At 42.5% G+C, this 72,089-nt stretch overlaps 1 protein-coding gene and 1 non-coding gene across 3 annotated transcripts in view; both read right to left on the reverse strand.

Annotated features, from left to right (window-relative positions):
• The window catches only part of LOC101651740 (protoheme IX farnesyltransferase, mitochondrial), a 153,393-nt gene extending 136,835 nt beyond the window's left edge, over nucleotides 1–16,558 (reverse strand). Inside the window, exons 1-3 of one of the 2 annotated variants that reach the window (XM_004716307.2) lie at nucleotides 16,446–16,558; nucleotides 8,276–8,409; nucleotides 6,113–6,434 (exon numbers count right to left, since the gene is read on the reverse strand). In XM_004716307.2, the coding sequence (XP_004716364.1) occupies nucleotides 6,113–6,434; nucleotides 8,276–8,409; nucleotides 16,446–16,488 (499 nt within the window). In that variant the 5' untranslated portion in view covers nucleotides 16,489–16,558. Of the gene's footprint in view, nucleotides 1–6,112; nucleotides 6,435–8,275; nucleotides 8,410–9,093; nucleotides 9,295–16,445 lie in introns of those variants that run through there. The other variant, XM_045293401.1, reaches the window with a different exon arrangement.
• Nucleotides 16,559–53,568: 37,010 nt separating this feature from the next.
• On the reverse strand, nucleotides 53,569–53,730 carry LOC115870627. Its single transcript, XR_004046814.1, has one exon. It is a non-coding gene; the product is annotated as a U1 spliceosomal RNA (small nuclear RNA).
• Nucleotides 53,731–72,089: the final 18,359 nt, after the last annotated feature.

Here is a 72,089-nt window from a genome sequence, read left to right on the forward strand (position 1 = left end):
TGATCTGCGTTGCCGGCCCTTCATAGCAAACTACCCCCAGGGCCTCTCCACGTAGATAGGCCGGTGACAACAAAAATTCTTGGTGTCCCATATGATATTCATTATCTCTTAGCACTACTTACAGTCTAAGCTTTCTACAGCACCATTCATCCAGTCTACATTACTGGGTGCCTGGGAATTTTTCTAGAACACCGGGGTCAAAAACTTGAACTCCCTGCCATCAGGTTGATTCTGATTCACAGAAAACCTACAGCACAGAGTTGGGTGGCCCCGGTGGGTTTCTCAGATTGTAACCCTCAAAAGGAGTAGAATGTCTCATATTTCTCCCATGGAGCAGCTGGTGGTTTCGACAGGCTGACCTTGTGGTCAGCAGCCTGGTGCATAATCACGACACTGTCAGAGATCCTCAGAGCACAGGAGTAACAAACTGGTGTGTTCAGAAAACCCGGTAAATTTATTTTTTGTTTAAGATACACCTGTGTAATTTTTAACTCTATACTAGGCACTTCTATGCGGCTTGCAAACGTAAACTCAGTTAATATTCATAACCATCCCAAGAAGTAGGTATTATCATTAGGGGTATTTTTGTCAGATAAGTGTTGGACTGCTAACTACAGGGTTGGTGGTTCAAATCCACCAGCAGCTGTACAGAAGAAAGTTGAGGCTCTTTGATCTTGTAAAACTTCACAGCCTTAGAAACCCTTGTGAGTTGGAACCAACTAGTTATGAGTTGGGACCAACTAGATGGCAGTGGGTTGCTGATTTACAGTTGGCTACACGGAGGCATAGAGAAACTACGAAACATATCCAGATCATTCATGGAGCAAGAGCCAGGATTTTATCTTAGGCAGTTTAGCACCAGAAGCCACAATACTATGTATGCCAAAACTGGGCCAAGGATCAGATAATAAAAAGAAGTGGATAGTACCTGTTCCACTGAAAATTACTCAGATGTTTTTTACAACTACATGTCCTAAAACCTATTGTTTTATAGTTTCCTAGCACTCCCCATAGCTACCTAAGGTTCTATTAACTATATTAATAGTTCATTCTCTCTTCCCTTTTCTCCTTCCCTCCACAGACTTGGTTCAGTCCAAGTTATTCCTCAATTAATGACCATCAATGCTTGGCAATTGGAATGCAGAAGTTAGAAACAGAGGAAGGCACAGTAGTAGAAAAACACGGTCTTGGTGACAGAAAGGAAGCTGGAGACCGCATGATAGAATTTTATAACACCAACAGCTTGTTCCTAGAAATTCCTTTTTCCAACTACACAAATGGTGGCTATACACATGGGCTTCTCCAGATGGAATACACAGAACACTGAGAACTAGTCTGCCTGCTTTCAGTAGTTTCTGGGTGTATGAGAATGAAGAACTAACATTTTTACAATCAGCCTATATTAATGGTAAATGGAATATATTAACAGCTAACAAGATAAAACATCAAATGATCATATTGCTCCAAAGAACCTCCTAGGATGATTATGATTTAACAGAGCAACTCTTTAGGAAGAAATACGTGCGATATGACAAGATAGTGCCTACTTAAATCTTCACTTCAGCAAGTACCTCCCTGACGTCCCCTTTGGGAACTGAAGTTTCCTGAACACACCAGGATGTATCAATTTCTCTCCTTGCCTTTTCTGTGCAAATACCTGTTCATCTAACTCCTCATAAGCAGAAGCAAACCCCCCTTCTCTGAGTACTCATTCCACCTTTTATATCAACATCTATTATAGACAGCACCTATAGTATTAATTTCCCTAATGGTGGATATGGTAATAATATTAATAACAAAATATATGAAGTATCTATTACATGTCTGGCACTGTGAAGGAGTGAAACTTCTAAAGATGGCTCCTCTATCCACATCCCTTCAACTCAAGCCAAGTAATTGGATGGGACTTCGCAACTAGGGCATGTGCAACACTAATACAGGGGCTGGTAGGTTTTAGTTGCCCCTCCCTTGGCTATAAGGATAAGCTGTCTCAGGCAAGCGGGAAAGGCCCAGACCGTTATAGGAGGAGTCCTGAGAAGAGCCCTCTCAAGTTGTCTGAAGTGAGCTGAGGCCAGAGGCACCCGAGGCGGCAGCATGGAGATGACAGGAGCAAAGGAGCCAGGTTGAGACCAGAGGCCAAGGCATGGACATCACAAGACAGGACAGAGGGCAACACCTAGACAATGGGACTATGAGGCAGAACAGGCAGGCTTCCTGGCCCACAGAGGGAGACACCAAGGGACCACCTGGGTGAGAGGCTGAGACCAAAAGCAGCCTTGACTGTTGACTGAGAAGATGCAATGCAGTAAACCAATGGCTGAATCCTGACTGTCTATTGACCCTGATTTGTGGTAACTATTAACTTCCCGAATCCCCCACCCGCCAGTAATTGTGAGTTTTGTTGCAACAAATTATTGAACCCAGCAAAGAAGTAGAGGGCCATGAGCAAAACGGTTGGTGTCAGCTAAGAAAGATGGAGGGTAGAGGCATGTCTGACCTCTGCCTCATGGCAGTAGGGATGCCAAAGGTCAGATAACAGCTTCTGTGCCACTTTTAAAGGCACATAAATATTTCACATGCATTATATTTCATTTAATTCTCACAATGAAGCTATAAAGTTATTATTATTATCTCTATAGGCAGTCTACATATTATAAACAAATCTCATCCCTAAATCTGGCTTTAAATTGAATTTGTACAGAACAATTCTGTAGGGTTTTTATCTAATGTCAGTTAGTTAAATGTTTGTCGTAGTTCATAGTACCTTTCTATGCCTTGCCAAGTAGGACCTGCTTGTTATTACAGACCATTTTATGTATTCAGAATTTTTAATACAATAGACTTTATGAAGCTGGTTTATAACAGCAGATTGTATGTAAGTCTGATATTTGTAACTTGAGGACCACCGGATTTTTACAGGTTAGGAAGCTAAGGCTAAGCAAAGTGCTCATGATCAGATATATATTAAGAAAGAATTCTGGGTTTGAAACATAGATGTATCTAACCACAAGGAGGCCTGGTGATGTATGAGTTACAACTAATATGGCCCTTCTCGATGTAATTCCTGGTGGGACAGAATTCTAGACTTTAAACGTCTGTGCTGTAGTCTCATTTTGGAGGGTATGCGCTATGAATGGACAGGAATTGGGTGGGATTGAGCCCTGACCTTAGTAAAGGTGTGAACCAAGCCACATCCTTTGTTTCCATGATAGCATCTTTTCTTTAAGGTCTTGCCATAGAACCAGCTGAACCCAGCCAGACCTTTTGTTTTCCTTGGACATACAGATGCTACCATACAGTTTCACCCACATCACCTCACCTGGGAAGCCAGACCTCAACTTTCTGACTGAGACTTGATAGAAGCAAGAAGTCCTGCTGTACTTATGAACATTTTTGGCTTCTGGCCAACCAACAGGAAGGGATCCATGTTTGTGCCCATTCCAAAGAAAGGTGACGCAAGAGAATGTGGCAGCTATCAAATAATATCATTAAGATCACATGCAAGTGAAATTTTGCTGGAGATCATTTAATAATGATTGCAGCAGAACATTGACAGACCACTGCCAGAAACATCATTGCTGATGTCAGAGGGATCCGGGCTGAAAGCAGAGATTCATTTGCATTACTGAGTAGGCAAAGGAATTAGACTGTATGGAGCATAACAAACTAGGGAAAGCATTGCAAAGAATGGGAATTCTAGAACACCTAATGTGGTCTTGTGGAACCTATACACAAACTAAGAGGAAGTTGTTAGAACAAAAGAAGGGGATATTGGGTGGCTTAAAAATCAGAAAAGATGTGCCAGGGTAGTATACTTTCAGCACACTCAGTCAATCTGTACACTGAGAAACTAACCAGGACACAGAACTACATGAAGAAAAAGGTGGCGTTAAGATTGGAGAAAGGCTTACTAACAACCTGTGTGACATGCAGACACCACCACCTTGCTTGGTGAAATCAGGAGGGCTTAGGCTTTATTTTTAGTATAGATTACAACTCAATGTGTTAAAAAAGAAATCCTCACTACTAGAGCAACATACAGCATCATGAAAGAGAAAAGATTTAAATTGTCAAGGATTTCATTTGACTTAGATCCACAATCGACATTCAAGAAAGCAGGAGTCAAGAAATCAAGGATATACTGCAAGGGGCAAATCTGCTGCAAAGGACCTCTTTCAAGTGTTAAAGAGTAAAGATGGCGCTTCAAGGACCAAGGTGAGCCTGACCCACGGCATGGCATTATCAATCACCTCAAGTGCACGTGAAAGCTGGACAATGAGTATTAATGACAGAGGAAGAACGGATGGATTTGAATTAAGGTGTTGATGGAAACCACTGAAAGTACTATGAACTGCCAGAAGAAGCAACAAATGTGTTTTGGAGGAAGTAAAGTCAGATTACTCCCGAGAAGCAAGGACGGTGAGACTTCATCTCGGTACTTTAGACGTGTGATCATGAAGGACTAGGGGCCCTTGTGGCACTGTTGGGTAACCATAACGTCAGCGATTCAAACTCACCAGCACCCTCATCACAAGAGAAAGATGAGGCTGTCTGCCCTCCTGAAGACCTACAGCTGTAGAAACTCTACAGAGGGTCGCGGAGTCACAACCAAAGACCTCTAACCTTTCACTTAATAGCTAGTGCATCAACAATTTGCATATCCAAGGATTTCATGTTCTCTATATCAAACCAAACCAAATTTATTGCTGAAAGGAGATTTTGACTTCTGGCAACTCTGCAGGATAGAGTAAAACTGTCCCATAGGTTTCTAAGGCTGTAAATCTTTACAGAAGCAGACTGCTGCATCTTTCACCTCAGGAGCAGCTAGGGCTTTCTATACTGTTGGGCTGCTAATCACAAAGTCAGCAGTTCAAACCCACCAGCTGCTCCATCAGGAGGAAACTGAGGCTTTCTACTTCTGTAAAATGTAGTCTTGGAAACACACAGGGACAATTCTACTCCATCTTGTCAAGTCACTTTGAGTTGGAGTTGATCCAATGGCACTAAGTTTGCTTTTGGTTGGCCACCAGGGCTCCTTATCTATCGTCGTTTCTGTAAATGGCCACTATTAATACGTCAACAGCATGCCACTCAGACCACTGTGTGTATGGGAAAAGATAACACAAATGTGATGCGTCCTTGTTCAGCTACAGTAAGATTTATGTTCACATATTCTATCTGGAATTAGTCTCAGTTTGAGAATTACACTATGTAGGTCTTACTAAGATTTGTCAGCTGTTTTTTCAAATTCCCTACGTCTAGGCCTCACTCTAAGGGGTAACGATGCAGCTGTGTGCTACTGTAAAGATTTAGTCTTGGGGCCTGAGGAGATGGAATGATAACAATACCTTCTCTGACTCTGTAGGGTGGTTGTTACTACAAAATGACATCGTTATGGGTTAATACTCAAGTAGAAAGGACCCCTGAGGGCCCTGGAGGTTCAGTGTTGTGTTGCGAGCTGCAGTTCAAATCCACTCTCTGCTTCTTGGGAGAAAGAGGAGACTGTCAGATCCCCTAAGGATTTAATCTCCCAAACCATAAAGGGTCCCAAACATGGTAGTCATTTTTTTTTTACCCTAAGTAGAATGTGTTATAATTTAGTATAGTTTCCTTCAATTAGGCAGGAAAAACTGGATCAAAGCTTCCTTTCAGAAAAAAACTCTCTATAATCCTGAATACTGGGACCACCCAATAAGCAGCAAAGCAGGCTGAGCTGGGAGTCGCCAGGTCACTACTGGCTCACTGGCACAATAACCAGACAGTTCTGCCTGTCTATTTTCAGAAACTCCAACACACCGAGCTCAGAATTCTAGTGCATGCTTAAGCCACAGTAAGTGTGAAACAGCAAAGATGGTGAAATAAGCAGGATTCACTTTATACTTTAATTACAAATAAACAAGAGACTTGTTTTAGTGACAGTGTAATAGCATTTACATTCTGTAGGAATGGAAGGAGAAAAAATATTTCAAATCCAAATTAAATTAATGAGAGGACAAATATTGAGAGGACCTGCCGCTTCAAAATATCCCTTTTGGATCAGAAAAGTAAAACTGGGTTTTTATTTAAAAAATGAAGTTTCAAGATTCTCCCTATACTCTCAGACAGAAATTACCTGTGAGTTTGATTTTGGAGAGGCGAGCCAAAATGCCTGGCAAATTCTCCAGCTGCAGCTTCATCTCTTTCCATTGTTTTTCATCTCTCGTCTCGTTTCCCACTTCTATTGAACTTTTGATGATTGAGGCAGAGCCAAGTTCTGTCAATCCCTTCTCATTTGACTTTCTGGACAATGGCAGGCTGGGCGGCGACAGAGATCTCATCTGGTAGATTTCTGCTTTGGTTTGACTCGAAGATGTCTTTTCAAGGAAAGAAGATGCGAGGGGCTCTGGCTTAGGCTTCACTTGCTGGTGGAGGCTTCTGTTCAGTTGGGTGACATACTAAATAAGAAAGTACATGTCAATCTAAAACCAGAGCTCCCAGTGCTCCAAAAGGGCTATTTAGTTACATCTCGCATCACGTCATCAACTTTTATGAGACTTTCCTGTAACTTTGACATTAAAGTAGCATATATGTATAGAGTACTTATTTTATAAAAAATCGGTATACTAAGAGATAGAAGGATGACAGTATTGCATGCCTCAGCAATGAATAGCTTTTAAAGTGTATGTTTCATCAGTCATATAAATTTAAGTTCCTTGAGAGAGAAATTTGTTTTTTTATTCATTTTCTCCAGAATACATCATAAAATAGCCTCATAAATTGGAAGTTCAATATGCCAAACACAATGAAAAAGTCTTCTATAATAAAGAGCCCGCTGACTTTGCACTGTGGGTATGTGGAAGAACAGAGTTTTAAAAAATCATACAGTATGATCTACTAGCAAAAGTTAGTCACTACTATTAACCTTTGTTAACGTTTTAACACTTTATAGTTTTAGAAGCACTTTATAATTTGGATAGGATAGATCACACATAAACTTCTCAACCATGTTAAAGAAGATGGATTATCATCTCTTTAACTTACAGGAAAGAAAACCAGGGCCCAGAAACCAGCTACATAGTCAATAGTCTATAATCAATTATGAGGGGCCTGGACTAGGGCCATCCTGTTCTGATAACTAGGTAAGTGACGTTTTCAGATATCAAAAAGGCTTGAGATAATATATACTAGTTTTAGATAATAACTACACCAGAAACCACCTGCTATCTAGTCGATTCTACCTCAGAGCAATTCTCCAGGGCAGAATAAACTGCCCCCTGGGGCTGTCACGATGGCAGACCTTTATGGAAGCCCACTACCATGTTTCTTCTTAGGAGCAGCAGCTAGTGAGTTTGAACCACTGGCCTTTTTGGGTTAGCAGCCAAATACTTTAACCAGGGTGGCACCAGGGTGCCTTTTTACATAATAGCTACAAAGAGCTAAAATATGAAATACATTCAGTCACACTCACATGAAAAAAGTAATATATTTGAAAAAAAAGTAATGTATTTGAGTTTGACTGCTAACTTAAAGTGTGAATGTATCTGGAGATGTAAAACTCTTCGAAATGCTACATATTATATAGGGTATTTTAGGTTAAGAGATGTTAAAAATGGGGCGGCGGGGGGGGGGTGCTTTAGATGATAAATTTGCTGTTTTCCCATGTTTGCACTAAGAATTTTCAACTATTATTTCTACTCAATGATTTTTCTGCTTTCACTAATGGCATCCACCATGTTAATTGGTATCCACAATGTTCTGGAGCCTACCAAGAAGAGCTTGTACAGGATGCATTACCAATGACCTCTAAAACGCCTACCAAATGACCAAAAAACCTGAATTTGTGGTTACTCAGAACTACAGGTGTTAAGGTTTTTAAAATATAGTGTTGCTTAAAACACACACACACGGACACATGGTTACGGTAACGAGTTCTCTATTACTGGCATATTCAGAGAACTTTACATTACTTACAAAGTTGTCTCCTGTGACAGTTCACCTTTCTCTCAACTTTAGCCTACTTGAAATAGGCCAGAAGTTTTCAGTCTTTCCCCAAACCTAATACATCCAGGACCACATATTGGATCTCAAATACCAAAATTATTGTGGTTTCAGTTAAGAACACTCAGAAGAAAAGTTTAAAGTTGTGGTTAAACTTAAAAAGACATTGAAGAAAAGTCTTTTTCAAATAACCTTTCTTAAAACATTTCTTATAATAGGGACTTCTGAAATTTGCTCACGAGAGAGAAAGTAAAGTCCGACAGAGACAGGCAAAATAAAGATGGTCTTCTAAATATACCATGCGCTTGAGGAAGTTAAAGTGCTGAAACGTAATCCACTGCTTATTGACGCTCCTGAACAGGCGCATGAACTTGTGAGGGGATTCCTGCCCCGCTCTTCGTTCAAGATACCAGACACAGCCTCCGACCCAACCTACGGAACAGAGAGGAGAAATACAAAGGGTAAGACGATGCCCGCTTCCCAGCACACAGTGACTGCACCTACCAAGGAATACAGCTGGCACCACATTAAGCACAGCCCTGGATGCCTGGTCAGAATTCTGAAATGATCTAGTTCAGATTGGAGAGTAAAGACAAGTCTTCCACCCTATACACTGTGTAGGTCATGCTTCAGTGGGGAACAGGAACATTTTTCATTGATGGATCATCATGCTTTTGTGATATCAAATGTGAAAATGATCACACTGTAATAAAGATCTTTTTAACAAAGAGGAAAACCAGTCTAGCCACTTAAAAATTAAAAAAGAAAAACCACAACTTTTTTCTCCATAAAAACAAATCAGTATGCTGAAAGATATATTTTAATTTTATATTTGGGCTGTCCAGCAAGAGACAAAAGGGAGAGGCAAGACTTTTCAATAAAGTGACTCTACTGCTCTAGTTAAGAGTAACGTGGTTCTACTATATACAAATTTGGGTTTTATTCATTCTACTACTAATCATTTTATCAATATCAACAATTCTAGTCCTTATATCTCTCCTTGTTCCAATTCAACCCTTTACCAGTATGACTCCCCATCCCCGACTTTCTACTCAACCCTCATAGTTTAAATGAAAGTTTACAGAGCAAATTAGTTTTCCATTCAATCGTACATACATTTTTTGTTGCGCGACATTGGTAGAAGTCTCCAGGGTAACAAAGAACTCTTCCATTTCCTCCCGGTTCCCCTTTTCATTGTGCTCATTTTCCCTGCCCCTTTCTGCCTTCTGAGTTTGGGGGCACATCCTGCCCCTGTGGTGGTGGGTGGTCGGTCGTCCTGAGAAGCACATTCCTTCCTCGTGCCAGGGTTCACTTTATTGGCCTATCCAAAGATGATCCCTTGAGGTGAGTTCAGTTCTAGGCTTGAAGGGTATCTATAAGCCAGTCTTTTGTTTTTTTAAAAGGAATTAATTAATTATTTTTCAAATCATTTTACTGGGGGCTCTTACAGCTCTAATAATAACCCATACATCAATTGTAGCAAGCACATGAGTACATATGTTGCCATCATCATTTTTCAAAACATTTTCTTTCTGCTTGAGCCCTTGGTTTAAGCTCCTCTTTTTTCCCCTACCTCTTACCCTGGTCACCCCGTGATAAATTATAAATTATTATTTTCATATCTTACACCATCCACTATCTCCCTTCACCCACGTTTCTGCTGTTCATTCCCCTGGGGGCGGGGTGTTATGTGGCAATTATTGTACTCAGTTCCCCTTTCTCCCCCTTCCCCCCCGACCTTCCTCCCACCCTTACGGTACCACTACTCCCATTACTGTTCCTGAGGGATTTTTCTGTCTTGGATTCCATGGGCAAGAAGAGCCACAATCTTAATGCTCTCCTATTCTCAGTCCGAGCAGTATGTCTGATGGACTTTATGATTTTGAACTTTGTTCTTCTGGTCTCGGGGTAGTGGGGGCTGTACTTGCCATGAGCGATAATCCTTTGGTTAATAGTTGTCAAGGATTCTGTCATGTTTGGATGCACAGTCAAGGTTCATGAAAGCAGCAGTCAAGAGAGCAAACAATACATTGCACTGGGTAAATCGACCGCACAGACCTCTTTAAAATTTTGAAAATCAAGGATGCTACTTTGAGGACTAAGGTGCACCTGACCCAAGCCACGGTTATTTTCAATGACCTCATTCATATGTATGTGAAGCTAGACAGTAAATAAGGAAGACAGAAGAATCAATGCATTTGAATTGTGGAGCTGGTGAAGAATATTGATAGTACCAGGGACTGCCAAAAGAACAAGCAAATCTGTCTTGCAAGAAGTATATTCAGAAAGCTCCTTGGAGACAGGGATGGTAAGACATTTCCTCATGTATTTTGGACATTGTCAGGCGAGACCAGCTCCTGGAGATGGACCTCATGCTTGGAACACTAGAGGGGCAGTGAAAAGAAGGAAGACCTTCGACACGATGGATGGACACAGTGGCTACAACAACAGGCACAAACATAAGAACAATTGTGAGGATGGTGCGGGACCAGGCAGTGTTTTGTTCTATTGAATATATAGGATTTCTATGAGTCGGAACCAACTCGATGGCACTTAACATTATCCTTTAGACCAGTGGTTCCCAACCTTCCTAATGCCGCGACCCTTTCATACAGTTCCTCATGTTGTGGTGACCCCCAACCATAACATTATTTTATTTGCTACTTCATAACTATAATTTTGCTACTGTTATGAATCGGGCGATCCCTGTGACAGGGTTGTTCAACCCCCAAAGGGGTCGCGACCCACAGGTTGAGAACTGCTGCTTTAGATTGTTTCTTTAGATTTAGATTTTCTTCATTTTTTTGCTGCAGATGAGGGGCCAAAAGTTGCATTGTAGATGGCCATTTGCAAGCTTAGTCACTACTCCTGAAGGGCCTAGTCACTAAGACTCAGTCACAAGCTTAGTCATCAGTCACTACACATCAAAGCAGAGCATCAGACCCTGTCTTTGTGACTATGTTATATGTTGTTCCAATTGATCTAGACGTCCCTTGAGACTGAGGCCCTACATTCATTCATTCCCTTACAGTGTTTGGTTTTTGCTTAGACCTTGTCAGAAGTTTGATCCCTGCATGTTCTACAATAGCCTTGGATATAAGTGCAGCACAGATAAATACATGTTTAGAAATACCTCTGCCAAACCTGTATGTTTTCATGGATGGACTCTCATCCCCCTTCCTTTATCTGCTCAGCTTGCAAGTCTACCAATGTGTAGGCACATACACTGTAACTACACAAATTCAGGACTGTGCATGTAATAGTATTCATCTCTAGTGCCTTCCTTTCCAACTGGAGTTGTGCTGCTTTCCCCCTTCATGTATAATACCGTCTCTCCTCGCTTGGTTTCCAAGACACGAAAACAGAGGTTCTCAGCCTATGGGACACGACTCCTTTGGGGGGCGGTGTCAAACGACCCTGTCACCGGGGTCGCCCGATTCTTAACAGAAGCAAAAGTACAGTTATGGAGTAGCAATGAAAATAATGTTATGGTTGGGGGTCCCCACAGCATGAGGGACTGTAGGCAAGGGTCGCAGCATTAGGAAGGTTGAGAACCGCTGCTCCAAAGCTTCCTGGTTCTCCTCTTTCCGTGCCGTCACTCAGTCTCCTGTGGCGCCTCTGCTCACCCTCTGCCACTTTCAGGCAGCTGTGGTTTCCAGTGTTCTAGACTATATACATTTGCCGGAACAAATGCAATTGTAGGGTATTTTCTAATTTTAATCCATTTTCGACTGTCTACTTCCAACTGTTCTCATAGTATCACATAGGTGGGTTCTAATATGCCTTATAATGATTTTTACAACTGTATTAACAATGTATGACAAAATGTTGGCCATTTCAAGATTTGTTTAATAACTCCATAATGTGAACTATGTCTATCACGTGTGTTGTGAGTGCTTATTTCACTCAGCATGTCTTCAAGGTCCATCCATGTCATAGCATAGCATTGATCAGGAGTTCACTTCTCTTTAGGCTAAGTAATGATCCACTGTACTTATCTACCACATTTTATATATTCATGCCTCTGCTGCTGGTGGTCACTGGGATGGTTTGCAACCTTTTGGCTACTGTGAATAATGTTCCGCAACATGTCTTTAGGACCACCTAATTTTCAGAACACCTCATCTTTATTCCATAGTACAGATAACACCATTCCCACTTTAAGACTTTAACTTTCCCTTCTACCAACCAGCAAGTCTCATTAACTTTAACACGGAGGTCAAATCTTTCTTCTTCTTTCTATTATCTTGATATAGACCCTTATCGTCACGAGCAACAATAGTAGTAAATCACTTATTTTAGCTTCAGCAACTTCCCTCACGCTCCTAACGCAGCTCCATAAAGTCAGTCCCTCTCTTCTTTAAGGCAAGCAGATATCTCATGTTACTTAGCCAAAGTGCACACACAGCTCACTACAGTAATGTCTCGTCACTCTCCACTAAGGATACACCACACAATTTCATACTTCTGTTGACTTTATGCTGTTTCTTTGCATGCAATGTCTTCTCCCCACTCTCTGCCTATTGAATTTCCAAAGGAGCTTTCAAATTTTTTCAAATTTCAAATCTCTACCATTTTTCTGGTGCTTCTCAATGTAATTACACTGTCACATTTTTTAGTTTTCTCGATAACACACACTGTCTTCTACTCACCTTTGCTAGAACAGGTAGCAGAATACATTTCATGTAATTAACAATGTTTTTGAATGACAACAGCCTATGGAATTTACATAGACTGTGGGAAAAAATGATGACTGCCCTTTGAAATATCTCACAATTATTTCAGACTGGAGATACACATTTCTTCACTTGAAATTACATTTCAAATCTCAGTTAATTCTGAAATAATTCCAAAAGGCTTATTTTCACATATGTTATATTGTTTGCCTTTATGTGTATATATATATGGGCAAGAGGACTGTCTTCTTTATTTTAACTCCCTTTGAAATTTTAGACATGTCAATCTTTCTAACTGGCTGCAAGTGTCTTCTGACAATCAAGGCTGTGTGTGTGTGTGTGTGTGTGTATGCAAATGGAGAGAGGTTGTATTTTTTCCCCTTGATCTCAACACTATTCTTTAAGATATTAGGATTTCCATATTAAAAGATTATATCTAAAAACCAGCAAGGTCTTAATATTCTGAGTCTTTCTTTCAAAACCAATTTTGAGTTTATCTGGTTCAAGTAGGGAATGCATGTGGCTGGGAAGAAAAGATTAAGTGGGCAAAATGGAGACTTCACAAAGTGGTTGGGGAAAGCCACAGCTAGAACACTAGCAAAGGATGAAAATGAGTCATTTAATCAAGTGTGCCACAATTCTACGAATGAGGAGAGGAAACGAGAGACATTTCAGCATCATATAAACAAAAGTAGACTTGAAGTTGCATGGGACAGCCTGCTGCCACGGAGTTGATTCTGACTCGTGGTGACCCCAACCACGTGTGTCAGAGTGGAACCCCACGGTGCTGGATAGGGCTCTCAACAGCCAACTTTTCTAGAAGCAGATTGCCAGGCCTGTCTTTTGAGGCACTTAGGGGTGAGCTTGGCCACCAAACTTTAGATTAGTAGTCATGCATGTTAACTGTTTGCACTATGCAGGGACAACAACTCTGGGAGCACAAGACTATAGCCAAGATTCACCATCAACAGCGGGTCGTGATTTCAAGACTTAAAAATGGGTGAGCAGACAAATAAGTGAGAGGTTCTGATTTTTAAAAAAATTTTTAAGCCTACTAAATACTTAAGGAGCCCTGGTGGCTTAGTGGCTATACACATTGGCCTGCTAACCATAAGGTGGGCAGTTCCCAAACACCAGTCAGCTCTGTGGGAGAAAGATGAGGCTTTCTACTTCTGTCTTACAGGATCGTTATGAGTTGGTGTCTGTTGATTTAATGGCAGTGGGTTAGAGTCAGGTTAGTTACTGATTACGAGGAACTTTTAGAAGCAAAATCCAACATGACTACTAGATACAAGATAGCTTCAGTTTACATCCCTCCCAGGTTGCTTCCCCCTCAAGCTTTCTTGGTGGATCTTCCAAGTAAGTCATACAGACCCATTTGTTATCAGATGTTTAATTTTTTTCACTGTGATGATGTTCAAACTTTAGGAAGATGTTGTTTGTGTCAAGTTGATTCCAACCCCATGACCCCTGAGGGCAGAATAAAAATGGGGTGGGAGTGTGAAGGTTTGAACCAACCTTTCAGTTAGCAAGCAAGCAGTCAGCCACTGTGCCATCCACCCCTTGACATCCAGTTGATTCTGACTCACAGCTACCCTGCATAGGGGTTTACAGGCAGACACCCTATCTCCCTCCCACTGAGTAGCTGGTGAGTTAGCAGCCCAACACTGACCCCACAGCCCTTCCAGGGCTCTTTTTTAGAAAGATGAGTGTCTATTAATCCCTTCTCTACCACCTTCTCAAAGACTAAACCAGCAACTACTCTGCTGAGCCCCTGCAGCTCACCTACTGAAAACCAAACTCATTGCCACCAAGCTGAGTCTGACTCACAGTGACCCTATCCGGCAGGGTTGAATAGCTCCTGTGAGTTTCTCAGTCTGTAACTCTTCAGGAGTATACAAAGCCCCATCTTTCTCTCGAGGAGCAGCAGCTTGTGGTTTCAAAATGCTGACCTCATGGTTAACAGCCTACCTTGTAACCACTATGCCACCAGGGTAACTAGTCCTGCAGGCAGCTGAAACTTCAGCATTGAAGGGAAGAAGGGAAGCTGTTCTGAGAATTGCAGATTGGAGAGACTTCCACACAGAAGCAAGAATTCAACATGTAAGAAAGGATGAGCTTTCTAAGAATGAGTTTCTAGGATCAGGATCAAAGAACATCCACAGTCAAGGATGGGAGAAGGTGAAAAAAAAAGTGATTCAAAAGAATTATAGATCTTTAAAAAGCAACACAGAAACAATTTTGTACAATGGAAAAATCTCAAACATGTAAAAGGGTAGGGTAGTAGAGTGAACCCCCAACTTCACCAATGACCAATCCACGGTCAATCTTGTTTCATCTATACTCTTCACCCCCCTCCACACTTGTTCACTAGAAAAGACCGTTGAGATCATTTAGCTCATTTGCCTCATTGTTTGTATGTGTACACTCAGTCCCAGACACAGTAAGTGATAGCCCTGAGATTACACAGACCAGAAAAGACCCAATGCCAATGTTATAGGGAAGATGGAAGAAATTAGTGATGAGGACCGGGAGACACTGCAGAGAGCTTGTGGTCGGTCAGGTCAACAAAAAGTTTCCGGAACTTTAGCAAAAGGGAATCACTAGCTTCTCCAATCTGGACTCCAAAACAAACAAAGAAACAAATTCACTGTCATCCAGTCATTGTTAACTGTCATAGCGACCCCCTGTGAGTTTCCAAGACTATAACTATTTATGGGAGTAGAAAGCCTAGTCTTTTTTCCTAGGAGCTGCTGCTGGTTTCAAACTGCCTACCATGTGGATCGCAACCCAACATGTAACCACTACAGCACCAGGGCTCCTCCAGTCAGAACTACTGGCAACATATTCCTCAACCTACCGTTGGTTGTCATTCAAAAACACCAGACAGAGGTAAAGCAACTCCCAACCTCCTGCTTAATATCTTCCCATTCCTTTAGGGCAAATTTCAATGATCACCAATACTGACAGAGAGGCAAGAATGCAGCAGGTTCAAGGCACGGGGGGGATACAGAGCCCCCCTGTCTCTGTGGGGCAAAGATGTGACAGCCTACTTCTATAAAGTTGTACAGCTTTGGTAAACCTATGGGGCAGTTTTACTCTGCCTTTGATGCTCCTGTGGTGGGATGATGACAGAGTAATGGATTGATATGAAAAGAGAAGGGTGGTCAGAAGAGGACGCTCTGAAAAGATGACATGAGAATGAAGCCTCACAGAGAGTCAAGTGTCAAAGCACATTCCAGCTTCAAGACATCTGCCACAAGTCCTTTCCAGGGAGGGGCAACCCCACGTTACACAATTGACTGTCTAAGGGGCTCAAGAGCTCTCGGTCTGCAGTTGGCCTGCCACCACCACCATCATCATCATCATCACCCTTTGTATTGATCATCATCGTCAGTATCGTCACCCTTTGTATTGTAACAAACTGCTTCCCTTTCCCTTACGAGTCGAGGGCTGCGAACGGAGGCTGTGACACGGCAAGAAGGCTGGGATGCCCTGGCGATCACCTGCCCTCTCTCCTCCGCTTCTAGGAAAACTAATGCCCCGGGCACGGGCGCTGCCCAAATGCTGGAGGAGCCGCAGATGCCGTGGTCACAGCGATCACAGTGCAAGGCCGGGTCGGAGCTCCGTGGCCTCTTCACCCCTGTCTACACGGAAGGTCACCGGGTCGCTGCCGGTAACCAGCCGACCTCTACAAGCGCTCCCAAGGTTGCAGCCAGCGGGAACCACGGCCGCACACGTGGCAATAATACGACAATTTCCCCAAAGCCAGACCCGAGACGGGCTCAATACCTGTCAGGAGGCGTGAGGAGAGTGTGTGCGGGGATGCGGCCATAATGCAGCGTCCGGCCGCGCCGGGAACCCCCCGTGTCCTCTCTCCTCACCGGCAGCTGGGCGCCGCCATGTTGCTTTCCCGCCCCGATGGGAGGCGGGACTTCCGGGCCGTCACTTCCGGCGGCCGGGACCTGCGGAAGAAAGTTGTGCCTGGCGGTGGTCGGAACCGGACAGCTGGGTGAGTGTTGGTAAGGCTTGGAGACCTGAGGAATTTTCGGAACAACCGAGAGGCCAGGAGTGGCCCTCTCCTCCTGAGGAAAGGCCGCGCGCGCTCGGCAGCCCTGCGCCGCCTGTCTCTAAAGGCAGCCTGCCCCTCTGGCCCTTCTCGTGCATCCTCTGGACCATGGGATCCCCCGCTGGGACAGGACTTGGCTGCAGGTTTCCAAACCCACCCTCATTGTGTGGATTCCATCGCATAGCGACCCTATAGGGTCTCTTAGACACATCTTTATGGGAACAGACAACCTCACCTCTCCCACAGACGGATGGATGGGTGGATTTGAACCACAGACCTTGCAGTTAGCACCCCAACGAGTAATTTAAAATTACATTTAGGCTACTTGCTGTCGAGAAGGTGTTGCGTGTTCAAAGTTCTGTCTCCGACTGGCCGATATTCCCATGCATCACACGTTCAGCCACCATTCCACAGTCGTTGGAGGCCTGCTTGTTGCCAGTATGTGGAACGCATTTCCCCTTAGTCGAGAAAGACCTGGCAAGCTACTTCTGAAATGCAGCCAATGAAAACCAAATACACCACGTGTTTGGCTTCTCCAGGAATCTTTTGTGGGGGGTGGGGGTGGGGGTCCACTCCTAAAGAACACTTTGTGATGTGAGTGCTGATGATGTGCCCACTGTCTCCTCTGATCAGCAGGGCACTTATCGTTTTACTGTATTTACTCTCAAATAGGAAGGGCCGAGGAACGAAAAGCTGCTTGGTTCTCACCCACACCGAGGGAATGGAATCATCACACTGTTGAGATGTAGGGAATTGCTGGCTCCAAAGGAAGATCTACATTCCAGGGCCAGCTTCATCTCCTGGCTGTTTGATCTTGCTTAAGCACATTGTGTAAATCCTCTCAGCTGTAGTAATCAACCAATATAGGGTTTACAAGACTATAAAGGTTTAGGGAACCTGATGGTCTCATCTTTCTCCTAGGGAATAGCTGGTAGGCTTGAACTGCCAACTTTGTGCCTAACCCACAGTACCACCAGGGTTCCCTATATCAGCACCAGTAACTTTGCTACCTTTACTGTTATGATCTCAGCAGTCTTCCCTTTAACTGTTTTTCATGTTGGAGTCCTACAAGTAAAATGTATTGAATAATGTACTCAATTTAAAATATAAAAAAGAGTAAGCAGAGGAGATAACTGGGTTCTATAAAACCAGTAAATCCAACATTTTCAAAGATAAAGGGACAATTGTTTTAATCAAACTCAGTTACATTGCTAGGCATAGTAGATACTGAGAAGAATGAGACACTCTTGATCTGTAGCACACACACGATTGGTAATTGGCAGGGAACAGTTAATTATGTGAGGCTATGCGATAGAGGTGATGTAGAAAGTGCTGCAGAAACCCATCTTAGGTAAGACTTCTGTGTGCTTGGGTGGCAGGGCTTCAGACATTTAAACTTGGTACTCTGTTAAAGGCATGGTAAATTTTTTTTCAAGCATACATGGAAGAGTAAGAATACTCCACGAAGAGAAAACAAGTAATGTGTTAAAAGTTTTAAGCTTCGTAAATTACTTTGTGTTCTCTTATAAACATTGAATGTGATCTATAACTCGGATAATGGGCTACTAACAGCAAGGTTGGCGGTTCAAATCCACCAGCTGCTCAGTAGAGAAAGATCTCGCTATCTGCTCATGTAACGATTCACAGCATCAAAATAGATACCAAAGTAAATGTTTAATGGGAGAAATGTCTAAAAGGCGAACAGGTTCTGGTTTTATTGGTTAGGAGGTACACTCAGATATCTAATATTTGTAATAAAGTAATCCTAGCTCAAAGCAAAAGGTCCCATGCCCCAATACATTGGGAAATCACAATAGAGTACATGTCCCTGTTGGACCATCAAAATGCCCTCGTGAATGCAAGGCATTGAGAAATTTTACATGAAAACAATAAGAATAGTTAAACTTTTGTTATCAGTTAAGCAGTTAGTGTGTATTCTCTTCCAAGGAATGGAGTAGAAAATTCATGTGGCTCAGACAGATAGGGCTTTTTTCTTTAATGTAACGAGACGTCCAGAAGTATCAACTTGTTCATAATTGTTATGGCTACTGTCTTATTCTCTTATCCTTTCCCTTAAGGCCACAAAACGCAGCTCCATCCTTATGTCTGCATTAAGAGATGAGATAGGATTAAGGGAAAATGTTCCCTTCCTCTTTTCATTTTATCCAGAGGGACAAGGTCACCCAAGACCCCATCCCCAGTCCCAAATAAACTTCTTACTTCTCATTGGCCAGAATCTTGTGTTTTGGCCATCCATAGAGTGGCACTTACATTATCTACTGTCAACTTGGGAAGGGATGGAGTTTAGCTTGTCAATCAGGTCACAGCTTGATGATCTCATTTGGAGGCGGGAAGGAGATAAATAGCTCACTAGAGGCCAGATACACTTACTCTCTGCTTGTCTCCCCGCAGAACATTCCTGTTGACAAGCAACATGGAGCCAAGCTGATGGAGCCAGAGCCTAGGAGCTGGAGAAGCCACATGGAGACCTGTGTCAGTGCTGAGATGCTTCCACGGCCACTGGATCAACTAGACTTTCCACCCACTAGCCTTTGATCTTCCTGCATTCTGTGTCATTGCATGCATTCGGTGAGTTTAAAGAGGAATTTATAAACTGGTAACGGGCATATGGGCTAATATCGGACTTATGGACTTCTCCTGGGCTGGAATGTTTCTTAATGTTCAATTGCTCTTTTATATAAATCTCTTTCATGTACACAGGAGTGTCTATGAATTTGTTCCTCTAGTTCACCCGAACTAACACACGTAGCTTCAGGAGAAGCTGAGAAACCAGAGAACAGAATCACAATGATTAGTTTAGCCCAGTCCTAATCCCTATGTACATCTAATAGATACTGCTTCCCAGATCAAAATAAAAGCATGTTGAACTAAAGAAAATGGAATCAGTTTGGGATAAACAGTACTCATGCATACCCCCAAACCAAACATACTATTTGGGCCACTGGAATCCAGTCCTATTAGTAGTATGTACTTATTCTGAGGTGAACAAGACCTTCTGGTTTGAGACAGCAATGTCTTGCTTCATTAGATAGATTTCTTAGAACTCTGAGCATCTTTCCTTAGAAAATACAGGCAATCCCCAGGTTACTAGTCTGCCTTTGGCAACTGGTACTTGCCATTTAATATTATGTAAACTTGCCCTCATTTTGACACGTTTGAATCAACCACTCTTTGCAGCATATTCTTCATCACAATCTCTTTCACTTGCTATACATGCAAGTTTCAAACCACTGGAAAGGTTCTGAGCCTATCTTGCACTAAAGTAAGGCTAAATGAGAATCATATGCACCAATTCCAACTTAGCTTCATAAACACTTACGAATAGGCTTTGTTCATAATCTGAGTCCTGCTTGTACCACAGACAAGCTCTACCCTTTAGTCATTGTAGGTTAATGGACCTTTTAGAGAGAGAATTTAAAATACAGCTATCTCTTTCAAAGGGAGAAGACCAGGCTTTCTGTTCCCATAAAGATTTACACTCGTGGAAACCCACAGGGGCAGTTCCACCCTGTCCTATAGGCCAGCTATGAGTCGGCAGTGAGTGAGATAGCTTTTATAAACCTTCCATTTCATAGATTTTAAAACAGATCCACAGAGGTAAGTGGCTTGATGGACATGTCTGCCATCTCCAACCATCCAGGCCAGGATTTATTTCTGTCTCATATCTTTTTTCTTGTCCCTTGCTTTGCTCATTGTATTTTCACTAATGGTGGTGGGTAGGTGCTGACTCACAGTGATCTTAGGTATAACATAACAAAATATAGCCTGTGTCATCGTAATAATCATTGGTATGTTTAAGTCCATTGTTTTGGGTATTGTGTCAGTCCATCTCATTGTTCCTCTATCATCTTTTCTATTGATTGATCTTTCCTGTTGTGTCCAAACTAAACACAATAATATATCTGACTTTGAATTTTAAATTTTCAAGCAAAAATTTAGATATTTACTAGGTTACTTTAAAGATTAGTTTTGTTCCTTTTATATTATAGTGCCTATGAGAAGAGGTATAAAGAATTGATAGCATTCTTTTTAGCTAAAAAATTCTTAAGATGTATTGTTCAGTTTCAAATTAGTGTGGTCATTTTTTTATAGTTATCACTTGCTTATGTTTTTTAAACATGATTCTAGGCAATCAGTAGTAATGCTTGATAGCTTGTCTCCTAAAAGTAATGTTACAAAAGTTTAAGGGCCCAGCTAATGGCTCTTATTTTGCGTAATGTTTCTGCACTCAGCTAAAAGTCCCTTTGCCTTTAAATTAAAAAAAATGAATATGTGTTGGTGAACATGTACAGAAATTGGAACCCTCATCTACTGCTGTTAGGAATGTAAAATGGTATCATTTTTTAAAACATCGTGGCATTCCCTCAAATGATTACCATATGACCCAGCAATTCCATCCATTTTTTCAGTTAATATATCCAAGAAGAATAAAAACTCATGTCCACATAAAAACTTGTTCATGAATGTTCATAGCAGCTTAATTCATAATAGCTCAAGGTAAAAGCATCCCAAATATCCATCAATTGATGAATAAGTAAATAAATAAGGTATGGTATAGCCATATAATGGAATGTTATTTGTTCATAAGAAGAAATTGGGTACTGATACATGTTCCAACACGGATGAATCTTGAAAACATGCTAAGTGAAAAAGAAGCCAGTCACTGAAGACCACATGCTATATGAAACGTCCAGAATAGTCAAATCGATAAGACAAAAGTAGCTGTCCGGCATGGGAAACTGGATGGAAGGAAAAGGGAGTAAATATATTGGTTTACTTTGCAAGGATGATGAAAAGGCAATAAAATTGCAATAAATTGTTGCAGACGTCTGTGCACATATGAAAAAGCATTTAATTGAACACTAAATAGGTAAATTATAAAGTACGTGAACCATATCTAAATCAACCAGTTATTATTTCCAATAAAAAAAAAAACACCTCACTGCCCCAATGATTCTGACTCATAGTGACCTCACAGAGCAGAGTAGAAACACCTGATAGGTTTCCAAAGTTGTATTCTACATTTACTGAAGCAAACAATATCATTTTTCTCCCACAGAGCTGCATGTGGGTTTGAACAGTTGACTTTGGGGCTAACAGTCAGGTGCTTAAACCAGTGTTCCACCAGGCCTCCTAATAGTTCTAATAAATCATAACAATAACAACAAAATGAAGGGGAACGTCAGCAAGTGGTACTTATGGAGACCCAAGGTGACAATTTATTGTGTTGGACAGAGATGGCTAATCGTCTCCACCAATAGCTGTTCTTCCCTTACGTAGACCAGAAGACGTGACTACCCAGAAAAAAAGATTGCATTCTTTATTCTGCCTGGCAGCTTGTTCTGACCAAACAAACCAAACCTGAACAACACTCACTGCTATAGGCTGATACCAACACCTTCCTTCTGGCCAACAGCACTTAAACTGAAAGTACATGCTTAATTCTGGGCGTGTGATCAACAGAAGATGTGTTCCTCTTCGTGGCTAAAACTCAGATCTAATGACTGGAACTTAAAAAGCATCTTGGACCATGAGGTACTGCCCCATGGTGAAGCCAGCAGAGCAGCAACAGAGTGGAGCCTGCAGCCCTACTGGTGTAACTGCCCTACCAATCCTGGACTGCCTAGATGAGAGAAGTTAATTTCTCACTCATTTAACATTGTCATATACAATACTACCTAATCCAAACCAATATACCAATGATGTGAATATAGATTATTTGTAAAATGAAGTGAGCATTAGTGTGCCTGGCTCATGACTCAAAAAATGACAGGTGTTACTCTTGCTCCTACGGAGCCCTGGGCTGCAAGGTCAGCAGTTCAAAATTACCAACATCTCTGAGGGAGAAAGATGAGGCTTTCTATTTCAGTAAAGAGTTACAATATTGGAAGCCAACAGGGGCTGTTCTAGCCTGCTCTATAGAGTCGCTATGAGTCAGCGTAGACTCAAGGGCATTAGTTAATGAAGGAGCCCTGGTGGTGTAGTGTGTTGCATATTGAACTATTAACCACAAGAGTGGGACAAAGATGCAGCTCTCTGTTCCCATAAGGATTTGCATCCTTAAAACTCTGAAACCCTAAGAGAGAGTTCTGCTCTTTCCTATAGGGACATTATGAGTCAGAATCAACTTGGCAGTGGGTTTTGAGGATGAGTGTTAGATCAAGATGAGGCTGTCTGCTCCTGAAGGATATACAGCTTCAGAAACTGTATAGGGTTGCTATGTGTCAGAATTGTGTCCAAGCCATTGGGTTGGCTGCTATGTAGACAGATGATAGATAGATAGATAGATAGATAGATAGATAGATAGATAGATAGATAGATAGATGATAGATAGACAGATTTAATAGAGATATACATAGCAAAACGTACATCAATTCAACAATTTCTACATGTGACATTGGTTATCTTCTTCCAGTTATGACAATTTTCTCCATATCCTTTTCATAATTTTTCACCATGATCAACATAAACTCATTGCCCTCTAAACTTCTCATCTAATCTTTCAAGTTGCTGTTGTTATAGCTCCTAAGAACTCTGAGGGGAAAAAGAGATGTTTTGTTGATAAATTTTCTCTCAATATTATAAAAACTAGAGAGTTTTCATATAAAGGGGATTTGGTAAAAGCTGAGTTTAATAAGAACAATCCTAGATAACTTATTGTCAGAGCAAGAATAATTAATCAGCTACTATGGAAACATACACGTCATAGCATTTCTAAGATTAATTACCAGTTCCCCTCGATAGACCTTCTTTCTCTCTACATTTGGAACTTTAAAGAGGCAAATAATAGCTGAAAATGGTTTTGATTCCATTTTGAAAGAGATGTCAATGCCTGCTCCCCCACTGTGCCATTTATTTAGCACTTAAAAACTGTGTCTTTAGAATCCCTGCATAGCATAAGTGGTTAATGTGATTAGCTGCTCACCAAAAGACTGGTGGTTCCAGTTCACCCGGCAGTGCCTTGCAAAAAAAAGCTTGCTTCTGCAAAAGCAGCCATGGAAACCCCTATGGAGCATGGTTCACCTCTGACATACGCATGGGGTCACCATGAGTTGGGATCCCCTCAGTACAACTGATTTGATTTGGTTTCTTCTGTGTGAGGGGCTTTACCCACTTTTCACAAGAACCTTGTTAGGTGTTATTCCCATTCTCAGCTGAAGAGTCCGAGACCATGAAAGGTTAAAGAATTCTTCCCAAGGTCACACAAATAGAAAGTAAGTACCACAGCTAGAATTTAAACCTAAGTTTAATTTCAAATCATGTGTTCCTCATCCTCATACTGGCTGTCTCCTGTACTTTATGTATTATGGAATCTTCATTATCTGAAGTTTACTCAGGTGGTCTAGAGTTTCGCATTTCATCAGATTAGTGAAATTATAGAAATTCAGCCTCAAAAATTACATTATTTTAGAGTTTTCTGGCTTGGGTTCAATTTCCTTTGACCTCCATTTCCATGTGTATAGTACAGGGGTGCTAATACCAGCTCTACCACTTAAATTATATTGCACCTTGAATATTTAATGCAAACTTATATTTGGATACCTTCAAGACACTCATTTCAGAGACCGACTCAAGACCAGTTGAATAAAAAACTCTTTGGGGATGGGTCTGGAAATTTACAGTCAAGAAAAGTGACTATTGCTTTATAAAAACCATGCAAGCCTTGCATTAAAATTCCTAAGAGAACAGGAAAGGAAGTCATCTCACGGAGGAAGGGATAGTCAAGGAAGATGATGGTGGTGATGACGAGAATGATGATAACAAGAAGAACAACTCATTATATTTCTTATCTTCTTCCCATACCCTAAAACCACCACTTGTCTGCTAGTTTGCTGTACTATGGTGGCTGTGAGGTGCTGTGATACTAAAAGCTGTGGATGGCAAGACTTCATCTTGCTCCTTCGACATTTTGTAAGGAGAAACCAGTCCCTAGAGAAGGCCACCATACTTGGTAAAGCAGAGGGCCGGAGAAGAGAAGAAGGCCGCCACAAGATGAATCGAGACAGTACTTGTAACGTGGGCTCAACCACAGGAACCCTTGGGAGGAAGGCAGAGTACAAGACAATGTTTCACCCTGTGGTCCCAAGAGCACCTCGTAGCAACTGCAGCATATCCTAAAAGATGTGTATCTCGTGACATTTCATTATATTTAATCTCAACAATCATTTGGCTAATTATTCCCATTTTATAGCTAAAGATACTGAGGCCCAAAGTACTTGAGAACTCTTCCCCAGACTACCATGGCCAATAAAGTATGGAATCTAGATTTGAATGGGGGTAATGCTAGGATCTTAAACCACCAGCCACCACAGTCTCCACCTCAGTATGCACTTGGGGGAGAGGTACTGTGACACTGTACGAAAGGGAAAAAATAAAAATCATAAACTGCAACAATTCCATGAATTTCTATTTAGAAGAGAGCAAACCTTTAGGTGGTTACAGACATTTACCCTGTAATAATCAGAGGACAGACAACTTTACAGAATTTTAAGGTGGGCAGGGTGGGCAGGGCGGGGAGGGCAGTTAGGGCCTCAGAACTTCAACCTCAGCACTTGGTCTCTCAGTGGGACAGGCTGACGTTCTTAGAACTGTAAGGGCTCAGAAACTGTTCCACTCACTGGGAAAATAATTTGGAGATGCATTCCAGTTCTGTGGTTTACAGGATTTGGAGTTATGCAGACCAGAAAAAAATTTCAAAAATAACTTGGAAACCCACATAGGATTGCCAACTTGGACGGACACATGGAGACACATAAAGCTACCATCCAGTGTTATAACCATTTCATGAAAGACTTATCATTTTAATGCCAAAATAAAATGAAAAGGTTGTGAGTCGATAGTTTTTTAAAAAGTGTTGTTTCACTTTAAATACTATCCTTATTTCGTATTATTTTTGCCCCAGCTTGGTGACTTTTTCTATAGATATACTCTCATCCATGGGTGTTTGGAAACCATTGCTCTCCCAGACTTACAGGTACACAATGGAGGACACAGATTGACAATGAGTTGTGGCTAGCCCTCCATGATTTATGCAACTGGGGGGGATATTATTTGAAACTGACTGCAAACATTTCTCCTTTTTAAGGGAAGTTTCAAGGGGAAAATAAATCTTGGAGGGGCTCCAGTAATACTCCCTTCCACCTACCGGGCACAGTGGAGGCAGAGAGAAGGAAGGAGGGAACTGGTTCCCGCAACTGACATCGGGGTTTTCACTCAGGTCTCTTCTGACGTTGGTGAAATCATCTATGAAAGGACTATGCATTTTAAAATGGTGATTTGAAGCCACACATTTAATGAATTCTCCCTCCCTCTCTATGAAAAGACCATGTCTGCCTTTGAAACCAGGCTGTGTCTGTCCATTTGAATGTAGTATCTAGGAATGTGTGCACAGGAGAGTACGAAACAACAAACCCCACTCCCATTGGGTCCATTCCTAGTCACAGCGTCCCTAAGGAGGACAGACTAGAACTGCTTTATTAAGGTTTCTGAGACTGAGCCAGTATAGGAGCAGATAGCCTCATATTTCATCTGTGGAGCAGCTAGTACCTTTGAACTATTAACTTTGTGGGTAGCAGTCAAGTGTGCTAACCACAGAGTCACAGGGGCTCTTTGACTGCACACTCATTGTCATTAGATGCCGTCAATCTGGTCCCAGCTCATAGCAGCCCTATGTACAAAATAGACAAAACACTGCCTGGTCCTGTGCCATGCTGACAACTATTGCTATTGCCATTGTTGCAGGCAGTGTGTCAATCCATCTTGTCAAAGGTCTTTGTGTTAGACTGGGTACTTTAGAGAAACAAATCAACAGAAACTCATGTATAAGAGAGAGTTTTATATAAAGGTTAAGTGCACATCAAGAAAACATCCCAACTCAGTGCTCTCCAAACCCGCAAGTCCAACGTTAACCCATATGTCTGACACCAATCCACAAAGTCCTCCTCCATCTCACAAAACACACATTATGATGCCCACTGCAGGAGGAAAGCCGAATCAGTGAATGTGTAAGCATCTCAGCGCTGGCAGGGGTCTCCACGCGGCTGCTCCAACATCCAGGGCTGCATTGGGATAGGTCCATGCAGCTTCTCCTTGGGGATGTCTTGCAGGAAGTGAGCCTTGCCAGCTGAAGCAGGGAACTGGCTAAGGCAGCTGCACCCTGGTCCGACCATCACAAAGCAAGAGACCAGAGAACTAGAAAGACAAGGCTCACGGAGCCATTTATCCCTCCACCTTTCAATTAACCCCATATGTGGTCATTGGCCAGGTTGCCACAATAAACGGACTACGTCAGTCTTCCTCTTTTTCCCTGTACCTTGCTGAGCATGCTGCCCTTCTCCAAGGACTGGTCTCTCCTGATGACATGTCTAATGTACATGACAAAGGAGCTTTCTGACTGTACTTTTTCCAAGACAGATGTGTTTGTTCTTTTGGCCGTCCATGGCACTTTCAGTATTCAGATGCACAAATTTTCCTGGACATATTTAATGTCCAGTTTCACAGGAATATGAGGCAATTTAAAGTACCATGACTAGAGTATAAAACTCAAAACTCACTGCCATCAAGTCAGTTTTGACCCATAGTGAGCCTATAGGACAAGGTAGAACTGCCCCTGTGAGTTTCCAAGACTGTAACTCTCTACAGGTGTAGAAAGCTTAATATTTTCCAGGTATCATCCATTGGGTTTAAACTGCTGACCTTGTAGTTAGCACCCAATGGATAGACACTCTACCACCAAGGCCATGTGGAGAAAAGGGCCCATCAATCTGTGAGTCATGATATACTTGTGTAAAGGGTAGAATTTACCTGTTAGGAAAGAGGAAGGGCCACTAAATAAAATTCTACCAACTCACCGGTCCCCTGATTTAGAATTAGAGGACCTTGGAGCCAGGACAACCAGAATCAGGTAAGTGCATCAGGAACCAATAAGGAGGCCACAGGAAGCATTCAATGCCAGCTTACGTGTATGTGGAATTAGTGACTGGGCTCAGTAAACCAGGACAGCTGCAAAACTGGCTTGAAACAAAGAAAATGGGTTTGAGATGCAAAGTCCTGCCCCGAAGCATTGCTGGAGAGCCTTAACTATGTACTAGAATTGAAAAATAGTTATTGTTATTGTTAACTGCTTCTAACTGATGACACCATTCACCATTTCTGTGTCATCCCCACAATCAGTTGAGGACTGAGCCATTGTGACCTATGGGGTTTTCAGTGCTTGGTTTTAGGAAGTAAATTGCCTTTCTTCCTAGTCTATCTTAGTAAGGGAGCCCCACTGAAACCTGTTGATGAACCAGGAAGAAAGGCCTGGTGAACTACTTCCAAAAGTCAGCCAGTGAAAAACCCATGGATCCCAACAGTCGTACCCACAATGGATGAGGGGCATGGTACAGGGCTTGTGCATGGGGATTGCCTCAGTGGTAGCTGGTAACATCTACATTTGTGCTTTACAAATTCTAGAAGTAAACATACAAAACAGGCAATCTCTGCTTGATAGAATTTTAAAAACTGCAGTTTTTAAAATGTTATACACTGAGCACCTATTGCTTGATTTTAAAATGGAGAGGGTGGAGTTGGGGGGAACAGTATGGCCCCTGCTCGGAGTGCCCACTGCCAGGATCTGAAGCCTGGATCCACAGAAGAGATAGGTTGTTTTGCCTTCGTGGCTGACCAACCCCACCCCTACACACCCACCCACCCACTTTGGAGCTGGCTGCATACTTGGTGGTAGCTCTGTGTTGCAGTGGCTGAGTTGACAAACAAGCTTAGCAATGAACAGCTTGTGCCCTCTCAGGTGGTTTGGGAGCTCATCAGGCAGGCGGAACACTAGCCCATTCATCTTCGGTGGATGTGTGGGGTGCGCTGAGGTGTGGACAGAACCTGAGCTGAGAACAATGTTTACTTATATCTGCAGACAATCATTCATGTCTCTACATCGAGGACTTTCTCTGCATGTACTCGCAGTCGGCAAGCATTGGCAGTCCCTCCACCAGCGACCCCTGGGGTGGCTCGGCTGCGCTGGAGCACGTGAAACGGGAGCACAGGACAGTGAATGCAGCTGAAAATGGTGGCTTACCGGGTTGGGTGTTGGAGAGGTTACAAGCACTAGACTTCTGGTGGCCATCTTCATCGCTGATGAATATCTACACTGCTTATTCTAAATGATGTTTTTAACGGTATGATGATGTGTGTGACGGTGTCTGGCCAGTTGGTGTGAGGGGACCCTCCCAATGCCTAGTGAGGTGTTGAATCACTTATAACTATTGGGTGCCTTTAAGTACTGTACAAATGCCTATCAGCCTCTGTTTATTATGGAAAATTTCAAATATACAAACCCAAGAGATATTAGTATAACGATTCTCCCTTCCCTATTGTTGTTATTGTTCGGTGTCATTGAGTGGGCTGCGACCCATAGCAGCCCATGCACAGCAGAATGAAACATGCCATGGTCTGGTGCCATCCTTACAATTGTTCCTGTGCCTGAGCCCATTCTTGCTGCCATGCTTCAATCCAGTTTGTTGAAGACCTTCCCCTTTTGCTGCCCCTCCACTTTATCAAGCATGGTGTCCTTCTCCAGGGATTGGTCTCTTCTGACAATATGACCAAAGTATGTGTGATGAAGTCTTGCCATCCGTCCCTCCGAGGAGAGCTCTGGCTCTCCTTCCAAGACAGATTGGTTTGTCCTTTTAGCTGTCCATGGAACTTTCAGTATTCTCCTCCAGCACTGCAATTAAAATGCATCGGTTCTTCAGTTTTCCTTATTCAATGTCCAACTTTCACATACATATTATGCAATGAAAAATACCATGGTCTGGGGCAGGCACACCTTAGTTCTCAAAGTAACATCCTTACTTTTCAGTATTCTAAAAATGTCGTGTGCAGCGTATTTACCTAATGCAACAGATCATTGGATCTCTTGACTGTTGCTTCCAGGAGCACTGATTGTGGATCTAAGCAAGACAAAATCCTTGATGACTTCAACCTTTTCTCCACTTCTCATGATATTACCTGTTGGTCCAGTTGTGAGGATTTTGGTCTTCTTTATATTGAGTCATAATGGATCTTCATCAGCTAGTGATTTAGCAAGCAAGGGTAAATCAAAAAATCATATGACTTATGATGCCAGGAGTAACACAATCGAGAGGAATGGTATGACATTCATTGTCATAAAAGACATTTTAAAATCCATCATGAGGTACAGTGCTGTCTGTGATAAGATTGTATCCATACACCTTCAAGGATAGCCAATCAATGCACTATTACTCAAATCTATGCACCAACCAAAAAAGCCGGTGATGAAGAAATTGAAGGATTCTACCAACAACTTCAGTCTGAAATGGATCAAACATGCGATCAAGAGGCATTGCTATTATTGGTGATTGAAATGCAAAAGATAGAAACAAAGAAGGAACAGTAGTTGAAAAATATGGACACAGTAATAGAAATGAAGCTGGAGATCACATGATAGAATTTTGCAAAACCAATGTCTTGTTCATAGGAAATACCTTCTTTCAGCAACACAAAAGATGTCTGTACACATGGACTTCTCCAGATGGAATACACAGAAATCAAGTAGACTATATCTGCAGGAAGACATGACGGAGAACCTTGATATCGGCAGCTAAAAGCAGACTAGGGGCTACTGTGGAACAGACCATCAATTGCTCATATGTAAGCTCAGGATAAAGCTGAAGAAAAATTTTAAAAGTCCATGAGAGCCAACAGACCACCTTGAATCTATTTTCTTCTCATTAGCCCAATAAACACTTGAACAAAACAAAACGAACAAAAGACTCCATTAATTGGTACTGAGTCACTTTTCTGACTCATAGTGATACTATATAGGGTTTCCAAAACTGTAAGTCTTTACATCTTTACAGCAGCAGACAGCCTCGTTTTCTCCTTCAGAACATCTGGCAGGTTTGACCCTCCAACCATGCCATTAGCAGTCCAAAACCTAACCCATAATGAGTAGGCATAATTCCCATATTGAGTAGGCACAATTGCTTTAGTAATTATCAACTCATAGCAAATTTTATTATCCTTACAGTCCTAACAATTCCTCTCATTCCAACTATTAGACATTATCCATGAAAGCAAATGGAGAGAGAGAGAGAGGACACACCAGGAACCCTTGTGGGGAAGTGAGTTACAAGTTGGACTACTAACCACAAGGTTAGCAAGTTAAAACCCGAGTATAATGACTGCAATATATCAACTTGGCTACGTTGCATGCGCCCCAGAATGACTTCTTTTTCTTGTTTATGTCCAGCTGGCTCGTGGGAAGAATCCCTGTGGGAGATTTGGAGGGTAGTGAGGAACAGCAGCTCTTTAAGAGTTGGCTCACCTCACTGAGCAGCTAGGTTTGCAACTATTCCACCTATCAACAACTTCTGGCTCCCAGTTTTGTATTTAACCTCACCATAAAAACCTCCAGCTTCTGCAAAATACACTGTTAAGGTCAGAAGCAAGCACAGTTGATAGTATTTCAGTCCATCTTCATAGACTTCTCTTGTGCATATGAGTTCCAATTTGTTCTTGTCTTCCTTCACCTTATCGTCCCTTCTCTATCGTCAATAGGCTCTGGCATCAGACACAAAGACAACAGCCTTACAAAATAGGGTACTATTTAGTTGTTGCTTGTGGCAGTCAAGTCTATTTAGAATCCTGTGTGCATAGGAGATCAGCTTCATAGGTTTTCAAACTTTGACCTTTCGGAAGCAGATTACTAGGCTTGTCTTCCAAATTCTGGGTGGGTTCAAAATGCCAGCCTTTCAGCTAGTTCTTAGGTGCCTAACTCTTTGTGTCACCCAGAGGCCTTACTGCTTAACTAATTCCCCCAGTTACGTAAGGTCAGTTCTCTGTAACGAGGGCCCCACCCCCACCCCATTTGAATGATTCTGCTTCTCCGATGGAATCTTTGCCAATGCACAGATGTCGACAGTCCAGCTTTGCAATGGTATTCTATCTACTTGAAAGGGACTCAGCCCCTCTGTGTTTCTGTGTAACCTTCCGTACTGTCCAAGCCTCAATCACGAGGTTGCAAGATACAGGTATCATACTTCAAGCATCATTTCATATGCCCAGCAGAAGGGGGACACCAAGAAGGAATTTTCTCAGCAGTCCCACTCACCTGCTTGTATGTACATCTCTCTGTACCCCACCCTTACCTCCACCCCCAACCTACACATACCCTTCAAGAGAGCTTACGCATTTTCATAACTGGTGTTTTTTTACCAAGCAAAAGAAGAAATGGATATTGAAAATAAAACTCTTCTGTCTACTTGAGACTGAAAGGCTATATAGCCTTAGATTCGGGAACATGCAGTATTGAAGAGCAAGCTGCATCTGCACCATCACTGTATAACTATTGGTCTCTTTTCTCATCCATAGAAAAGATGACTGAAATAAGCCAGACGCATGGACAAAATCAATCCAAAGGACCACATAAAGCTCTGCCTCTACTATTCTGAGACCAGAAGAACTAGATGGTACCCAGCTACCATTACTTACTGCTCTGATTGAGATCACAATAGAAAGTCCTGGATAGAGTGAGGGAAAAGTGTGGAAAGCTCAAAATTATAAAAAACACCAGCCTTGCTGATCTGCTAGGGACTGGTGGAACTGCTAAGATTATAGCCTGGAAGGAACTGAACTCATCCCTATAGTTCAAGTTTTAGCCAAACAACATACAAACCTACAAAACAAGCAATAACACCAGGGAGACATCAGCATTTTAAAGCACATGAGATCGAAAGGGCAGCATTTGCTCACGGACAAAACTCTGAAGGCAGGGAGCAACAGGAAAGAAGAATGGGTGGAAATATGAATCACAAGAAGCAAGTACAAAGAGTACAATCAATATCATGAAACCTAATGTTCACAAACTGTTGACTAGAAAATTAACTTACTCCACAAACCTTCACACATATCACAATAAAAAGTAAAAGAAGAAAAGCTAACAAATTGCCTCTCTGTCATGCAAGGACTTGCAATGGAATAAACAAGTTGAACCCTAGGTATTACTTGAGCTCCATCTAAGCGAGCAATTGAAATGAAAGATTGGAGAGTGATATGAAGGAGTACTAGACATAAATTTTGCCTGGTTTTTGCAAAGGGGAGGAAATACTTAACTGGGAAAAGTTTTCTAGAAGAAGTAGAAAGCATGCAGGAAATTACCAGAATGTGGGAAAGCAGGAAGGAACTAAAACAATTAAAGGTAGACATTTCTGGTTTGAACTAGGTTGTATACTTTGGCACTAATGATTGATGAGAACTATGTGTTCTTAAGACTTGAGTGCATGGGTCTGAATTTGTGTGCCTACAAGATATGCATTCTTCCCCCGTATTTTCTACATGCAAGCTAAAGTAATGCTTAATATTTGGTATAAACACCATAAATGTACCCAGAGGCTTCTAAGCACAGGAAACAAATGGAGAAAAAAAATCGATATTAGAAAATATCCATATGTCTTAATTAAGAAACTAACTTTATAACTTTTCCCAGGACTTTTCCATGACCATTCTCTCCAACTAATAACTAGAACAAATTTGGTATAAATGCTGGAGAGCTGAAGAAAGTTTGTGAGAGAGAGAGAGAGCCAAATAGGAAAATCACTGTCTGGAAAGAAATTATTTCTTCCAACCATTGGCTCATAGAGAAGATAATCTCAGCATTATTTGTCATGCCTATATTTGTCTTGAGGGAGTCTGGTCCTGTAACGATTCCTTGTCTCAGAAACTTTATATAAGGTCACTGTGAGTTGGAATCAACTCAATGGCAGTGAGTGGGTATATTTATATTTACTGAGCTGTTTCTTTGAACACTGGTCAAAATGTCCTATTTTGTCTTAAACGCTGTTTTTGCTGTTGTTCTTACGATGTAAGTATGCCTTTTTGGGTCTGAACTGAATTTGCTTCTTAAAAATGAGAAGTCAAGCACACCACTTAGATATCTTAAAGTATTTTAGATCTTGACAGAACAATTAGTATTTTATCAAGAGATTATTAAATATTTGTACTATTAGAAGACTTTCTCTATCCAGAATGTAAGGTTTTTGGGTATCTCCATAATTGACCATAGGAAAGCTTGAATTTGTGTAAGAATTTCATAATGATTAGTTTGGAGAACTATGTAATTAAAAACAATATGAAAACAAAAAACAATGTGCCCCCTTTTTTTCTGATGACCCGTATCTTTTTCCAAGTTGAAAAAAAACCCAACAACACTTCATGCTGCTTTTGTGTAAATAACATTAGGGATCTCCACTGAAAAAAAGTAAATAAACAGTGCTAGAATGTGGGCAGGAGAAAGTACGATTTTCTGGCCACAGGTACAGGGACATAACAAGTGTACCTGAATTTTGTGAAGCTTTAAAAGCAGCTTCAACTCAAGTCCCTGTTCTCACTGCCGTCGAGCCAATGCCAGTTCGCAGCGCCCTCTTCGACCACGTTGGTGACGGGACTGAGTGCTGCACACTCAATTCTGACGCATCTCCACGCTGCATGACCAGTGGGGCCGCCTGTGGGTTTCCAAGAACGCAACTCTCTCCAGGAGCAGCGAGCCTCCTTTTCTCCTCCCTGACTAGCTGGTGGGTTCGAAGTGAACCTTCGAGTTCTTTAGCAGCCCCCTGGATAACCCACTATCCCACCAGGGATCTTTATGTCGGAGGAAACACAAATGTCGTCAATTCCAAGTTCCCTGCACTTTTCATTGTGGCGTGTCTCTCTCAATTCTGGTAGACTGTATGTGGTAACCAGCTGTGTTTTTGTCAGCATAGCTGAAGGAGAGCATCGTGCTGATGCTTTGAATTTAGGTTGTGATCTGTTCTCGCGATTTTCGTCTTTTCTTGTTCCCATCTGGCTCTTTTTTTCCTTGTCCGTGAAGGCCAAAGCTCCATCATCTCTCTCCTGGTACAGTGATTTCTCTGCTATTCCTGTTCCCTTCTGGGGCACAGTACACTGTGTGGCTGTAAGCCTTCCTCTACCCTTTTCTGCCCCATCACCCCAACTGGGAGCTCCGTGTCTTCCCAGGAATCTATGTGGAGAATGCAGTCCCTAATATGCACACTCGCCTCACCTCCTTGGGCTTACTTTATGGGCAGAGAGCAATTCTGAGGAATACTCCAGAAGCCTCTGTGAGTACATGTGATGCTTTTGTGTATAGTAGAATGGGGCATGGCCTCTGGTTGGTCCAACTAGGAAAAGGTGTTTCCTGTGGATGCATATAGCCTTGCATGCTTCCAGGCTGGTGAGGGTGGGGAGAAATGTGGGTGAAACTGGCATCCCTCATTTAAAATCTCCTTGTTTCCCTAATCCTGAACTGTACTCATCCCCATCAAGTTAATTCCTACTTATAGCGATCCTAAAGGACAGAGTAACCATCCCCTGTGGATTTTCAAGACTGTAACTCTTTCACAGGAGTAGAGAGCCTGTCTCTCTCCCATGGAGTGGCTGGTGGTCTCAAACTTGCCATCAGCAGGCCAAAGCATAACCATAAAACCAAGAAAGCAAACTCACAATCATTGATTTAATACCAACTTAGAGCACAACCATAGGGGAGACAAGTTTCCCCCAAAGTCTATGCTCTTGGAACATTGGCATTTAAAATTCAACACCTAAGAGAGTTTCATTCATTCATTCATTCATTCATTCATTCATTCATTTATGTTAACATTCCACTTCGCTGACAAACAGTTCAGCATCAGCTGCCTGAGTGCCTGTGCGAATATGCTGCTGCTGCTACTCCCGTGCGTGTGTGCGTGTGCTCGTGTGTGTGCGTGCGTGCGTGCGGGTGTGTACACAGGGAGAGTAGGGAGGAGTATGAATGTAACCCCTCTTCATCTAGGACTAAAACGTGTGAAGGCAAATACAAACAATCCTGACAGATCACACCTCAATTTTTAAAAAAGAACAAACAGTTTCAAACTCTCTCAGTAGAAGCCACTGAAGACAACCAACACAGTCAAGAGTTCAAAATTTAGCAACGGTATTAAGTGGTCAGCCCAGATGCTTCCTCATCGAAAAGAGGAAGTAGAGATCTGGGAAACTGAGCCTTCCTAACAGTTTTTAGTAGTTGCTCATGAAATTGTAAGCCATTTGACTTTATTTTTTCATATATTTCACTGTAAACATAATGAACAATTTGCGCTTCTTAAGAACTGCAACTGAGTACAGTGAGGGAAAAGTTGGTACTTGACTGTGATTAGATTCAGAGAATGAGAACAGGCAAGTTCTGACAACAGCTTATCATTATGCACACTCAGAAGTTGCTTAGGACTATTCTAAATCCGCTCTGGCACCATATGAGGTGTACATGGTGCATGTAGATATCCCCAAACCCACTCCACTGCCCTCCAGTTGATTTCAACTTGTAATGACGCTACATAGGGGCTCTGAGGCTTTAAATCTTTGGGACATCAGACAACCTCAACTTTTCTTGAGCCGAGTGGATGGTGGGTTTGAACCATGGACCTTGTGGTGAGCAGTCCAATGTTTATTCAATGGGGCTACCAGGCTCCTTGCTCTGTATGGCTGTTAGGTCAGCTGACTCATGGCTGCCTTCTGTATGACAGAAGGAAGTATGCCCCAGGCCTGCACCCTTTTCATGATCGTTGCTCTGCTTGAGTCCATTGTCTCCCTCTGTGCAAATCCCTGTATTGTTGAGGGTGTCCCTTGCTCTCACTGAACCTCTGCTTTGTCCGTCATCTTGCCCTTTCACAGACATTGGTCTTTCCGGAGGACTTGTCCAAAGTAAGAGTTGAGGTCTCGCCATCCTTGCCTCTAAGGAGCACGCTCTTTGCATTTCTTCTAAGATTGATTGTTTTTTCTTTCAGCTACCCAAGGTATATTCAATGTTTTTCACCAATGCCAAGAACCGATTCATTTTAAAAATCAATCAATTCTTCTTCAGTCCTCCCTTTTCATCAACCAGCTTTCAGAAGCATATGCAGCGACTTAAAATGAGTCTGGCTTTAGCCAGGAGCACCTCTCTCATCAAAGCGACATCTTCGCATTTCACACTTTAAAGAGGGCTTTTGCAGGGACAGGATTAGAAGAAGAGATCTTCTTACTCTTTTTTTTTTCTTCTTCTTACTCTTAAAAAAGGCTCCTTCCCTAAAATTTCTATCATGATCCCTAGGCGTGGTGCCTCGCATGGTGGCAGGAAGTAGTTGTGGGTTATAAGTTGTCTTCATAAAATAGATCACTAGTGGTCTATGGTGGTAAATGCGTCAACACTGTTCTGAGTATATGAAGTGCTGGGCTTTGTGTGGTCTAAAATAAGTCCGGCTGGACTGCATCTCCGGTGAAACCAGCGTGGCAATGGCCAGGATCTCAATCTCTTAACTGTGTACTAAACCTGAGTCACCAGAGGATCCAGAAGGGTGTGGGAAGAATGTCATGCATGTGTCTGTTGTTGTTAGGTGCCATTGTGTTGGTTCTGACTCATAGTGACCATGTGTACAAGAGAACGAAGTCCCACCCGGTTCTCTGCCATTAAAATAAGTGTTCTAATGCTGAAGCCCAACCTCCTGTTGTTATTAGCTGCTTTCCATTTGATCCGCAACACAAGACGACCTCCTATACAAGAAAATGGAATGCTGCCCGGTCCTGCACCTCTCCCTGTGGTCATTTGCACGTGGAACTCTTGCAATCCATAGGGTTTTCAATTGTTAGTTTTCAGAAGCAGCCCACCAGGTCTCCTTCTTAGTCATCTTGGTTCAGAAGTTCCATTGAAACTGTTCAGCGTCATAGCAACACACAAACCTCCCTGAGGGACAAGTGGTGCTGTGCAGGAGCTGCTAGTCTAGAAATCAAGCCTGGGTCTTCCACAAGAAAAGCAAGAATTGACCCCAGAACTCCGAGAAGTATTTTAATGGACTGTGCGTCGTCCTGGTAGGGGAAGCGGGGTGAACTAGGAGGAGGGTTGCAAAGCGTGCTTCTTCTTGGCATCACTTAATAACCGACATAAACCGTCAGTGGTTACTCTTTGGAACTGGGTTTGAAATATCACACCGTGCTCTCCCTGGGAGGGAGTGGCCATCATAAGACCCTATTGTTTTCTATGATTCTGTGTGCTAGGCTTTTTATTTCTTTGGGCCCCAGTGAAACCATGATGGGAATGGTGCAGGAACGCTCATTTCAGGATAATCATCAAAGGCAACCAAAGTTTTATGGTTGCATTGTTAACAAATGAAAAGATGATCTAAGCCTATCTGTTAATGGATAAGAATATAAATATTAAAAATATTTTTAGAAATTGCATCTTATCTATGTTAACTACAATTTTAATGAACATTTCGACAGATTTTCTTATATCTAAACAAATGCATTTCAATAGCCATGAAAATGCCCCATTAGCAGTGATATCCTACAAAGACGGGGATGTCACACACCTTTAGTGTTTCGAAGGTGTGCTACATCTGATTTTTACTGAAATTGTTTCCAGAATGTTCTTAAGATCTTTAATGTCTTATACTTGCAAGATTAATCAAATATTAGAAGCATGGTAACCCAGAGCTCTCCCCTAAAATTCTCTGCCCTGTGTTTCACTGTTATCACGTAACTACAAATTGCTGTTAAGATAAATTTCCTTGGCTACATTTTTTAAAGTCATGTCAACAAGCACTGTCATGTACACACTTCTGTAGTAGTCATAATCCACCACTAGCTGTTTGGACAGATGTGCAGGCTGAACAGGTGGGAGAGGGAGAGAAGATCGTTGTATATATATATACACATTCATTTATTTTTGCTGCAAGTATACCTATGAGTGTGGTACAGCATATAGAGAACTGTTAGGGAAACTTCTTAGACATAACCAAACACCTTGAGGGAATGAGTTATTGGGCCTGGGATATCAGAACTATAGTTTTGTGGGACACCGAAGTCAACTGGCATAACATAGTTCTCAAGTACAATGTTCTATATCCTAATTTGGTGAGTAATGACTGGGACCTTAAAATCTCATGAGCAGCCATCTAAGGTGCAACTACTAGTTTCTCCCCGGTCAAAGGAAAGGGGAGTGATGAATATCAAAAGCCACATGGAAGCAATTAAGCCAATGGACTGAATAAATATCAGTCTCCACAACCTGGAGGCCAAAAGAACTAGGTGCTTCCCAGTGACAATACCAACTGCTTGAATGTGAACAGGACCACATTAAAAAATCCTGAAAAGAGTGGGAGAAAATGGGAAGAAAACTCAAATCATAAAACAGACCGGGTACCCTGGTCTTACAGAAATGAGTGGGACCCCAAGACTATGGCTCTTTCCCTTGAGATCTGAACTGAACTGAAATCACCCTATGTTGGAAGAATCAACCAATTCTGATCCAACAGGCAGCATTTACCCAGGAACAGAGAGTTGGGGAAGAAGGAAGAATGGACACAGGAAACACAGGTTGGAAGTAGGATAAATGATGCGACACAGAGGAGATCGCAATAATTGAATTAAATCAAAATGAGTACAAATTGTGGAAGCTAAAACTAGGCTGTATCTGCTCTGTAAACCATTACCTATTGCATAATAAAAATTAAAAATAAGATTAAATAAAGTTAAAGACCCTGTCAAGTAAATTAAAGTGAATAATAGATTGGTTATTTGGTGAACTTGAGGCATTTATAGTAAAAAAAACCCCAACAACTTCCAATGATAGGAAGTTTTAAAAATCAGAGTTACATAGTTGACCTTTGCCACTATTCAATTTGGACTGTTTAGACTTAGGTTGCATTTACTCAAGCATTTTTATTCATTTATTGATTCACTTATTCATTCACTACTTTATCAATTGATTAATTAAATGCCTAATGTATACCAGGCAATTGCCAGATCACGAGGAAGTAAAAGGAACAACACATGCTCTCTGCTTTTTAAAGAGATTACCGTGCAGAGAAGAATACAAGCAAAATCATGGTACATGGGATACTATAAGGGGCTGTGTTAGTCTGGGTACATTAGAGAAATAAATCCACTGAAACTCATATATTTTTTATGAGAGTGTTTTTTATAAAGGTTAAGTGCACATCAAGAAAACATCCCAAGCCAGTGCTGCCGAAGTCCACAAGTCCAACATTAACCCATTAACCCATGTATCTAACACCAATCCACAAAGACCTCCTCCATCTCACAAAACACACACTATGATGCCGACTGCAGGAGGAAAGCCAAGTCAGTGAGTGTGTAAGCATCTCAGGGCTGGCAGGGGTCTCCACATGGCTGCTCCAGCACCAAGGTTGCATTGGGGTAGGTCCATGTGGCTTCTCCTCAGGGATGTCTTTCAGGAAGTGAAGTCTTGCCAGCTGAAGCAGGGAACTGGCTAAGGCAGCTGCACCCCGTTCTGACCATCAGAAAGCAAGAGAGCTTAGAACTAGAAAGGCGAGGCTCACTGAGCCATTTATCCCTCTGCCCTTCAGTTAACCCCACATGTGTTTATTGGCCAGGTTGGCACTTTCCCCATAAGCTAACTACCTCAGGGGCACTTGTGATATTTGGGCTGCTAACCGAAAGATCAATAAGTAGTTCGAAGTCATGAGATGCTCTATGGGAGAAATATAGGGCTTTGCCGTCCCACAAAGAGTTGCAGTTTTGGAAACCCACCGGGGGGACCTGTAGGGTTGGAATGGACTAGCTGGCAGTGAGCTTGGTTTGGTATTTTATGGGAGCAGATAGGAGAAACCACTAACGTACCGAGGGGATGGTGAAGGGAACTGGGAGAAGTGGCTAACCAGTGGAGTTGCAACCACAAACAGAGCTTACTCAGGTGTGCAGGAAAGGATGTGAGTGCCATGTGGAGGGCACAGACCCTGGGCACAGAGCTGGAGATGCAGGACTGCTGGATGAAGGGGAGAAGCTTAAGAGGTGGGACACTGGGGCAGAGAACCAGGGCTGATGTGTGAGTCTGGCAAGGTAAGCCAGGCCCGTATCACGAATGAATTTTCATATTGACCACTTGGGATTCATCCTCAGAGAGTTGGAGAGACTTCGACGAGTTTCAAATAAAACCAATGCAAACAGATTTGCTTTAGAATGACTCTTCTGAGTGCAGAATGCAGGAAAAAAAGAACTTGTAAAAAGGCGAGAATTATGACAGGCAAACGAGTTGTTTTTGTTAGTGGCTGTTCAGTTAGCCTCTGACTCATGGTGACTCCATGTAATGAGAGAACTTTCATTTCAAGATAGTCACTCAAGGCAGCCAGGAGCTTACAGTTACACTGTGAACAAGCACACAGAGGAGATTGTCTAGCCTACCTGAGCCATCATGTCCATTTCCTTTGCTCCACCTTCAACCCCAACCACTTAGTGACACCACTGGTAGCGCTTATCAGAATTGCTTTAACAGCCTCTTACTTGTTTTCCAGGGACTGTAGTGGCTCCATGGTAGGATTCTTGCCTTCCATTCCAGAGACCAGGTTTGGGTCCCAGCCAATGCGTCTCATGCACAGTCATTGCCCACCTGTCAGTGGAGGTTTGCAGGTTGCTATGATGCTGAGCAAGTTTCAGTGGAGCTTCCAGACTAAGATATACCGAGAAGAAGGGGTGATCTGAATTCTGAGCACCAACCAGTAAAAGCTTCATGGATTACAATGGTCTGATCTACAACTGATCATGGTGACAGCACCGAACCAGGCCAGTTGTATGATATGTGAAATATATACCAATAAAACGATTTTTAAAAAAAGATTACTAACTGGAAAACCAATGGGGGCAGTTCTCCTCTGTTCCACAGGGTCACTGACAGTTGGAACGGGCTTCTTGGCACACAACAGCAAAAACCCTTCCAGTGTCAGACCCAAGTGTTTTACTTCAAATGTAAGTAGATCAACTTGTTCTCTGGTTTAGTTTGATCTTCAGCAATAAATTTAGAGGTGAATCATCAACTCAAAAATCACCAGACTCAAATGTAGATAGAATGGAGACTCATTAATCTATACTCCACTAATTCAGAGTCTGTGGTGCTTATTCATAAATCATAAAATGCTATGAGTGAAAAAAAAGGATGGAATGGCTTTCTGTGTGAATTCCAGGTTTGCTCGTGAGTAAAATAAATCTATTCAGATGTCAGGAGCTATTACAAAAGAAGGATTAACCTTTTGAAATTAAGGGTCCCTCCATTATATTTTAAGACCTAGAGCTTTTTGTGTGGTAAGGGATTCTGAGCAAAGTTAAGTCAAAAAGTATTGGTACAAAATCATAGATACTTTTATTAAACAAAATATAAAAATGTGAAGCTATTGGTTCTCCGAGTATGTAGAACAAGCCTTCCTTAGTAAATGAATCTTCTCCACTTATTCACCATCTAGCCTGATACACTTCTGAAGGTGGTGTTTCCATCTCTTTAACCCTTCCCAGATGAATTTTGGACTTTCTGTTTTATGCCAGGTCAAACAGCAGTTGTCGCATTCTTGAGGAACCCAAATTGTGTTCTTCTTTATTTTTTGAACGTTTTATTGTGAATGTGGTGACAGCTTCCAGAGTAGACCATCTGTTCTGCAGTCAGTAATGTACACACGTGGTTTCAGTGCAACTATCGCAAGCCCTTTAATGTACCATCATGGATCCTCCTTCCTCCCCGGAGTTCCTGTTTCCACTTCTCCTTCTTTGCTAACTCCCTGCGCTTTGTCCTTGGGTCAATGTTGCCATTTGATGGAAGTGGTTGATTGTTCTAACAAGGGGTGAATTCCGTTCTAGACCTGAAGGGTATCTGTATTACACTGGGTTGTCTAGGGAAACAAACCCGGGACACATCAATGCAGAAGAAAAAAACAAAACCTTCATATTAAGAAGCAATTTTACATAAAGAAGGTGCTCCAGTCTACTCCAACTCTCAAGTCCATGGGTCTCCTACTACCTGGGCCCTCTTTACACTCCCATAGCTGCAGGCCAAGGATGTACTTAGGAGAACAGGGTAGGCCAGTGAGCGCAGTCACGTGACTACAAGATCGGTGTCAGCATGGCAGGGCACTTACGGCTCTCCAGGTTTGGTGACCCACATGGTGGCAGACAGAGTGCCAGTGAGATCCCAGCGCAGAGGAAAATAAGATGGCAGACAGAAGTTATCTCTGGTCCACCTTACTCTAACACAAAAGGCCACACTTCCAATGAGGTGTCATCAGGCTACCACTTGATTGACTGGATGAACCCCGCCCCTAGTCAGAAGTGTCTAGTTGATCATCTAACTGACACAGTGAGGAAGGGGCAGCGTGTTGGGGTTCCCACCGGTCTCTGTTCAAACAATAACCCTTGTCTCTTATGATTTATACTTTTGTTCTACACTTGTCTCCCAGTTTATTCATGACCTTCTCATAAGATCCTTTCAGATCAGAGCAGTTGGTGGCAATAGCTGGGCAGCATCTAGCCCTTCTGGTTTCAGGATTGTCGAGACTGATATTTGTATGGCTCATTAGTCCATTGGACTAATTGATACCATGTGTCTTTTCATTTTCATCACTTCTTTGTCCTCTGCATAAGGAAAGATCAATAGCTGCATTTTACATGGCTGCTCATGAGCTTTTACAAGGAAGCCACTACGTACCAAATCCGGATGTAAGCCATGGTTTTGTGCATTATGTTATTCCAGTTGACCAAGCGTTACTCTGTGTACTCGAGATGGTGGTCCTGATTCCTCAGGCTCAGCAACTTATTACCTCATGGTGTTTGGTTATGTCGATGATATATTTTTATAACTTTGCCTCTTACTGCATTTATGGTTATGTTTGCAGCAAAGGTAAATATACATATCCAACTATCCTCTGTTAAATCTATATCTTCATGGCTACACTCCCACTTTTTCTCCCAAGCCTCTTTAGCTTTGTGTGCCTATCCAAGTGTGTGCTTGGATCATCACTATTGGAGGAAGGTGTCTCTAAGAGCATTTGTTCCTTATAAGTGTTCTCTCCATTTTTAAAACAGAAATAAATCTATAGGGAGAAGATCAAGTCTGTAGGGTGGATGGGGTAAGGTTTCCCAATGAAACTACCATGGAACAACCCTTGCTACCTGTGTTAGGCCGGGTGGACTAGAGAAACAAATCCAGTGACACTCATATATGTGGAAGAGAGAGCTTTATATATCAATAATATTTATTTTATTAATAAATACGTTTTATTCATCAAGAAAACATCCCAGCCCAGTCCAGATCAAGTACCTGAGTCCAATTCTAGCCCATAAGTCCGATACTAGTCCAAAAACCACACTCACACAGCCACAAGCAGTAAAGCAAAATGCAGGAAGATCATAGGGCAGCAGTTGAAGGTCTGGTGGATCAAATGGCGTTGGAAGCATCCCAGGGCTGGCGCAGGTCCCAGCAGGCTCACTGGCATGAAGGTAAAGGCAGAGAGAAAGAGTGGCCAGCCTCTAAGGAGTCATTTATCTCAGTGGCACCTCCAAACAAGGTCATCAAACTGTGACCTGATTGATAGACTAAACTCCATCCATATCTTCTTACGGGTGCCATGTTGGCACAAAAACCCTAACTATCACACTATCCTTGAGGAATGAGGAGGTGCACAATGTAATGGAAACAGATTCTTCAGCAAACTTTTCTGATCTTTTCTCACCAATGAAGTTTTCAATGATCTTAACACGCTTTCATAAAAAGCCCCTGTGATCATCCTGCATCCTTTTAGTAATCTTTTTGGAATTCTCAAAATCAGGCATTGTAATGATACGGGTTGAATTTCATAAAATTAAATTGATCTTTGTGGTCTTCCTGACCTTTCTTAAAATATTTGATGTATCTAAAAACTGTAAATGGGTTTCAAAGCTTCAGAAATTTGAGAAGATATCCACTTGAATTTTGTTTAAAATTTTATATTAGCCTTCAACTCAAAAAATTGTTTTCATGGCACAAAAAATATCCCCCCCCCTGGGAAACAGCAGGTGTTCTAATAAGATTAAGTTTATTCCTGACAGGTCTTGTCTGCAGCCATTCACCATATGGCAGGATGGTCTAACTTATAACTTCATTATAGGCACCATCCTGGAAAGTAATCAAAACCACTTCTTTAAAACTAATGTACAACTTGAAAATGTTAGTGTCAACTGAACTTTCATCCCTATTGTATGAGAAACTCCTTGAAGTCTGAACCTTCTGCACTCTCCACCCATCAGGGCTAGATCAGTGCTTCCCCGGTGCTGTTCGGTGCCAGGGAGTGGGCTCTGACTTATAGCAATTACTTGGCCGTGTGAACCAGTTTAAAGCAGCTTGATAGGCTCTTCCTAGCACAGTATGGGCCTAAGTTTTAAAATTTCTCCGTGAAATTATTTGCTTTTTATTTTCCCATGTGAGTGTGGTATCAAAGTGAGTTTGGCTATGATTAATAGAAGCTATAACATAAATAGCTTAAACAAAGAAGAACATTTATTATCTCATGTTACAAGAAGTATGAGGGCAAGGGGTTAAAAGGTTGATTGATTCAGAAGCTCACATCCTCTGACTGGAAGCACGATAACCCTAACCTGGCCACCCCCAGGCTTGAGAAAGGCTGTGGCAGCTCCAACAGAGACGTTCCCACACGACGGTGTTCACCGTCCCCACACGACGGTGTTCGCTGTCCAGAGAGAGACTTCCTGTCTTTCCAGATTGCCCATCATGTCACGTCCCGTGCTCCTTTTCTAGTCACTGATGAGGACAGTGAACTGACCACAATGGTTGTAGATCAATTCAGATGCAATTCAGAGGACACAGATGGACTCGACCTCTGAAAAAAACGTGGCTGCTCATTATATACACAAATAAGGGTCCCCCTCCCACCCCACCCCCTGCAGCAAATAGGAGGACTTTGACCACTGGGCAAAGCCCACAGTGTCTCGAATGAGCAACAACTGAGTAGATCCCATATCTTCTACTTTGCCTTTTTTCATTTTCTTTTCTTAAAATTTGATAAGATTGGTGCCTGTCTAGTCTGGGTAGACTAGAGAAACAAATTCATAAACGCGCATATGTATATAAGGGAGAGGTTTATAGACAAGAGGCATTGAACATTGAGAAAACATCCCAACCCAGTCCAGTCCAAGGCCATAAATCTGTTATTAGCCCATATGTCCGATACAATCTATAAAGCCCTCTACATACTCACAAGACACATGCACTGAAGCCAAATGCAGAACAATCACAAGCCAGTGGGTAGAAAGTCTTTGGGTCCAGTGGCGTTGTAAGCATCTCAGCACTAGCAGGGGGTTCTCTGTGGCTTCTCCGGCTTCAGAGGTCTGGTTGCATCCGTGTGGCTTGTCTTCTGCAATGTCTCCCAGGGAGGAGCAGAGAGACAGAGGTGTTTTCTGCCTCTAAGGAGGAAGTACCAGATTTCCCAGAATTCTCAGGAGAAGGCCATGCCCACACAGAAGTCTCATTGGCTATCTCCAGATTGACAGCGTAGACTCCACCCCTACATTCTTAATCCTTAAATTGACACCAGGTTAGGTGACTGACTTCACAGTGCCTCTTGGTAAATTTTCATCTTTGATAACATAATCCAGGCGAATGTTGTGATCTAAGTGGAAATATGCTAAACAAAGATGGCCCCAGTCTCAGAGGCTGCCTTGGTGATGAGCAACATACTGATGATAATCAAAATCACACTTGCCAGTGTATGTTTGGGAGATACTCCTTTGACCCAGTTTGGCCACTGAGAAAGTGGAAGGGTTTCTGGGAAATATTTTTCTCTAACTGTTCAAAGGGAGATAAACAAGGGAGGGTTGGTTTACCCCACTTTTTTTCTCTCCTGCCTTTGATCTTGGCTGTGTGAAGGCATGACCCTTAATAGTTGTCACAGCCAGCTCATGACCTTGAGTGGCCTATCCCCAGGAAGGAGTGGTAGCACAAAGGGCAGAAAAGCCCTTGGTCTTGTGGATGCTGTTGAGCAAGTACCTCAACCTACGAAGAGCTTGCCTTCATAGTTCTTATTAATGAGGGGCCATTAAGCCCCTGTTATTTTAGCCAACTTTAGATTTTGCAACTTGCTAGCATCATAATCATAATGTCTTTGTAGGAATAGAAGCACCAAAGCCCTTTAGTCGATGGTGTGTAACAGTCTGGTTTTCTTTTCGCTTTAAAAAAGTAATAGCTGAAACGTACTTTAGGCAAGAAGGTAGTTCTACCTATCAGTTACAACCAGGTGATCAATTTCAAAAGCTAGGTTTGTAATTGTCAATGTAATTTCTTTTTATATGCTTATTGCATATCTTTCCTTTGTTCAGGTGTGATATATCAGATAAAATTGGACTGTGTTTTCATTTATATGTATGATAGATGATTGATGATAAGTATAAGTGTGATTTCATCAATGTCTATAGATTATATAAGTATATATGGCTAAATCATTGTGTACAGGTGCCAGGTTGGCAAGGGGTGGATTGAGAGAGTTTATTGTGCCAGCCTGGCCGATAAACACAAGTGGGATTAACTGAAGGGTAGAGAGATAAATGGCTCGGTGAGCCTTGCCTTTCTTGTTTCTCACTCTTAGATCATCTGACCAGTGTGCGGCTGCCTTGCTTGTTCTGTGCCTCAATTTACAGGCTACACTACTTGTGGGATGCCTAGCCTGTGAACTGTGTCACTGTAAGTTGAGGCCCCTTTAAGACATCTCTGGAGCTGGGAACTGGCAGTTGGTGACCTGGCTGATAGTTGGTGACCTGCCTTGTGATTGGCTGCTGTGCTGAGATAGCCTAGCTCACTCTATATATAGAGGAAGACCTGGCAGCAGACTAGACTTGAAGGACTGCTAGTTTCTCACAACTCTCTCTCACGGGAGTGAGTTCCATTGAGCCATTTGTAGTGTTTTATAATTTAACTGTTCATTTCTTTTATTATATTTCTATCTATATATAATTTAACAGTTCATTTCTTGTGTTATATATCTAATTATCTTTATAAATAAACATATTAAATTATCAGCTACTTGGTTTTATCTCTCTAGAGAACCCTGTCTAACACAACTCTGCACTAAAAGATTTATTTCAATTGCATTCAGTGGCAGGCTGGGGTTGCCTGGAGCCAGCTATCAAACCTCCTTTTGAAAAGCTTGTGTGTATATATTCCCTAATCTACCTTGCCTGTGGGTAGTTTGAAACAGATCATGGTGGAGTATTTGCACTACGGAGACTGGTAAATGTTCTAAATCCTGATATCTCCACTCCCATCCATTTGTCTTTGTCTCTGTCTCGGTCTGTCTGTCACACACACACACACACACACACACACACACACACACACGAAAAGCCTGTTGCCAAACATTTACCAACATGCCATTCGTATGTCTCATTTTAATTTTAAAATTATATCCAGTTCTAATATTCAGTATTTGTTCATTACTCACTAGATCCATAGACATGTATTTTAAGATTTCCAAATATATTAATACTTGTTTGTTAATAGGTTCATTCTGAGAATATGTATATATATATATCTTTGAAGGCATTGTAAAACCACCCCCAAAATAGGAGACCTGGAAAGGGCATGAAATAAGAAAGAGGATGTTAAAAACAAAGTGAACTAAGTGAACTCTATATTTAACTAGCTTTTCATCTGAGGGCCCTGTCCACTTTTTTTTATGTGTACAGAAAAATCACACCTTCTCCTGGTAAGGGCATTAATAAGCAAGAGCTCCCCTAGTATTTAATTGTGACTTTGATTTGAAAGTTGATTTTCTTCTTTAACCATGTAAACTAGAACTTAGTGCATTGTTCCATCTAGATTGAGTGGATAATCAAAATATTTTCTGTCTCAATCTAAACTCTTATTTCAATTTTATTAATTTTTTGGTAATCAAATCAATATGTTGCTCTTAGCTTCTGTAGAATCAACTCCTAACTCATGATCATCCTGAGCAAAATAAAATGGAATGCTGCTCCCGACAACACTGTCATCTCCATACTAAAAAATAAATAAAAAATTCGCTACCATCAAATTGATTGAACTAATAGTGACCCTATGCCAACCCAATGCCATGGCCAATGGTAAATGGAACTGTGGTGACTTATAGTGTATCACTGGCTGATGTCTGCAAAGAGCTCACCAGTTCTTTCTTCATAGTTTGGAAGCTTCACTGAAACCTTCCGAGCATCATAGCTGCATGGAAGGCTTCACTAACAGACAGCAGGGTGGTGGCTTACATGAAGTGCATTGGTCAGGAATCAAAGGAGCTCTCCTGCTCGCCAGGTGAGAATTCTGCCATGGATCCAGCAATGTAACATCAAACCAATGGAGGCAAATGTCTATTGAAATAGTGTAAAATTGCTTATAATGAAAAGCGCCCCAGCATATTTCTAAGTCTCACTACTTGCTTTCAAACCTCTTTTACTAGTATTTACTTACTTCCATATTTACACCTAATATCCTTATATTGGCATCTGTTGACTTTTATTTTGATGTTGCCTATTGGCTTTCTTCTATGGGAGAAGAGAAGTGAACTCTCTTACCCCACCCTTACATGGCTAGCCTGCCTACTCTCTTGCAGTTCAGCTACTACCACACTTCTTTGCTTGTATTCGTTTTCAGTGTTCGCATTATCTGGGACATGCAAACATCACTCACAGCTGAGCCATGTTGTACACCAAGGTAGTTATTTCTTTATTGTGCCATATTTGTTTTTCCGAGAATTAATAACCCACTCATACGATTATTGACTTAGTTTCCTTTATACCTGTCATCACTATCTCAGCCCCACGCTCATTGTGTGACCTATAAAACTTACTTGATTTGTTAGATGTAGCGGCTAATTTTTACTTGACCATCTTGGTCCTGGAAGTCTAATAGTTTCCCAAAGCATACATTAAATTTTTGTGTTTCATTTATATGAAATTGGGATTATGCCATAGACACTGTTTTCTAAATGTCTTTTTCACTAAACAATATTTCATGGACATGTTTTCATGCCTAAAACATTCTATTTAATGGATACATAGTATTCCATTACAGGAACATACCATAATCCATTAAACTAATTGCCCATTGTGAGACACATAGGCAATTTTCAATTTTTCACTTTTATAAACAGTCCTGAGATTCACATTCTTGAAGCTCTACTTTGCTTAATGATTTCCTGAGACAGATTCTGTATGTACAATTGCTGGGCTAAATGATATATGGAATATGAAGGGTTTGCTGCCTATTTTCCTCTGGATAGTGCTAAGCTTGATAAATATCACCAATCTGCGCTTTAGCATTTCTTGGTAGGGGGTGAGGGTGGGGGCCAACTTAAAATGTCATTTTTAAAAAATTTTAATCATTTTATTGGGGCTCATACAATTCATCGCAATCCATACATACATCAATTGTGTAAAGCACACTTATATATTTGTTGCCCTCATCATTATCAAACTTCGCTTTCCTCTTGAGTTCCTGGAATTAGCTCCTCATTTTCCTTTTCCCCCACCCCCTCCCTCCCCCTCCCCCCTCCCTCATGAACCCTTAATAATTTATAAATTATTATTATATCTTATCTTACACTGCCCAGCGTCTCCCTTCACCCACCCCTCTGTTGCCCATTCCCCAGAGAGGAGATTATATGTAGATCCTTGTGATCGATTCCCTCTTTCTCCCCCCTCTTCCCTCCCGGTATCGCCACTGTCACCGCTGGTCCTGAGGGGGTTCATCTGTCCTAGATTTCCAGTTCCCATCTGTACCGCTGTGCATCCTCTGGTTTAACCAGGTTTGCAAGGTAGAATTGGGATCATGGTAGTTGGGGGGAGGAAGCATTTTAAGAACTTGAGGAAGGTTGTGAGTTTCATTGTTGCTATACTGAACCCTGAGTGACTCATCTCCTCCCCACTACCCCTCTGTCATTTTTAATCTTAATTCATTTAATTAATGTTTCTTTGATAACTATTGATTATGTGGTTTTGTATGTTTATACACTGATTGGGCATTTTAGTTCTATATGAGTACTTAGTGGATTGTCTGTCAATATGTATATCTATCTATCCGTCTATCTATCTATATTTTTACTCTTAAGCCAGTTTATTTATATTGCCTTTTATGTATTTATTTTAACCTGTCCATTTTAGCTTGGAACCCCCATTTTGTCGTACTTTCCCTTCGTATTCTCACTTTCTAGGCCTTTTTTCAATGATTAATTTAGCCATTCGCCCATTCATTTATCTCTCTATTTGTTGAACATTTATAGCACTCTTCAGGAGTCCTTGGATGGTGCAAACTAGTTAGGCGACTAACCAAAAGCTTTGCATTTCAAATCTGCTCAGTGGTGCCTCAGTCACTGAACATCCTCCTGAGCACAGTGTTGCTCTGACATACATGGGGTAACCAGCTCAAGGACAAGTGTTTGTTTGTTTGTTTTTTTCCAGAGTCTTAGATGCTTAATGATGAATATATAAGATTACAATCTTGCTTGCTTGCCACAGGACCCTTTGTTTAAAACAGTCTTCAGAAACCTGTGAAAGAACCCTGGCAAATGTGGTTCTGGGTTCAGAGAAGCTAGACATCAAGAGTGACTTACTGCAGAATGTGAAATGAAATCGAAAGCTGAAGTATCCACTTTCTTTCTGACGAAACCTTATAAGCAGTAAGTCAACAAAGGAACAAATCAAGGTCCAAAGTCTAATTTCCATAGCTAGTGTTTTAAAGGGAGCAGGTCACTACCTACCATGGCTGAGCAAGTGTGGAACTGTGCCTGTGTCTGTGTGTAAAATATTGAGTTAATATTCACCAATTAAAGAACTGATTATATTAAGAAAGAATACATTTCTCAGCCTCAAAGAGCTTACAGTCAATTGGGAGAAGAATAAATACCCACACTTCAAATCATTTCCAGGAATTCCTAGAAACTTTTAAAAGCAGTGCAATAATGTAATTGGTTCTATACCGAAGGATCCAAGAGTGGTAAGCACAGTCAAGGATAGGAGAGAGATGACAATGAGAGGAGAGGGATTGCCGACAGAGATTGTGTGTGTGTGTGTGTGTGTGTGTGTGTGTGTGAGAGAGAGAGACAGAGAGAGAGACAGAGACAGGGAGAGCGAGAGCGAGAGTGTGCGCTCTAATGTATGCTGAGCACACTGGAGTTGGAATTCTAACAGATATCCACTTGTTCAGCTTTTTTTTAGTCCAATACATGTTAATTGTGCCTCTATGAAGGATTTTCTGGCTTTCATAACTCTAGAGATGATTGTCTAGAGATCATTTATGAGATAAAGGATGAGAAAACAGTAGATATCAAACTCCAGATGTTAGATATTTTTGGTACACAAAAATGTGAAACTACATTGAAATATATTAATTACCAGGGAATAAAAATATTTCACACAGCAGAGCTCCAAAACTCTTTAGACATTTTTGGGGTTATTTTAGTAAATGACAGGTTAGTAAACGCCAAGCTATACCCACTGCCATCGAATTGTTTCTGACTCTTAGCAACTGGATGCAGAGATTTTCTGAGACTGTAGTTGTTTACAGAAATAGATAACCTTATCTTTCTCCCGTGGAGCAGCTGGTGGCTTTGAAACACTGACCTTGTTGTTAACAGCGCAAAGAGCCATCAGAACTGTCAAATCCACAGAGCCATGAAAGCTCTTTTTAATTCTAAGATAGGCTAATGAAAATCTCGAATGAATTAAAATAAATATATCACACAGGAGAATGAAAACATCTTTGAAACAGACCAGCAACAGAAGCAGAGTTATGATTAAGAAAGCAAGATTCCAGTCTCTTTGTTGGAAATCCAGTTCCAGAAGTTAAGACTTGCGTGACCTTGAACAACTTATTTAACTAAGACTTTTTTTTTTCTGTATTATTATCTGTAAAAGGGGGATTCACTTTGCAGATAATTATTGGATACCTGCAACATACCAGGCTCTGCTTTAGGTGCTGGGGCAATGCTCCAGGCACTGGACAACAGCACTTCCTGGCCTTAGATTTGTTGCTGAGCCTGGGTTGTGTAGTGCTTATGAGTTGGGCTACAAATTTTGACATCAGCAAATCAAAACCAGGGCTTTCTACTTCTGTAGAGAGTTCTGAAACCCAGGGGGGCAGTTCTACCCTGTCCTACAGGGTTACTCGGAGTCAGCATTGGCTCGTGGCAATAAAGGTGAGTTTTATCGCTGCTTCTAGTTGCCACCAAGTTGGTTCCAACTCATTGCAACCCTCTGTACAACAGAACGAAACACTGCTGGGCCCGCCTCCTCCACCCGTCTGTCATTGTGTCTGACGCCACTCTTGCAGCCACTGTGTCAGTGCATCTCCCTGAGGTGCTTCCTCTTTCTCTCTGCTCCTCCACCTTACCAAGCACAGCGCCCTTTTCCAGGGGCTGGTCTTTCCTGATCACGTGCTCAGAGTACGTGAAATGAAGTTTTACCTTTCTCACTTCTAAGGAGCACTGGCTGTGTGTCTTTCAAGATAGATTTGTTGGTTCTTCTGGCTGCATGCAGTCCTTGGAATATTCTTTGCTAACACCGTAATGCAGATGCACCAATTCTTGTTTGATCTTCCTTATTCAATGTCCAACTTTCACATGCATATGAGGGGATTGAAAGTACCATGGCTTGGGGCAGGTACTCTTTGTCCTCAGAGTGACATCTTTAACAATTTAAAGTATCTTGTGCAGCAGATTTGCTCAATGCAACAGAATCATGGGATTTCTTCAGCGTTTATTGTAGGTCCAAGGGCTGGTATTAAGTACGACCATAAGGATGAAGAGCTGGTAAAACTATTGTCATCATGAGAGACAAGTATATTTTGGATGAAAACCAAAACCAAATGCATGACGTCAAGTTTGACTCATGTCAGTCCAACGTGTGTCAGAGTATAACTGTGTTCTACAGGGTTTCCAATAGCTGTTTTGTTGGGAATGGATTGACAGACTTTCTTTCTTTCTTTTTTTTACAGAGGAGAGCATGAACATAGTCCCCCACTACCACAAATGATGCACTCGAGTTTCCCACATTTGGGGAAATTGCAGGGGTCAGCACATCCGGAGTGCAATGGATAAGCCTCGCCCTGGGAAAACCACCTTCGTGATCATGGTATCTCCCCTGCCAGGTAAGTATGACAGACTTTCTTTCAAAGCACCTCTGTGTGTACTCGAACCACCAACCTTTTGCTAACTGTCCAGCATGTTAATATTTTGCCCCATAAGACAGACTGAAATGAACAGACGGCTGACAGTGTTAAAGAAACGATGAAAGAAAACAAGAAAAGTCATCTTCAAGTTTTAACAGGAATTGGAAATGAAGAAGAGCCGGGAGACTTGGTACATAAGTGTCAAACAAAAGCCCATGCCCAAATTCACTTGGCTTTCTTTATTCCAATCTCCCTCCACGTTCTTCCACTGTTGGTTCTGGTCTGTCCACCTGGGTAATTATTGCTTTATGAATTCCCTAAACAGTGCTTAGATTTACTATGCTCAATGTTAAAAGCTCCATGACTCACAAATATCCTTGATTCAAACTAGACATTTCTAATGTGGGCCTTCAAGATGGGTTGGGAATGATCTGCCACTACAATTCCCTTCTGGATCACCAAAGTAAAGATTTGGGGCCCAGAATATTCTTTGGTGAAAGTGGAAAAAAGATCACTCTCCCCTCTTCCTTCTCCTTATAGGAGAAGACTCTCACTCTCCGCTGGCCCTGTTCTGGGCATGCAGTAACTTCCTCTGTCCCTTGCTCTTGGGCAATCACCATATGGCACCTGAGTCACTCCACTTCTTTTTTTTGTTTTAATCATTTTATTGAGGGCTCATACAACTCTTATCACAGTCCATACAATCCATCCATTGTCTAAAGCACATTTGTACATATGTTGCCATCATCATTTTCAAAGCATTTTCTTTCTACTTGAGCCCTTTGTATCAGCTCCTCATTTTTCCCCTCCCTCCCTCTCCCTCCCTCCTGAACCCTTCATAATTTATACATTATTATTATTTTTTCATGTCTTACACTGACCAATTGTCTCCCTTCACCCACTTTTCTATTGTTCAGACCCCCTGGGAGGGGGTTATATATAGATCTTTGTGATTGGCTCCCCCTTTCTCCCCCCACCTTCCTCTTACCCTCCTGGTATGGCTACTCTCAATAATGCTCCCGAGGAGTTTATCTGTCCTATATTTGTTTCCACCTCTTATCTGTACCCATGTATATGCTCCGGTTTAGCCAGATTTGTAAGGTAGAATTAGAGTCATGATAGTGGGGGGGAAGGAGCATTAAAGAACAAGAAGAAAGCTGTATGTTTTATCTGTTATACTGTACCCTGACTGGCCTGTCTTCTCCCCATGACCCTTTTGCTTACAGAGTGGCTTTGGGCGTCCACACCGCACTCCCTCCTCATTCCCATTATGACTTTTTGCTCTGGGTCTTTGATGCCTAATACCTGACCCCACGGACACCTTATGATCACACAGGCTGGTGTGCTTCTTCCATGTGGGCTTTGTTGTTTCTCAGCTAAATGAATGCTTGTTTATCTTCAAGCATTTAAGACCCCAGACGCTATATCTTTTGATAGCCAGGCACCATCAGCTTTCTTCATCACATTTGCTTGTGCACCCGCTTTGTCTTCATCGATCGTGTCGGGAAGGTGAGCATCTCAGAGTGCCGGATTATTAGAACAAAGTGTTCTTGTGTTGAGGGAGTACTTGCTAACTCTATTTCTATATCTGTCCATGACGGGGAGGGAACAGGGTCTCTCAGCTGCAGCATGAGGGGTCAATTTGTCCTGTATTGGCCAAATACAAGCACAATCCCACTGGCCATGGAATAGCAACTGCCATAGGGAAGCTGCTTTGACTCTATGTGTTAAACCAAGTTGACTAGAGAAACAAATGCAGAGCCACTCATGTATGTAAGAGAGAGCTTTATATCAAAGAGCAATTGTATATTGAGAAAACATTCCAGCTCAGGCCATATCAAGTCCATAGGTCCATTATTAGCTCATATGTCTGATACATCTATAAATGCCTCTTCAGATTCACACAGCCCATGCAATGATGCCGAATGCAGTAAGATCATAGGCTGGTGGGTGAAAAGTCTTGTGGATCCAGTGGCAGTGGAAGTGTCTTAGGACTGGTGTGGGTCTGCATGTGGCTCTTCCAGCTCCTGGCCTCTGGCTGCCATCAGCGTGGGTCCATGTGGCTTGTCAACAGAAATGTGAATCAGACAGAGAGTGTGGCCCACCTCCAGAGAGAAGGAGAGGATGTTCCCAGAATCCTCATGAGAAGGCCATGCCCACAAGGAAGCATCATCAGTCTGTGACCTGATTGACTGGCTAAAATCCACCCCTACATTCTATTTAATCAAGTTGACATGAAATTATGTAACTACTATATTTTGTCTGTGCTCTACATGACTAAAGCACTTGCCTGTACATGAATACAGCATGTGTGGACCTGTGTCTTTTGATGACAATCTTGAACCCTTGCATTATAAAGATGCTGTGTAATTTTAGTCCTCACTATCTTTCCTGCCTTCTGTCTCTCTCTACCCCTGCATTTGAGGTCACATTCTAAATACGTTTGAATGACCTAATAGTGTTTTAAGTGGTATTGAGCATTGGAGGGGTAGTGGGAAACACGTTGGGTTGCTAAGTGCAAGGTCAACAGTTGGAAACCACTAGCTGCTGTAAGAGAGAAAGATGAGGCTTTCTACTCCTGTAAAGAGTTACAGTCTCAGAAATGCATAGGAGTCTTTCTACCTTGTCCTATAAGGTGGTTCTGGGTCAGAAATAATGGCAATAAGTATAGTTTTAGTGTGGTGCCATCTATATCCTCACCGCTTTCTCGCCACACAGTTTGGTCACCACAGCCATTGGAGTTTGTGAAGTTTTCCCCCTTTGAACAACCTGCTCTAATCACTAACGTTACTCTTACATTCTTGCTTTCAGAGTTAGATGAGTCCCTTGCCTACATCTGTTGTTGCTGGCTGCTGTCCTGTTGCCTCTGAGCCATGGTGATACACGATGTTGACTCATGGTGACAACAGAATGAACATTTCCTCGTCCGACCCCATCTAGCTACAACACTGATATGCTCAGTTCTACTGTAGCAGCTACTGTGTATGTTGAGTGCCTTCTAACTGAGTGGGGCTCATCTTTCTCCAGGGAAATAGTTCTGTTGTAATCCATAGGGTTTTAATTGACTGGTTTTTGGAAGAAAATTACCAGGCCTATTCTTCCTAGTGTGTCTTAGGCATTCCATATATTTTAATTAGCTCTTCTCGTGCTCTTAGCTGCACTCATGTCTTCCAGTGTCTCTCTGCCAAAATGCTATCTGTCCTTCTTTGGCCAGTTTCACACTCATCTTCTTCAAAGCCTTGCTGACTGTCAGTCCCATCACAGATGAGAGGGATCTCTTTCATTTTGAAGGAAGCCTTTTTCTGGAGAAGAGCCTTGGTAGGGTAGTGGGTTACACATTGGGCTGCTAACCACAGTTGGAAACCACCAGGTGAGGTTTTCCCTTGATTGGTTACAGTCTCAAAACCCCATTTAGACTCTTTCCTACCTAGGGTCTCCTCAAGACAGAATTGACGCAATGGTAGAGAATTTGGCTATTGATTTTTCTCTTGACACCTGATACTTGTATACTGTACTTTTCAACCGCTAGTGCAATAATAATGATTGATGCCAGCGTCCTAGGGCTGCACATGGGAGGTCAGTGAAGACAATAGCTGTTCTGCTAGTTTATATGCGTTTTTTACTGTTTTCACCTAGCATCTTGTGGACACCAGATACTCAAAAGACTCAGAGGAATCTTAGCCCAAATGAAAGGACAGGCAAAGACTCAAGCACAAATAGGCCATTTGAGGTTGGGTAAGGGTCTGAGTGGTTGAGGGGAAGCTGTGCTCTCCTCTTTCCATTCCTCTCATCCTCACCCCAGCCTATCCACAGAGTAAGTCTGTGTTGAGAGTCATATGGTTTAAAGGTCACCCTTATTAACAAATGACTATTTATAAACTAAGTTTGCCCCAAAGAAGGGGGGCGGGCATTTGAAAGAAAGACTGTTGGCTGGCAAGAACCGTGGTTAAGGAATAATTCACACTGAGACTGGTTAAAGAAAATGTCCAGCCAATGTGGCTTCCACAATGCTACACTTCTCATCTATCTTTAAAATTTTTCTTTCTAGAAATGTCACTTCAACTTTTTAAAGCTTGACTATGTTTCCAGGCTAGAAATAATCTGTTGGTGTCAAATTTCTGAACCAAGTATATGGCTACCTTGTTCTAGTTGCCTGGTTGTTGGTTTGTGTGTGTGTGTTGTTTCTGTGGTTGTGTTTCATTGTTGGATAAATATATTTAGTACAGAATTTGGCAACACAACATCTTTCAGGTGTACTAGTTAGTAATATCAATTACATTAATCATATTGTACAATGATCACTCAACAATCGCTGCCAACTTTTCCATCACCATCAATAGAAACTCCCTGTTTCCTAATGATTGATTCCTTCATTCCCTCTACTGGCTGCAGCAGGTAGCCATGTTGGCCCTTTCTAGCTATTTCATAAAATGAGATCATACAATGTTTCTCTTTTTGTGATTGACTTATTTCATTCAGCACATTTACAAGGTTCATGCACATTGTAGCATGTATTAGTACTTCGTTTCTCTTTGTATTATTACATTACCTGGTTGTTTTTCTTGTCTAGAAAGTCCTAAAGACGGTGGGTCCAGGGATTCTATATTTCCCACTGGCAGTGTCCCAGTTCTGCCCAAGAACATTTTGTTGGGAAAATTATCCTGAGATGTTTAGTGGCCTGGAACTCTTATGTAGAAAACCAAAACAACAGCAACAGCAAAACAGTGATCTGATTCAAAAGCTAGAATTAGGTCTTCCCTTACCTGAGTGATTTTGGTTCATATGTCTCTCTTCCCTCACCTACCTACTCTTAACACCACCAAGTTCTATCTCTACTGGGAAATTCTTGTCAGAGGAAGATGGCCCTGTGAGCAAAAATCTATCCCAGGAAGAATTACTCTAATGCCCTTTGGTTAATTTGAATTAACCAGAGATAATTAAACCTTCAGATTATTTACATACAAACTCACTGCCATTGAATTGGCTCTGGTTTATAGAGACCCTATAGGACAGAAGAGTCCGCAGATTTCGGAGACCGTAAATCTTTTCAGGAATAGAAAGCCTCATTTTTCTTCAGCAGGGCAGCTGGGGGTTTCAAAGAGCTGACCTTGTGGTTAGCAGCCCAACATGTAACCCACTACATCACCAACGCTCCTTATCTAAATACAAGGGGCTTCAGAACGTTCATGGAAAATGGAATTAAAAGATAATGGAAATTTTATATAATGGGAGAGGGGACACAGTTGTATCAGGTGAGAAGTCCCTTACAGGTGATTAGTGATGGCCTTAGGAGGCATGGAGAACATGCTGGTACAGTCCCCTGTTGCCATAGAAACAAGAGGGAAGGAATGGTAATGACAAATATAAGCTCCTTCAGGGGAGGCGTTACACTTTTCTTAAGGAATTCCACTTTGGAATCATTGCTGGCCTAGTTTATGTTTCCTGTCTCTTCATGCTAGCCTGCACCTCATTTTGGACCGAAGACTAGTTCTTTGCCTTATCCACCGTCTTTCTCATACGACTTGGTGTAGGCAGAGCTTTGGTTGTGTCCCAAAATGAAATTTACCCTCAAAGCTGAAAATTCAAGCTTTTGAATCTTTTAAAAAGATTGTGCCATCAATTCAGAGGAACTCCAAATACATTTTGTACTGAAAAAAAAATTTTGAGTTTCCATATTTTGGAATCCAGTCTTATGTCTTTCCCCCTTATATTGCCTTAAAGATGACTTGTGTAGAGTATTTCAAGTGCATTGATCAGTGAGTCGTGTTTAATCTAGCCATTTTCAACTAAATGTCTGCTTCTGCTATGCCTTAAAAAACAAACCCCAAACACTGTAATGTCTATGTGCAGACAATTTTTTGAGGGGTTTGCTTTTAAAGGAAAAATGTTATTTATAGAGCCACTTTGGGTTTATAGAAAATTGTGCAATAAGTGCAGACTTCTCATATGCCTTTACCCCCACTCCACAACACAGTTTTTCACATGGTCTTGCGTTCTTGTGGCACATTGAGTACAATTAACCAATCAATAGTGATCTATTGTTGCTAACTAGATGTGTTAGTCCAGGTAGACTAGAGAAAGAAATTCATAAACATGCATATGTGTATAAGAAAGACTTTTATATACAAGAGCAGTTGAATATTGAGAAAACATCTCAGCCCAATTGGGATCAAGTTCATAAGTCTGATATTAGCCCATATGTCCAATACCAATATATAAAGTCCTCTTCAGACTCACAAAACAAATGCAATGATGCCACGTGCAGGACAATCACAGGACAGTAGGTAGAAGGTCTTTGGATCCAGTGGCGTAAGCATCTCAGCACTGGCAGGGATCTCCACGTGGTTTCTCCAGGTTGCATCAGGGTAGGTCCATGTGGCTTCTCCAGCTCTGGGCACTAGCATAGTTCCATATGTCTTGTCAGCTGCAATGTCTCCCAGGAGTGAGCAGAGAGTCTCTCCCGCCTCCAGGGAGGAAAAACCAGACTTCCCAGAATTCTCGGGAGAAAGCCATGCCCACACAGAGGCTTCATTGGCTATGATTTGATTGACAGACTAGACTCCACCCTTTCAATCTTAATCCTCTGAAGTCCCAAATTGACACCAGATTATGTAACTACCACACTAGACTTCATGAAGGATCACAATTTGTGTTGTACAATTCCATAGCCTTTGAGAAAAGCATGATGCCATGTATCTACCATCACAGGAAAGTATCACTGCCCTGGAAATGCCCTTTCACCTATACATTACTCCTTCCCTTCCACGGAACTCTTGGCAATCACTCATCTTTTTTTATTGTCACTATAGTTTGGTTTTTCCCAGAATGTCATACAGTTAGTTGGAATCACCCAGTATGTATATGAGGAGCCCTGGTAGCATGGTGGTTATGCATTGGGCAGATAACCTCAAAGTCAGCAGTTAGAAACCACCAGCCACTTTGAAGGAGAAAGCAGAGGTGAAGCTTTCTCCTCCAGTACAAAGTTACAGCCCTGGAAACCCCCTGGGGCGGTTCTCCTCTGCACTACAGGGGCGATTTGAGTAAGAATCAACTGCTGGCAGTGAGTTAAGTAGATATATAGTCTTTTGTATTTGGCTTCTTTCACCTAGCAACTGCATTTAAGGTTTCTGCGTATCTTCATATGGCTTGATAGCACGTTTCTTTTCTTTTAAAAAAAACCTCTCAATAATATTCCATTGTCTGAGTATAGTACGTGTTTTAAAAAATCCATTCAGCTATTACATGAAATTGTTTTTTTGCGTTAGTGTTGTTGTTAGGTCCTGTATCAGTGACCCTCTGCACAACAGAAGGAAACACTGCCTGGCCCCGTGCCATCCTCACAAGTGGCTCCTGTTTGAGCCCAGTGTCAGTCATCTTCCTCTTCTTCGCTTCCTTTCCACTCTACCAAACACGCTCTTCTTCTCAGGGACTCGTCTCTTCTGATGATAGTTCCAAAGTATGTCAGACCAAGTCCTGCCCTCCTTGCTTCTAAGGAGTATTTTGCCTGTACTTCTTCCAAGACAGATTTGTTTGTTCTTTTGGCAGTCCATGTACTTTCCAGGCTTTCTACTCCCATAAAGTATTAGAGTCTCGGGAACCCACAGGGGCAATTCTGCCTCGTCTTACGGAGTCATTCTGAGTCAGCATCGACTCAATGGCAGTCGGTTCTTTGTGGTACTTTCAAGATTCTTTGTCAGTGCAGTAATTCAAACTCGTCTCTTCTGCAGGCTTCCTCATTCAATGTCCAACTTTTGCATACATACACGGTGACTGAAAATATCATGGCTTGGGTTAGCCCACCTAAGCCTTAAAGCAACAGCCTTGCTTTCCAGCACTGAATCACTCTTATGTGACAGGTTTACCCAATGCTATGAGTTTTTGTGTACATTCTTCGACTCATTTTTACCAACACCTAGGCGAGTAGTCATTGGATCGTATTCTAGCTTACACAGTGGCTGCCGACAACGGGCTCAAACATCACAATGGTGAGGGCGGCACAGGGCGGCTTGGTGTTTCGTTCTGTTGTACTTGCCCTTGCTATGAACCAGCATCAACTTGATGTCACCTAACAGCAGCAATAGTGACTGTATGGAGAACTGCAGGTTAAGATTTTGAGCTCTATTGGCAGTAAATATGTGTCTACATGTTGAAAACTCACCCTGACTTTTCCCATACCAGTCTGGCAGCATGCCATCTTTTTTCGTCTTCTCTCTTTTCCCATATGTGTCCGTCCCCTCTCAGACAGAGAGAAAGAACACAGGGTACTAGGATCTTTAGTTGACTGACTTATCAGGTCAATCCTCTTGTAGGTACCTGATCACTTCTCTCTCCCCTGCCAACTCTTTCTCATGTGGTGACCCTGTTTGGATTCTGAGAACTTTCCCAGGTTGCTTTTCTGCATAGTCTCCCCTCCTCATTCCCGGTATGGCTGAATTTTACATCTCACCTTAGCTTGCCTCTGCTACCCAGGCGTTTGGCCAGACACAGACACTAGGTGCTGTTATGGAGTAGTTACATGTGATTGAATCAGCTGCCCTTAAGGAAATTGGATTCTCTTCCACAATGCACCAATCAGTTGAACTCCATGTGCAAAAAGGGTGCTTTCCTAGGCTGCGGTCTACCTCCAGACTGTATCTAGCTAGCTATTTTGGCAATACTCACTCTTCACTCTTCTAGCCCAACCCACAGGTTTTGGATGGATTTCAAGAGCCAGTTCTTTAGAGTACCTCTTTCTCTTGTCCAGTGTGTCTAGAGAACCCTGAGTAAGATGGCCCCGGGCAAGTTTGGGGACTCCTCATCAGCTGCCTCCAGGTGTGAATGCTCTCCTTCCCCTGGCGAGGACACACCCATGTGGGAACTCTCGCCTGACCTTGCTGGAGATTTGGCATGGCCTCCTTACTCTGCTGGGCTGACACCCTGTACCAGGTTACCCCCTTACAGGGGTTTCTTCCTCCTCTGCTCCTGGTCTCTCATAGCCAACATCAGCCTCAGACAGATACTCAATGCCAGCCCATCTCTTCTCAGGGACGTGCTTCTCACCCTGTTTGAACACCACTGGGCCACCAGATTTCAGGGGCCACCCTGCATAGATACCTACCTTGTCTGACTGTGTTAGTCTGGGTACTTTAGAGAAACAAATCCACAGAAACTCATGTATAAGAGAGAGTTTTACATAACGGGTAATTGTGCATCAAAAAAACATCCCAACCCAGTGCTGCCCAAGCCCACAAGTCTAACATTAACCCATTAACCCATATGTCCAACACCAGTCCACAAAGTCCTCCTCCATCTCACAGAACAGACACAATGATGCCGACTGCAGGAGGAAAACCGAGTCAGTGAATGTGTAAGCATCTCAGCGCTGGCAGGGGTCTCCACACGGCTGCTCCAGCACCCAGGGTTGCATCGGGGTAGGTCCATGTGGCTTCTCCTCAGGGATGTCTTGCAGGAAGTGAGCCTTGCCAGCTGAAGCAGGGAACTGGCTAAGGCAGCTGCATCCCGGTCCGACCATCACAAAGCAAGAGACCTGAAAACTAGAAAGGCGAGGCTCACTGAGCCATTTATCCCTCTGCCCTTCAATTAACCCCACATGTGTTTATCCACCAGGTTGGCACAGTAAACTGACTATCTCACTGACCCACCCAACAGCACAGAGGTCGAATTGTTTGGGAATGTAAACAAAAGGAAGATCTATATGAGGAAGCTTCAAGATGTTTGTGGAAAGTGGAGTGAAAAAATAGTAGTTGAAGAAGCGCTGATGCTGTATGTCTATCGGCACCAGAAGCTAGGGATGCCCAGAACCCATGAACTGGCGGGAAGTGGGTTCTGACGGATAGCAAGCCTTTAGGATTCTGGGGGTTTAGATAAGTCACGTTTTCCTCCCGCTAAGAGACGGGTGGATTCAAACTACTGACCTTGAGGTGAGCAGGGCAGCACATAATCCACTATGGTACCAGGGCTCCTGGGACTCCCAGAGTGCCCTCAGTTTCTTAAACTCAGTTCGCACGTGCTCCTGTGTTCAGTGAGCCGGCTCAAACTGCCCTTGACCTGACCATGGCCAGGGACGCCGCTCCCGCGCCTTTCCCTGATTTGTTTTCTCCTACCCGCTCGCCACCATCTGACTGCCCTTACTGAATGCGAGGCTACCTTCCGCTCTCGGGCTGTGTCTGGTACCTGGAAGTGTCAGGACATCCTTGCTTAAGGAAGAAGTCCCAGAAGAGCGCCCAGGTGAGCGGAGCTGTCCCCCTGACTGGATGCCGCCCCCCCCCACCTGGCTCTGCTGAACCTTGGACTTGTCCCTCCAACTGGCCACCTGTTGGGACTTCCCGCTGCGTGAGGGGGAGCGGGGGCTGTTTCTCCAGAGCTGGACACATTGGTCAAGCGCCTGGGTGAGTGCTCCTTCATCCTGACACCCGTTAGGTGACGCCTCCTTGGGTGCAGCAGCCCCGTGACTGATGGCAGCGGACAGAAGAGGAAGTATAGTTAGCATTCATTCATTGCTTATGTTGTACAGCCTGTCAAAACTAATGAAATTTTATGACAGACGGGCAACGACCAGCTTCCTGGTGTTATTTATCTTTCTTGCGGCTGGCTCAGTGCGCCGGGTGATTTTTCATTTACATTTAAAAATGCCAAGATGACTAAGCGCAATTCACCTCCTCAGAAAACTAGCAAATTGTATCAATGCACAAATGTAATTAATAATCATCGCGCATGAGTAACGAGGAGCGGTTACACAGGATAGTCTGTCTTTTCAGTTCCTCTCCTGTACTCCTCTTTCGATGGCTTCCAAGTTCCAGGGACATGCACCATGGCTTTTGTTTTTGTTGTTGTTGTTGTGGGTGTGTGTTTCCTCTCCCCCGCCCCCCTCTCTACTCATGTCTGATAGCCAATATTGGCAATGATGAACAAAAGAGACTTGTGACTAGTACCACAGTTCCCCATGGCTCAATAGATTGAATTGTGACAGCTTTAGAAGGGACGGTGCAAGTGGGTAACACCTGGAGAAACATGAGTGAATTTATAAAAAATAAAGAAAATCTAATTTGGGGCAGGGGGCCAGGGGATGGGTACCCTGGAAGACATTTTAATCTCAGAGTGACAAAACTCAAGATTGAGAGACTGTTTGGATCACCAAGCAAAACCCACGGAACGAATTAATCATTGTAGTCTGAACCTGGGAGTTGTATGTGCTTTGAAAAATTCTTCTGTGAGCATCGCTTTATCCCCTTATCTCCTCCCTGCTACAATATGTTATCGGCATTCCCTTCGCTCGCTCTGTCTCCACCTGCTCAGGCAGGATCCGGAGCCCTTGCAAGCATAGCTCTCCACAAGTCACATCTGGGGGCCTGGGGGTGGGATGGGGGCGGTCTCCCGAGGAATTCTTGTGTGTATTCACTGACATATTGTGAATCTCCTGTAACATCTGCAAGTGTTTTTCCTCTGCCACCTCCTCTCAGTCCACAGGGGCTTCTGTGAGCTGTGTCCTTCAGATGCCAAAGGACTAGCACCACATCCCCAGGAGCCCTGGGAGGGTCAAAGGCGTTTCACACTCGGAACGTTATGAGAACACTTCCCTCCCTGTGAAAACGCAGGGATTTTTAAATAGTGCTGTTTATATTGCAATGCCTGCTAGATTTTTTTTTTTTTGTAAACAGCTCTTGGGCAGGGAAACACAGCTGAAGGGCGAACATTATACTCTACTCTGAATTCAAATCCTTGCTGCCACGACGAAGGCTTTGTTTGGGGCAGAGCTTTTCGATCTCACCTCTCCCTTAGGATAGCTGAGTATTTCCCAGGGGTCATCTCAGTTCCTTGTGCCACTGGGTACCGGGAAGTCCAGACATGCCTGCCTACCAGTAGTGGGCACTTACGCAGACTCACCTGGGACATCTCTGTAAGGGAGATAGATCTCCACATTGCGAGTGTCGCCTGTGCTGGGTGCCCTGGGAAGTCTGCCCTGTGCTGAGTACATGGGACCTGAAGATTCCTGACACATCAAACTTCCCTTCAGTGGACTTTATTATTAGATATTTTATGAATGAATGGCAGGGGCCATTAGCTTCCATCTAGGTCACCGTGAGTCAGAATCTGCTCAAAGGCAGTGAGTGAGTTGACCCTGACTCTTGGTAATCCATGTAACATCGCCCAACACATGTTAGCTGAGTTCTCACATTCAACCCAGTTGCTAGTGTGTCCTGAGCCCATCAGTGTGGCTGTTGTGCCGGCTCACCTCACTGAGGATCTTCCATGACCGCACTGGTCCTCTCCTTCACCAATCATGATGTCCTCCTCTAGTGATTGATCCCTTCTGATGATGTGTCCAAAACAAGGGTGCTAGACAATGTTGGAAATGGTAGGAAACACGTAAGATCTTCACTGGCTAGTTTTCAGATGCAGCTCACCCGACTTGCCTTCTCGTCTGTTTTCTTTTGGAAGCTCTGCTAAAACTTGTCCACCATGTAGGACCCTGCTAGTATTTGAAGCATTAGTAGCATGGCTTGCACTGTTGCAGCCACACACAAGGCACCACAGTATGGACAATGAAGAATAATGGCAATACATGGTAGGGAAATGAAAAAACAAAACAGTGCAGTGAGTGATATACAAATATCACGGATACTGAGCTTCAGAGACCAAGAGAAGAGCTGCTTCAGCAGAATGGAAACAGAAATGGCTTCATGCGTTTGCATCAAGCCTTTAGAGATGTCAATATGTGCCGAAGCAAGGCATTCTAGGAACAAGGAACAGCAAGAGAATGGGCAGATATTACAAGCAATACAAGGGGGAGTGGGAGGGGTTGTAAGCAATGAAAGCACAAAATCTTTGAAAGGTAGAGAATTTGGGGGAAATTGTGGTGGAACCGGGGGAGTGAGACTATACACTAGAAATCTTTGACTAGATATCTGAGATATTTGGATTTTATTGTGTATTCAGAAAAATGTATATCAACTTGAGATAATATAATACATGAAGCCACTGAAGGCATTGGGTAGAGGGTATCTTTCTGAATTATATAGATTCACCTGGATCACTGTATGTAAGGGAAGCGTGAATGAGGGAAGAAACCTGGGCAGGCAAACCAGTGAGGAGACAACTGCATAACGGAAATTGTGATCCTGAGGTCAAAGCCAAAGGGATTCAGAATACAGAGGAGGTGATGGGCTGATGAGAGCGTAGACAGACAATTGGAGGGAGGGTGAGGGAAGACTGCAAGAAGAACTTGAAGTACTCAACTTACACAGGAAGACAGTCTGATGTCCACAAGGCGGAGTGATTCCAGGAGGAAATGTAATATTTCCACATCTGCAAAACAACCTTGTAAGGAGATCAGATATGAACAATGACTCTAATTTAAGGTAAAGGGATTGTGACAAAGAGATTCTGGGTTTTAAAAGCTTCGCTCTTTCCCTTATATACCTACATATTTAAACACATAGAAAAAATTCAAGCCCATGGCCATTGAGTCCATTCTGACTCATGTCGACCCCCTGTGTTTTTTCTCTGGCACCACAAGGTGAATCTGAGTTACCAACATTTTGATTAGTGGTTGACTGCTTAACCATTTGTACTATGCAGGGCTCTTAAATAGAGCATGGTGAAAAAGAAAAGGAACAAGAAGACCAATAAGAAAGAGTTACTCTGTTGGTGAAGAAAATGCATTGTGTGGATGTTGCTTATTATTATTATTGGGGGAACCATCAGCAATGAAGAATTGTCTTAATTCCCCCAGTGAGGAATTTCCTGGCATGTAGATCCATAGTTTCACTTAACTCCTTTAAAAAGAATGACTTAATAAGTGGCCAACTCCAGCACAAAGAAACTTACAGGTAGCAGTTGTGGAGAAACATGTAGCATTCCCCTTAAAATCCCCGGCCATCATAAATAAAATTCATGATTAACGTGGAAATTGCTTCATCCAGGAACTTCTGGAAGCTCACATGTTTAATACTAGGACATTAGCAACACGCTCATTGCTCATGGTTATCCTAGGTGTTGGCACCTGTTTATATAGCATTCTTTTTCTGAGAATTTGGATTCTCCGTTGATCTGTTTTTCATTTAGGGATGAGGTGGTCGTTGTGTTATTTTCTCTTTGGTTGGTGAGGAGAGGTGGGAAAGTGCAAGCCTGCCAAGGTCCTATTTGTCTTTCTGTTTATTATTGCAACTGGCCTCATTAGATCAGGGGAGAGCTGCCAACATTTATAACTCTGGCTTTCCTAATTAAAGTTCTCTTGAAAAGCCTGCCCCTCTCGGACTCCCTCAGCAGGAATGCTCTCTCATAACTGAGGCATCTGCCCCCTGGACTAACCTTTCTTGAAACCAGATAAACAAAGTAATACCAATAAAAATATCCATCTGTGCTTAAAGATAAATAGAGCATTAATATACCAAACTGAGATCTGGGTTCTTTAGGAGCCAGCTTTAATGATATTAGACATCTGGTCTGGCTTGCTTTCCACTCATTTTCCATTTCACATGCTTATAAGAAAGCAGAGTGAGAACAGTTTGTTTGGGGAAAGTGAGGGGTGCCACCTGACCAGCTTCTAATTTATTTTTCGGAGGTGATTACCCTAATAGAGGATGTGAGACAGAGGTATAAGCTAACGATGTTCCCTAGCATTTGGCACTCCACTGGATTTGATCATAGATTTTAAGCACTGTTTAATTGTTTTTAAGGGACTAGGATGGCAATTTATTCATTGCAACAGTAAATAGCATTGTCACCCAGACCACATGCACAAACGTGAGTGTGCTCATGGTTGTCATCCCCTTTGGAAAGTCAAGCTATGGGAGACCAGGCAGTTATTGACCAGGAGAGAACACCATCTCAGATCTTAGCAGACAAGAGGTCATCCACAGTGGTTGTTTCTTTCCAAGAGAACTGGACTTTCATGGTAGAAACCAGCCTCTTACGTGTCCCTGGTGATCTGTGTGGAACTTGAGAGCAATTCCAGGTAGTGTGCAGTGGTGAAAACATGTCCTTCACTTCAGGGAAAGAAGACCTGAGATTCTTAGATTTGGCACAAGTGTTCACCTGACTTTGGCCAAGTCATTTCATTTCTTTAGATTTCATGTTTCCATTCTGTAAATTATGGCAGGAATGGGTCCAGCCATTCTCAATGTCAGTGGGGGCCTATGTGTGTTAGGAAACATATGGTGCCCTTGAACATTTACAAGGGTGGTGGATGGTGCTACTGATTTGTCATGCCTTGAGACCAAGGATACCTAAAGCACAATAAAGAGAGGGGCAGTCTTGTACAATGGCGACTGGCCTGCACCCCAAATGGATGGCATCTCTATTGAGAAGTACTAACTTTAAAAATAATTCACAGAACTCCAATGTATAAACATATTAAAGAAACATTCAAAAAGAGCTATCTGGTGTATGAATTATGTGTTGGGCTGCTCACCACAAGGTCAGCAGTTGGAACCCCTTAGCTGCTTCAAGGTCGAAAGACAAGGCCACCTGCTTCCCTAAAGATTCACAACCTTGAACATTCAAAGGCGTAGTTGTACTTTGTCCTGTAAGGTCACAATAGACGGAATAGAGTTGATGACAATGAGGGCTTGCTGAACAAGTCCTGCTGCACTTCTGAGAACACTGTTGAAGAACACCGTTCTATGTCCTATCTAATGGCCATTAGGCATTATGTTCCGCCCAGCCCTGCAATGACCCAAGGTGTGAGGGTTTTCATTTTATTTTAATTTTTAAACTACAGATTTATTTTTTAAAATCATTTATTGGGGTTCATACAACTCTTATCACAATCCATACATACATCAATTGTGTAAAGCACATTTATACATTCGTTGCCCTCATCATTCTCAAAACATTTGCTCTCCACGTAAGCCCTAGCTTACACTGTCCGACGTCTCCCTTCACCCGCTTTTCTGTTGTCCGTCCCCCAGGGAGGAGGTCACATGTAGATCATTTATGCTGTTGTTGTGTCCATTTCAACTTAACCTTGAGGTTAGCAGCCCAACATGTGATCGCTAGGGCTAGTCAGCGGAAAAAAGCTTGTGATCCGGAGCAGTAGTAGTTCCTTCCTTTTTAAAAGCCAGAGTGAGTGATTCTTTTGCCACACACTGAAGAGAGCTTTAACTCCAGTGATGGATGAACTGACACTTCTGCGCCAGGCCACGCTCATTCTTTCTAGCGGTATTACGTTTGTCTAAACATCACCAAACAATCTGTCAGTTGGTTCATTGAGTCAAACAACCTGAGAGCTCAGTGAGAAGATGCAGATCAGGTGGTGTTAGAGCGAAGCATGGTCGTAGGCGTGGTTGAAACTGCGTCCCCAGCTGGGCACCACCGTAATCAGGAGGCTTGACGCCAACAAAAAGCACTGCTCTCTTTTACTGAAAGCCAGGAGGTTGTGCGTGATCCTTAATTCCTCCTATTCTTCAGCTTCAATCATTATCTCTTACTCTTCCCTCTTTCTTCCCTCACTGATATGACCATTGGATGACGTTCATCACCAGCCCTCTTCTCCTCTCATCCGGACTATGGCTTAGTATCTTTCCTGCACATCTCTCTGGAGCATGTTCTGGCTAATGTCTCTCCAACTTTTCCCCCTCAAGCTAACACTGCAGCCAGAATGACCTTTCCAACCGGGGGATCTGCTCCCTTAACTTCCCTCCTTTCACCTGGGCTCTTGATTAGTACCTGTGATGGTCACGGCAGGGCTGACCTCACCTTGCATAAATGGCTCATGGAGTTCCAGAAATCCTTAACTAGGTGAAGGAAGTACTCCATGCAAGAAGGAAAAAAAAGGTCAGGTGTAAAGAATTTATTATGAAGCTGAAAGTGACAATATCTTAATGGACTCTTCTTTTAAAAAAAAGGAAAACTCGCTGCCCTTGAGTTGAATCTGACCCATAGAAACCCTATAAAGCAAAACTGCCCCTGTGAGTTTCTGAGACTGTAACTTGTGTGTGAGTGGAAAGCCCTTTGCAGTTGGCAGCCCACTGTGTACAGTGCCTGGTGCAATTACATGGAGTAAATGAATGAACCCATACGCAACCGCTTATTAGACAACTTGATTTTGAACAGGAGATCCTTCTCCCAAAGACAAAAAGGACATTTGAATTCATTTTCCCATTGACACGAATATGGTGGGGGTGGAAAAACAAAACAACAATGACAACAGAAATCTTCTAGCCCTGGAATCGGCAGGCCTGGGTCCACTTTAGTGTTAGTTACTGTGTAACTTGTGGGCATGCTCCTAGCCGTTTCTCCTGCTAGAAAAAAAGTTTCAGAAAATGCCTAATTGATGGGGAAATGACAGTGCCTTAATAGAGACTTTCCTCTTATGGCACCTGTACTGCAGAGGAACAGTGGGGGTCCGGGGTCGGGAAGCTTATTGGAAAAATAATAAACCAGATTGTGATAAGGAATAAGAGGAAAATACATCAGTGGCAAAGGTGGGGAGTATTTAGAGGTACTGATTAAATTGTGTGCTTTGGTGTGGATTTGGGCAGGGACACCAGTGTGATGTTTGAGCGAAGACTGAATGTGAAGTAAAGCAGAGACTTTATATGAAGGGTGTCCCCAGAGAGGACTGTAAGATGGATGTGACCAGGTCCCAGCAGGAAGGCCAGGGTGGCAGCAATGAAGTGAGGACAGGGCAATGGTTAGAGAGGTGGCCTGGCCAAACACTGTCTGAATTGGAGGCCTTGGCTAAGCGCTTGGGTTTTAATCTGCAGGAGGCATGGAGCCACAGCAGGATTTGAGCACGGGTATATGTAGCATTGGCTGATTTTGTTTTAAAAGGATTTCACTCTGGCTTTTTGATCACACTGATTTTTCTTGCCCCAATGGAGTATCGTCTGGGACTCGTTACTCACTGAACACAGTTAACAGCAATATTTATCATCATCAGAAACGTCCACCGTACGGTTAAAGAGATTTAGAGTGTGCAGAATGCCTTCAAGTCTATCCTGACGGGTCTTGGGGCAGATCTGGCAGCTGCCCATCTCCTGACCAGCCAGCCCGTCCAAGCCATCTCCAGTGCTCACCGCCCCTTAATCACTTGGCATTTTAAGAGCAGCCTGGGCGTGCCCTGCAGGATCCAAAACGTGATTTAGCTGTCTGTGGGAGAGAGCTCAGCTCTGGAAAGAATGTACTGGTTTTGGAGTTTTCTCAAAATGAGTCCATCTGTTTCTGCCTAAGTCACAGTTGCCTGCATAGAAGGCACCCAGGAGCCATCGCTATCCATGTTCCCCTTTAAATGTCACTCATCTTTGATCTTTGGCACGATGGCTTTGTCTTAGACAGTACTGCGGCACTCACTGTCATGGCTTCTTTCTTCATACTGGCTCTGGAAGGCTCCTCTCAGGCCCAC

This window comes from Echinops telfairi, unplaced genomic scaffold (genome assembly GCF_000313985.2).
Source record: "Echinops telfairi isolate 266 unplaced genomic scaffold, ASM31398v2 ScPeMD7_2010;HRSCAF=2546, whole genome shotgun sequence".
Lineage (NCBI taxonomy): Eukaryota > Metazoa > Chordata > Mammalia > Afrosoricida > Tenrecidae > Echinops > Echinops telfairi.